This window comes from Equus quagga, chromosome 15, assembly GCF_021613505.1.
Source record: "Equus quagga isolate Etosha38 chromosome 15, UCLA_HA_Equagga_1.0, whole genome shotgun sequence".
NCBI lineage: Eukaryota > Metazoa > Chordata > Mammalia > Perissodactyla > Equidae > Equus > Equus quagga.
The window spans coordinates 79,674,853-79,745,731 of NC_060281.1; the positions used below are offsets into that span (position 1 = coordinate 79,674,853).

At 49.3% G+C, this 70,879-nt stretch overlaps 2 protein-coding genes across 6 annotated transcripts in view; both read right to left on the reverse strand.

Moving 5' to 3' along the window:
- PLA2G1B (phospholipase A2 group IB) overlaps positions 1-5,060 on the reverse strand; it is a 7,233-nt gene extending 2,173 nt beyond the window's left edge. Inside the window, exons 1-3 of the mRNA XM_046639448.1 lie at positions 5,027-5,060; positions 1,715-1,874; positions 1,052-1,179 (exon numbers count right to left, since the gene is read on the reverse strand). Of these exons, the coding sequence (XP_046495404.1) occupies positions 1,052-1,179; positions 1,715-1,874; positions 5,027-5,060 (322 nt within the window). The remainder of the gene's footprint in view (positions 1-1,051; positions 1,180-1,714; positions 1,875-5,026) is intronic.
- Positions 5,061-15,520: 10,460 nt separating this feature from the next.
- MSI1 (musashi RNA binding protein 1) lies at positions 15,521-36,949 on the reverse strand. Of its 5 annotated transcripts, none has more exons than XM_046640307.1 (15): positions 36,764-36,949; positions 36,554-36,594; positions 35,913-35,994; positions 35,730-35,814; positions 32,783-32,824; positions 31,132-31,224; positions 27,598-27,646; positions 26,352-26,434; positions 25,510-25,627; positions 22,455-22,535; positions 21,193-21,249; positions 18,269-18,337; positions 17,293-17,447; positions 16,780-16,843; positions 15,521-15,791 (listed from the first exon to the last, which is right to left on the reverse strand). In XM_046640307.1, exons 1-14 carry the CDS (start codon positions 36,820-36,822, stop codon positions 16,802-16,804), a joined length of 1,056 nt encoding a protein of 351 aa, XP_046496263.1. In that variant the 5' UTR covers positions 36,823-36,949; the 3' UTR covers positions 15,521-15,791; positions 16,780-16,801. The 5 variants fall into 5 exon arrangements, with proteins under 5 accessions (XP_046496263.1, XP_046496266.1, XP_046496264.1 ...); XM_046640306.1 differs by having other exon boundaries at positions 15,522-15,791; positions 17,293-17,480; positions 36,764-36,942; XM_046640310.1 differs by lacking the exon at positions 21,193-21,249.
- Positions 36,950-70,879: the final 33,930 nt, after the last annotated feature.

Consider the following 70,879-nt stretch of genomic DNA (forward strand, 5'->3'; position numbering starts at 1 on the left):
TGGTGAGGGAAGACCTCACTGAGAAAGCGACTTCTGAAGAAAGATTAAAATGATATGAAACTTATTCCAAGGATAAGTGCAGAAAGTAACAGGGAGGCATGACACCACTGATTTCTTAGGATGGTGGGATTCTGGGTAATTCTTTTTTTTGACACTTTTGGATTTGAATTATGGTTCTTCCAATGATGTTTGTACAGTTTTGAAAAGTGAGACCTGTCTGTGAGTGCAAAGTGGTGGGCTATGAAAATCCAGAAGGCTAGCCTGGCACAACAATATCCTTCACCTCTCTAAAGAGTCTGCTCTTCAGAACCGCCTTCGTGGAGGGATACAGTTCACCATGAGCGCTGCCTAACTTAGCGGTTAAGACCACAGCCTTTGAGGGGGCCGGCCCTGGTGGCGTAGCGGTTAAGTTCTAGCCCTCTGCTTTGGCAGCCCAGAGTTTGCAGGCCTGTATCCCAGGTGTGGACCTAGCACCGCTTATCAAGCCATGCTGTGGCAGGCGTCCCATATATAAAATAGAAGAAGATGGGACAGGCTCAGGGCCAATCTTCCTCAAAAGAAAAAAAAAGAAAAGAAAAGAAAAAGACCAGTCTTTGAAGTCAGAAGCAATTGAATTACCCTACCATTTACAAGCTGTGTGATTTTTGGACACGTGGCTATTTTTGAGCCTCAGCTTCCTACCTTGTAAAATGAGGTTAATAAAACTTCTCTCATATACATCTATAGTCTAGTACCCGGCATCTAATAAAAGCCTAATAAATGCTAAGTTCTTTCTATTAAATAACAAAACAGTATAGCATGACAGTTAAAAGCAGAGACTTTGGAGTCATAGAGACCTGTGTTCAAAAACCAAACGCCACCATTTATGAGCTGTGCGCCCTTGGGTAAATGGCTGGACCTTCTGAGCCTCGGTTTCCTCATCTGTCAAATGGGGATAATAATAGTCCACTTCCCGACACCAAGAAAATGATCAATAAGTGGTGGCTATCATTACTATTATTTCCTCCAATGCCTACTGAGGACCTCTGAGCCAACAAGGGGGTAAACGTACCGCTGCAGGTGACCTCAGTGCCAGAGCATGAGAATTTGTAGCTTTCAGTGTAGGGGTTGTCCACCAGGAATCTACAGCTGCTCAGTTCCTTGGCCTTAGTGTAGCAGTTGTCGTGTACCTGGCAGCACCTGGAGAGGGGGAGGGACAAAGATGAGGCAGCAGCAGGCTCTGGGCAGCAGGTCAGCCTGCACCTGCTCTCTCAGCAGCAGGTGGGGATGTTTTAGCTGACATGCTCCAAGAGATATTGGTCCTGTGGCTTGAAAAAAACTTAAGTCCTTTTTATCGTGTTTATTGAAAGCGATTTAAGAATGGTTGCAGAAATACGGTACAATCATATATTCTGAAAATGCAACGATGGTTTTAACACCGCTGGAAGTTAACGCTTGGATCGTTGTTGGAGTGTCTTGTGTTTCAATATCCTGCCACTAGAGGGCAGCAGCATCCACTACTTTACATCTCGATCTTCCTCTTCCCATCCCTAACAGAGCGCTAGATTCAGGGTCGTTTGGGAACATATTTGTTGATATGACAAGAGGTGAAAATATGTAATCCTTAGCAAATATGCGAATCCCCTTTCTGTGCCCCCTCATCACGTCTTTGACTTGTGCTCTCCCCTCACCCCACGGACACTCCACTCTCCCTGCAGATCAATCAATTACTCACGCGTCCAGTTCATCCACAGGAGTGCCAGATCCACCCAGGCCACAGTAGCAGCCGTAGTCATTGAATTCCAAATAGGGTTTGCTGTTGGGGATCGTGCACTGGATCATGCTACGGAACTGCCACACTGCCCGCGGGCTGATGCCGTTCTCACCAGCGCCCACTGCAAGAAGACGCAGCCTGGGTTCAGATCCATCCTGGTTGGCTCTGCCAGCACCCCGGGGCCTCACGGCCTGCCCGCTCTCTCGGGCCCCACGCTGCCCCCCCCAACCCCCGATCCCTGCCAGCTGCCGCTTCGTAAGAGAGCTGGACACAGGAACCTGGCAAAGTGAGTAGGGATTTTTTTTAATGAAAACTTTTTAAAAATAATTTTTTATTGAGATAAAATTTACATAACATAAAATTCACCATTTTAACCACTTAAAGTGTATAATTCAGCAGTTTTTAGTATATTCGCAGAGTTGTGCAGTCATCACCACCAATTCGAGAACATTTTCATCACCCCGAAAGAGCACCCTTTCCAATTGCTCCCTGTCTCCCCACCCCTCTGGCAACCACTGCTCTGCTTTTTGTCTCTCCAGATTTGCTTCTTCTGAATACTTCATATAAGTGAAATCATACACTATGTGGCATTTTGTGACTGGCTTCTTTCACTTAGCATGGTGTTTTTGAGGTTCATCCACGTTATAAAATGTATCAGTACTTTATTCCTGTTTATGGCTGAATAGTATTCCACTGCGTGGATGGACCACATTTTGTTTATCCATTCATCACTTGATGGGCATTTGGGTTGTTTCTACTTTTAGTCTATTATGAATAATGTTACTATGAACATTTCTGTGCTAGTTTTTGTATAAACATATGTTTTCGGTGGGGATAATTTTAAACTATCCCCATTATCAGTGAAGAAATAAAAAAATCTATAGGGGCTGGCCCCATGGCCGAGTGGTTAAGTTCACGTCCTCTGCTTCAGCGGCCCAGGGTTTCGCAGGTTCAGATCCTGGGTGCAGACATGGCACCACTCATCAAGCCATGCTGAGGCAGCGTCCCACATGCCACAAGTAGAAGGACCCACAACTAAAAACATATATACAACTATGTACTGGAGGGCTTTGGGGAGAAAAAGGAAAAATAAAATCTTAAAAAATCTATAACTTCCTTGAACTTACATCCTACTTGGGGAGAAAAACAATAGATGAAACAGAAATAGAAAAAAGAAAAAAGAAATAGATGTAACATGGGGCCAGCCCCGTGGCCAACTCATTAAGTCTGTACACTCTGCTTTGGGTGCCCAGGGTTTTGCCGGTTCGGATCCTGGGCGCAAACATGGCACCACTCATCAAGCCAGGCTGAGGTGGTGTCCCACATAGCACAACCAGAAGGGCCTACAGCTAGAATATACAACTATATATTGGGGGCTTTTGGGTAGAAGAAAAAATAAAAAAATAAAAGTAATAAAGAAGGAAATCAGATATCGTGTTAGAGTGGAAAATTGGAGCAGAGTAAGCGGAATCTAAAATGGTGGGGAGGTGTCAGGATTGAGGTAGGGCAGGAATGTAAGGAATAGCGAGGAGGCCTGTGTGGCCTCCCGTCTTCAACAGGACAACCTCTTTTCTGCCTGAAGGCCCACGCAGCTGCTGTTCCCTCTCCCTGGCACACTTGTCATCTCACTTTTCAAAAGGCTGGAAGATCTTGGTTTAAATGCTACCTCCTCAGAAAGGCCCTTCCTGCACATCCAAGCCGAATGGCTCTTCTGCTATTACTCCTCTTCGTGTTCTTTGCTTCTCACAATCTGTATCCATCTGCGTATTTAATGCCTGCCTCTCACAGGACCAGAACCTCCTCAAGAACAGACCTCATGTCTTTTGTGCCCCAGGGCCGAACAGGTGCCTGACATATAGTAGGCACTCAATAAATAAATGATGAGTTAAATGAATGAAACAATCAAGAAATGGATTAGGGGCCGGCCCAGTGATGCAGTGGTTAAATTTGCACATTCCGCTTCGGTGGCCCGGGGTTCGCCGGCTCGGATCCTGGGTGCGGACATGGCACCATTTGTCAAGCCGTGTTATGGCAGGCATCCCACATATAAAGTAGAGGAAGATGGGCACGGATGTTAGCTCAGGGCCAGCCTTCCTCAGCAAAAAGAGGAGGATTGGTGGCAGTTAACTCAGGGCTAATCTTCCTCAAAAAAAATAAAAAGGAAAGAAATGGATTAAAGAATTGCCTGGCACATAGTAGATACTCAATACATATTTCTTGAATAAGTGAAAAAAGTCTGCCTCTAGCTGAGTGTTTGCCCAAACTGAGCACAAGCCTTGGCACAGCAGACTCGGAGAAGCAGAGCCCCATCACCCTGTTTGCAGAGCGCTCCCCTGTGCGATGGGTGCCCTCAAGAGAAGATGGCACTAAAGGACTTGGGGTCCTGTCCAATTAGCCACCAGTGTTACCTCTTTGCCCCATGCCTTGCCCTTTCTTTCCTTCATCTGCTAGGCACACTGGAGCTGCAGCATGTGCCCCAGTCCCGGGGGGAGGGGAGGGGCAGCAGCTGGTTGTTGTCCCCTCTGAGCGGCCTCCCAGGTGGCTGGCAGAGGCTGCATCCAGCAGCAGAGGCCTGGAGCCTGCTCAGACAGGAGTGGCCTGGCTCCCTTGGCCCAGCTCCAGTCACTCTCCTGCTTCCCTCTGTTTCTCTCCCTCCAGTCCAGCCAGCGCTCATTGCAGAGGCCAGAGCTACACAAGGCTACTGCTTGTGTGCGTGTGTGTGCGTGTGTTCCTTGGATAGGGAGCCTGGCTCTTTCATCTCTGAGTCCTCAGTCTCAACCCAAACCTGACCCTGAAGGGCTCTGATACCATCAGTGTTGAATGAATGAATGAACCATGGATGAATGAGGTGGGATTTGAATTCCAACGTGTCTGATTTCATTAATTCATTCAATATGCTGTAAAACAGCATAGCCCTGGTCTCACGGAGCCCATGCTTCGGTGTGGGTAGGGGATGCAAAAGGAAATGAATCAGAGAGAGACAAGGTGCAGGCAGAGGTCCTTGCCCGGAAGACCCTGTGGCAAGGCAGTAGCATAGAAAGAAAAGAGAGGGGCCTTCCGTAGCTTGGGTGGGCGGGGCAGGCCTTTCTGGGAGAGGTCATCTGAATTCAGACCTGAAGGTTGAAAGGTGCCAGCTGTGGGGGATTTGAGGGAACCCCAATATGGGAGCTCTTAAGCCCCACCAGGAGCCCTGAATAAAGACTAGCCCTGTGACCCATTCCAGAGGAGCGAGGTCTTAGCACCGAGTGGGTGGAGCTGGGGAGACTCGCCTACCTGTAAGCAGAACAGCCAGCACAAGGAGTTTCATCTTGGCGTCAAGTTGGTGACTGAAAGGATTCAAGCCGCCTGTGGCCTCCCTCCTTATAGCTGCCTCACGGCCCCAAGATAAGGCTGTGGTGTTTGCTTTGCTCCTGGGCTGATTCTACGTTGGCCTTGAGTTTATCTGTTGCAGGAATGACCCTGACCAGCGAGCAAGCCCTGCCAGCAAGGGGTCATTGGAAGTAGTGGATGGGTGTGTCGTCGGCACTTTTTAACAAAACTGGTTATTTCTGGAGTCGAACATCTTGAAATCTTGACCCTCACACCCACCGCTTGGCACTCAGCCCAGTTTCATCGTTGTGGGGGTGTCAGCAAAGCCAGATCCCCACTTAACAACTGGAAGAACAGGGGTAGGAAGGAAATGTCTGCTGTTTCCGTGTCTTCTCATGTGCCTGGGTCTGAGCTGTGGGACCATCGAATGGTCCCATCAAGCATGCACTTTGCAGACAAGGAAACAGGTTCAGAGAGGTGAAGGAACTTGCCTGAGGTCACACAGCTAGCAAATGGCAGAGCAGAGGCTCAAACTTAGGCGTGTCTGATTCTAAGGCACACGTTTTATTTTTTCCCACTATGCCAATACCACCCGTCCCCCATTCCCCACTGTGGGTTTGTGAGAAAACCCTGGGCTTTGGAGTTCTAAAGGCTTGCATCTGACTTATAGAATAAAAAAGGGTTTTAGAACTGCCACATCAAATGTCTATATAACATTGTTTGGGTGAAATTCACATAGCATACAATTTAACCATTTTCTTTTTAAAGTGAACAATTCAGTGGCATTTAGTACATTCACAGTGTTGTGCAGCCACCATCTCTGTCTAGTTCCAGAACATTTTCATCCTCCTCAAGGGAAACCCTGTACCCATTAGCAGTCACTCTCCCCAGCCCCTGGCAACCACTCATCTGCTTTGTGTCTCTATAGATTTACCAGTTCTGGATATATAAGGGTTTACTTGCTGCTCTCCTGTTGAGTTCTTATGCGATCTCTGCAACAACCCTGTGAGTTAGGAAGGCCTTGTTGTTTTAATTTAATTTATTTATCTATTCATTTACTTTTTTTCTTGAGCAGAGAGGTCCTGCATACCCGCCCCCCCATAGTTTCGTCTGTTGTGCATTTGTTACAATTGATGAACCAATATTGATAACTTATTATTCTTAAAAATAATATTAATAACTCAAGCCCATAGTTGATTCAGATTTCCTTAGTTTTTACCAAATGTCCTTTTTCTGTTCCAGGTTCCAATCCAAGACAGCTCATGATGTTAAGGGGCCATGTCTCCCTGGCCCTCTTGGCTGTGGCAGTTTCTCAGATGCCCTTGTTGCTGATGACCTTATAGCTCTGAAGAACACTGGTTGGGTATATTGTGGGACACGCGTTTACTGGAATCTCATGTTTTGATGATTCGATTGGGGCTTGGTTATGGGTTTCAGGGAGGAAGATCACAGAGGTAAAGTGCCCTTTTCATCATATGTTTTGTTTCATTCTCTCTCGTCCTGGGAGGCATCTGGGCCTCGTTCCAGATGAGGACACGGAGGCTTAGCTTGGGGTAAAGCCGGAAAAGGCCATGCCCAGACTTGAACCCACACCTGCCCTTTCCCCTGGGCCACTTCCTGGCTCCCTCCCGGGCGGTGTTATGCTGTGTGTGAGTCAGCGCAGCCTCAGTTGGCCGAATTCTAACGCTGTGGCCTCTGCTCACGCACTCCAGGACTCCAGCTCTCTGCACTCCTCCCTTGAGAAGGCGCTGGGGCCAAGGAAGAAGGCCATCTGGAAGGACTTCCCTGCTTCCTCCCAAGTCCACGAGCCCCAGGAGAGGTCCTTCGGCTAAGGCGATAACACTGAAACAGCGTTTAGTAAGCAGAGGGGGAAACTGAGGCCCAGAAAGGGGAAGTGATTGATTCGCTTGGGCCCGACTCTGCCCCCATTTGACCCAGGCTTGTTTCATGACACTCATCTCTTCATACTTGCCTGAGGGTCCTACATCTGCCCCACGTGGTAGCCATTAGCTGTATGTGGCTATTTAAATTTATTACTATTAAACAATATGAAAAATCAGTTTCTCAGTCCCACTAGCCACATTTCAAGTGTTCAGTAGCCACGTGCGGCTGCTGTATTGGATAGGGAAGATATAGGGTGTTTCCGTCATCACAGAAGGTTCTGGTGGACACTGCTGCTCAGGACGTCACGGAGTCTGCCTCAGTGCTGGCTCAGAGGTGGGAGGGGGCTGGGAGAGCTACGGAGGGAGGGTAGGGTTAGCTCGGGACCCCACATCAGTCTGACGAGTGCTTCTGCCTCTTCAGCCCCCAGAATGAGTGAAGGCTGCCCAAGGAAAGGGAAGGCTTGGCCAGCAAAATGCTAAGTCCCTCTTCTGTGGGCTCTTTGGTGTCAAAATGAAACTGAGGAACGCACGCTGCTCCTCTTGGGAGTGGTCTGAGGAAGGAGGAGTAGCGGATGCTACAAAATCCTCTAAGGCTAATGGTATCAATGAGCATTCACTGAGCACCAACTCTATTCCAGGCCCATGCTGAGAGCCTGGCACAAACCTCTGAGGTAGGTCCAGTTACAAACTCCATTTTACACAGAAGATGATTGAGGCTCAGAGAAGTTAAGGGACTGCCCCAATGTCACACAGCAAGACCAAGATGTGAGTCAGATCTGGTGCTTATGCTACCACCACAGCACCTCATGGCAGGGAATTGTCGTAGGGGGTGGGAGCGCTGAAAGCCCCTTGAGGCCAGAAGGAGGTTTAGTCCTTCCTACATCCCTCCTTTCCTCCTCCCCCAGTCAGCTGGAGGCCTTCCACAAGGACAGGCTGGACAAATTCCCATGTGCCATTTGTGCCTGGGCTTAGACAAAGCACCTGGTGGGGGAGGGGTCAGGCTGCTACTAGAACCCTCTTCTCCCTGGAAAGAGACATGCTAAATGTGACAGTCCAAACCTCTTCAGAAGACACAGAGGTGGCAGAGGAATGGACCCTGCAGATCACTGGGGAGCCCACCAGGCCCCTCCACTCTTTGTGCCATGACCTTTGGCTTCCCAGGTCCGTCCCCAGGTGTGAATGGCACAGCTTCTCCCAGCCTGAGAAAAACACACTCCCCAGTGGAAAGAACAGCTAAGGATAGCTTCTTGACTCCTTCAGGTGACAGCATACCCACACTCCAGCAAGGTCACACCTGCGCAGCCCTAAAGGACAAGGCTCCTGCTTCCAAGAAATGCAGAAAAGTAGCCACTAGCTTCATTTGCTGAGTGCTTCCTTATGCGTGGTACTGTGCAAAGCACTTTCCATATATTGTTTTTCGGCCTAACAACAACCTTCTGATATAGTTATTATTGTTGCCATCATTTTCCCCCTTTTACAGATAATGAAACAGGTTCAGAGAGCTTAATTAACTTGCTCAAAGTCACACAGCTAGAAAGTGGTGGAGATAGGATTTGAACCTGTGTGTACCTGTCTCAGTCCAGGGCTCTCTTCAATAATGTTAATAATAATTAATAATAATAACAGCAACCGCAGCAGCTAACATCCCTTGAGTGTTGTGTCAGGAAAGATACCAAGAGCTTTACACAGATTAGCTGACAATGAAGTGCTGTTACACATGAGCAAATTGAGGCAGCATACAAAAGTATCTAAACCTTTTTCCATACCCAGATCCACCGTCCTCAGCATCTGGATTTTCATCAGTCTCCTTACTACTGTAGCAGCGTCCACGCCCTACCTCCCCCATGCATCCAGAGAAGGAATTCTTTATATATTCTGTCTATTAACCTCTTATCAGATAGATGATTTGCAAATATTTTCTCCCATTTCATAGGTTGCCTTTCACTTTGTTGTGTCCTTTGATGCACAAAACTTTTTAAGTTTGATGTCGTCTCATTTGTCTATTTTTGCTTTGGTTGCCTGTGCTTTTGGTGTCATATCCAAGAAATCATTGCCAACTCCAATGCCACGAAGCTTTTCCCTTATGTTTTCTTCTAGGAGTTTTATAGTTTCGGGTCTTACGTTTAGGTCTTTAATCCATTTTGAGCTAACATTTGTAGATGGTGTAAGATAAGGGTCCAACTTCCTTCTTTTGCATGTGGAGAACCAGTTTTCCCAACACTACTTGTTGAAGAGACTATCCTTTCCACACTGAGTGACCTTGGCAGCCTTGTTGAAGATCACTTGCCCATATAAGTGAGGGTTTATTTCTGGGCTTTCTATTCTGTTCCATTGTTGGCTTATGTCTGTCTCTATGCCAGTACCTCACTGTTTTGATTACCGTAGCTTTTGCAGTATGTTTTGAAATCAGGAATTGTGAATCCTCCAACTTTTTCAAAATTGTTTTGGCTATTCAGAGTCTCTTGAGATTCCATATGAATTTTAGGATGAATTTTCCTATTTCTGATAAAAATGCCACTGGGCTTTTGGTAGGTATTGCACTGAATCTGCAGATCACTTTGGTAGTATAGACATCTTAACAATATAAGTCTTCCAATTCATGAACATGGGATGTCTTTCCATTGACCTGTGTCTTCTTTAGTTTCTTTCAGTAATGTTTTGTAGTTTTCAGGGTACAAGTCTTTTACCTCCTTGGTTAAGTTTATTCCTAAATATTTTATTGTTTCTGGTGCTATTGTAAATGCCATTGTTTTCTTAATTTCCTCTTCTGATTGTTTACTGTTAGTGTATAGGAACACAATTGGTTTTTGTGTGTTGATTTTGTATCCTACAACTTTGCTGAATTCTTTCATTAGTTCTAACAGTTTTTTGTGGTGTCTTTAGAGTTTTGTACATAAGATCACATTGTCTGGGAAGAGAGAGAGTTTTACTTCTTCCTTTCCAATTTGGATGCCTTTTATTTCTCTTTCTTGCCTAATTGCTGTGGCTAGGACTTCCAATACTTTGTTGAATAGAAGTGGCCAGAGCAGGCATCCTTGCTTTGTTCCTGATCTGAGAAGAAAAGCATTCAGTAGGAATTTTTTTAAACATTAACTACAATCCCATGATCACACTTAACAAAAATAACGATAATTTCTTAGTGGTATCTAATACCCAGACCACTTTCAGAGACCTTTGATTGTCTCAAAATGTCTTTTTACAGTTTTTCCAAATTGGATCCAAATAAGCTATATATATTCTTACATGTGAGTCAAATACTGTATGAAAGAAGAAAAATAAAGAAAAACAAAACAACTATGGGGTCAGAAGGACCTAGTTTTGAAGTCCCATCCTGCCACTTAGCAGCTGTGTGACTTTGGGTAAGATACTTCACATCTCTGAGCTTCTCTTTCCCCATATGTAGGATAAGAGTGCTGGGAAGATTAATGTGATAAAGCACAGAAAGCACTGAGCTCAGTATGTGGCTGATGGAAGGTTCCCAGAAGGCCTTAGATAACATTGGGCTATTTTAACTTGGCCAAGGTCACCGTAAGGTGCTGATTCCCATTCCTCCTCTTATCACACTGTGTCTCCAGTTGCAGCTGAGCTCAGCTGAGAATATTTCTCAAACTGAGCACAACCACCAAGGAAGCTGACCTTCTTCAAAGCCTGGGGCTTTGGAAATCCAGAAGCTGTCCCAAACATTCCCTCTCTCACCCCCTTCTCCGTCTAGTCCCATCCCAAGTCCAGCTCTCAAGCCATGCCCTTCTTTCAACCTCCAACACCCTGGGCCATGCCCCAGCATCTCCTGCCCAGATGATAGTAGCAGCCCCTTCAGTGGCTCGCCACTCCCCTGAGCAATGGCCTCCCTCAAATCTGTTCCCCACTGTGTAGCCTGATGACCTTTTCAAACGCAAACCTGATTATGTTCTCACTCTACCACTCCACTGTCTAAAACCCTTCACATCTTCCCAGTGGCTCTTATGGAAGAAACAAAACCAGCCTAGAGGGCCAGTCTGATCTGCCCCCAGCTACCTTTCCACCAGGAGTAGGGTGGGATACCCTCTACTCCAGCCATAAAGGGCCTTCTTTCAGCTCCTTAATTAAAGGCCTCCTGCTTCTTCCCATTTCAAGGCTTTTGCACATGCTGGTCTCTCCTCCTGGTATGCCCTCCCCCTCGCATTACCTAGTTAATTCTTACTCTTCTTACAGATCTCAATTGAACTTGACCCCCCAGACACACACTCAAACTAGCGCTTTAAGGGGACCAATTGTCCTGGTTTTCCAGGGACTGAAGGGTTCTTGGGACTCAGAGCTTCCCATTCTCAAACCAGGAAAGTCTCCGGCAAAGCAGGACAAGATGGTCAGCCTATAGTGCCTTACACAGTGTCTTACACAGTGTCTTACGCACAGTAGATGCTAAAGGAAAGTTTGTTGAGTGAATGTGTGAACCGCAAGCTGTTGGTCCCACTTGGGAGGGGGGCCACTGCTGAGCTCCGATCATACATTTCCGGGCACCTGGGGCAGCTTGATATATGTATTTTTTTTACAGATTGGAACCTGAGCTAACATCTATTGCCAATCTTCTTTTCTTCTTCTTCTTCTCCGCAAGGCCCCCCCAGTACATAGTTGTATACTCTAGTTGTGGGTCCTCTGGTTGCGCTGTGTGGGACACAACCTCAGCATGGTCTGATGAGCAGTGCTGTGTCTGCGCCCAGGATCTGAACTGGCGAAACCCGGGCCACCGGAAGCGGAGCGCTTGAACTTAACCACTTGGCCACGGGCCAGCCCCTAGGGCTGCTCAATGTTAATAGCAGCTACTATTTGCTAAGCTCTTACTGTGTGTCTCGCCTGGTGTTGAGTCCTCTGTGTTCACCCTTCCATTTAATTCTCAACCCCCGAGTTACTGCTAGCATTCTCTTTTTAAATTTATTGAGGTGAAATTCCCATAACATTAACCATTATAAAGTGAACAATTCAGGCATTTAATATATTCACAATGTTGTGCCACCACCACTAGTAGTTCCAAAACACTTTCATCACCCACAAGAAATCCCTGAACCTTTAAGCAATTGTTCCCCATGCCCCCTCCCTCCAGCCCCTCCCAGTGTGTTTTCCAGCTCTATGAATTTACGTCTTCTGGGTATTTCATATAATGGAATCTTAGAATGTGTGGCCTTGTATATCTGGCTTCTTTATTCATTCCTCTTTGACAGATGCAAAAATTGAGGCCCAGAGAGGCTGAGGAACCTGTTCAATGTCCCCCAGCCTGGAAGGAGAGGAGCCAGGTGTTGGCACCCACACATCTAACCATTTGGTTGTACTCACCCCAACCTGAGGTTCCCCCACTTTACTTTCTTAGGATTCTGTTTGAGTTAAAAGCAGACCAGAGCACAGGGTCCAATGCTAAGCTTTTTTGTTTCAAAGATTTTATTTTTCCTTTTTCTCCCTGTCGATGAAAATAATCCATAACCAATCTATAAATGAAAATTTGGGTGAGTTTATTCTGAGCTTAAATCTGAGGATTATAACCCGGGAGACTCTTTCCACAAAGGAACAGAGCACTCCAAAGAAGTGGGGATATAAGGGTGGTTATATACCCTCAAAGAGGATGTTTCACATAGGATTGAAATGTCCCTTTTACAATAGTCGCGAGACTGCTCTGTCGGCACAGCGATTGATGGAAATACCAGGTAGGTCTGCTGTCTCGGTGAACACAGCAGGGTGGCAGTCTGTTGTCTCCAGCTGGGTGGTCACAGGTGAGCTGGGAGGTGAGTGCAGCAATCAGTTCCTAGCCTAAAGAAAAATGCTAATGTCGGGGGGAAGTTGCATCTTTATCTCAAGGGCCTTTGTTCTGGCCAAAGGAAATGTCTAAGCAGATATGCAATGCGTGCTCAATAGCCCGTCAGGCCCTTTGGGAGGAAAAAAAAAAAGAAGTCAGGCCGAATTAGGTTTATACCAAATGGCTTCCTCATATACTCCAATATATCCTATTGCTTGCCATTTTTATTTGTCATCCCAAAGCTCCCCGGTACATAGTTGTGTATTTTTAGTTGTGGGTCCTTCTAGTTGTGGCATGTGGGATGATGCTTTAGCGTGGCCTGATGAGCGGTGCCATGTCCACGCCCAGGATTCGAACTGGCGAAAACCCTGGGCTGCCAAAGCGGAGAGTACGAACTTAACTACTCGGCCACGGAGCCGGCGCCGTAAGCCTTTTTTTTTTTAAATTGGAGTAGAATATACATAACAAAATTTACCATTTTAAGTGTACAACTCAATGGCATTAATTATATTCACAATGTTCTGCAACCATCATCACTATTTCCAAAACTTTTCATTACTACAAATAGAAACTCTGTAACCATTAAGGAATACCTCACCTTTCCCTCCTCCCCAGGCCCTGGTGACCTCTAATCTACATTCTGTCTCTATGAAGTTACCTATTCCAGGTACCTCATATACATGGAATCATATGATATTTGCCCTTTTGTGACTGGCTTCTTTCATTTAGCATCATGTCTTCAAGGTTCATCCATGTTGTAGCACATGTCAGTACTTTATTCCTTTTCATGGCTGAGTAATATTCCATTGTATGGATAGACCATATTTTGTATATCCAATTATCTGTTGATCCATACTTGAATTGTTTCAGCCTTTTGGCTGTTTGAATGCTGCTGCTATGAACATTGGTGTACAAGTATCTATTTCGGTCCCTACTTTCAGTTCCTTCAGGTGTATACCTAGGAGTGGAATAGTTGGAGCATATGGTAATTCCATGTTTAGCTTTCTGAGAAACTATTGAACTGTTTCCACAGTAACTGCACCATTTTACATTCCCACAGCAATCCAATTTCTCCACATCTTCACCAACATTCGTTATTTTCTGTTTTTTTGATAATGGCCATCCTAGTGGGCATGAAGTGGGTTCCCATCGATGCTAAGCTTTGAGGCTGGTCAAGAAGTTGGAGATGGAAGCTGGGTCAAGTGGCAAGTGAAGACTGTTCCAGGAGAAAAATAGGAGAAGGGAAGGGGGAACAGGGCATCATTGGGGTGCCTGGACCTGAATACACACAGAGACGCAAGACACTCAAGCCCAGTACCGTTTTCAAATAATTTATTAGGAATTTAAAACTGAAAATAAAACCTGGAAAAAGAAGTTACAGATGTGGAGAGAAGAGACACCGGAGGGTGGTAACTTGCTGGCTTTGAAACACCATGTAACATCTTTTTAAAAAATTCCCCAAACAAATCAGAAAACGGAATTCCAGGGCCCTGAGCCCATGGGTGGGCCCAGCGGGGTGGGGGGAATCACAGGAAAGGGGAGGAAAGGGAAGCTGAGTCTCTCATGACTCAGCTTAAATGTGTAGAAAATTAAAAATAAAAACCAATAAAATGCAGCTTCTCTTTTATTAGGAAACATTAAAAAAAAAAAAAGAACACGAAGAGCCGCGCATCTCAGTAACAAAGATTATTGCTTTGTGTTCTCAGGGCTAATAGATTAAGCACCTCACACACACAATTAACTCTCCAAAGGGACTTTTAAGGGGCGGGGACTATGACGGGGAAGGGAGCTTATGTCTCCAGCCTCAGACCTGGGGGAGAGGGACACAGACAGCGGGGACAGTGACGGGTGGGCCTCAGCCCTGCCACGCCAGCCAGGTCACTCACTGTTCATGAAGTCAGACCCTGAGCCTCTTTTTCCTTTGAACGGGGCTCGAGGGTGAGGGGCTGCCAAGGGGCTCTGGCCATGGGACCATACTGGTGGGAAACTTCAGTGAGAGAATGTGGGGGTTCCCTGAGAAGCCCTTTGCTTTCCCCTGGGGTCCACCCCTTCCCAAAGTGCCCCCTGATGCCCACTCATGGGGGGGCTCAGAGCAGAAACCATGAAGGCCTGACCTAGGTAGGGGGCAGGGGGAGACCTTTGGAGAGTTAATTCCTTTCCAGCAGTGGCTCCGGGCGAGCCCTTCTCTTCCCTCGCCCCTTGCCCCCATACTGGGTTTCCGGGGTGAGCAGGCCCAAGGCCTTGACCCCTAGGGCCTGAGAGAGTGGGCCTGCCTTGGCCACAGTTGAGGCCTGCAAGCTTACAGTAACGGTGTCTGAGGAGGGGACAGAAACACAGGGGGCGACCTTTGCCGGGTGGGGCGAGGCAATGCCCTCACCCCAAGGGGTCTTAGAGAGGGGTGGGGGCTTCACCTCCCAGTATTTACATATGATACAGGACGGGATGGTTCCAGGGGCTCGGCCTGGCCTGCGCAGCCCTGTTCTCCTCTCCAGGGCTTGAGGGAGGTGGCCAGGGGCCCACACCCACATAGATATTTTGTTCTCAGCTGGTGGGGGGCACCTGGCCCCTTGCCCCCTGAGGCCTGGGGCTTCACATTCACAAACCTAGAAATAGTTTAAAAAACAGTTTCTTTAAAAAAAAAAAAAGGGAGGGAGGAAAGGAGGGAAAATCAGAATAAAAAACAAGCGTTGGGGCTGCGGCCTGTAGCAGGCTCCCTCCGCCCTCACTCTAGCTATGCACAAATACAAAAGCCTCCTTGGGGGGGTCCTATGGGGGCGCGGCGAGGAGGGAGGGGCGCAGACCCGAGGGGGAGAACCAGGGGTGGTGGGGGGCAACCGGCTAATCCAAAATAAATAAAAGCGGGCAGGAGAGGGGCAGGCGGGGGAGGGGGCCAGGGGCAGAGGAGGGGCGGTTAGTAGGGGAGCCCGATGCCATCCAGGGGCAGCAGGGCAGGGGCCGGGCCCGGGGTCGGGGGCAGGCAGTAGCGGTCCGAGTCGCTGCGGGGGAGGGGGCGGCGGCTGCGGCTGAGGTGTCCCGCCCCCTCGCTGGCTCACTCGTGGTCCTCAGTCAGCTGCAGGCTGGGGCGCTGGAACACAGCCGAAGGTTAGGGGGACCCGGGGTCCTGCCCCCTGACCTCTCCAACCCACCCTGCCTCTTTGCGACCCCAGAACACGTCTCCCGGTGCCTAATGCCTCTTCCCTAATCCCCTCCTGGACAAGCTTTGTTCACACACTTGGCACTTGCCTTTCCCCGTCTGGAACACTCTTTCCCCAGATTTTGAATGACTGCATTTATTCATGTGTCACTTCTCAGAGACGCCTTTTCCGAACCCCTAAGCTGAAGTAGGCTGTTCATGCACAATTCGGAATGATCTCGTTTGTTCACTTGATTTTTAACTGTAGAATGAGCCAGGGGCCTTGTCTGTCTTATACATCCCTCTTTCCTGGAATAGCGCTCAAAACAGTTGTTTGAACGAAGGAATAAAAAAACAAAATGTCACTGGTTCAATGGTGCCCCGCCATCTGGCTGTACAGTACATGAGGGCTGTGCATACAGGGCTCTCTCTGTTTACGTACATATATCCATGGCATCCTGTTTTAACAGCTGTGTAATATTCCATTGGGTGCATAAACTCGAATTTGTCTAACCACTCTCCTTTTCATGGGCATTTCAGTTGTTTGCTAGTTTTAAAATAAATGCCTAGAAGCAGAATCACTGGGTCAAGGGTATGAATGTTTCAAATCTGGATAAACACTGCCACGCTGCCCTTTGGAAACCCTGAGCCAGTTTGCAGTTTCCCCCACAGCCTCATCAATGATGGGCATTAGCAATCTTAAAAAAATCCTCGCCCGATGAGTGGCATGTGCTGTCTCATTGTTTCCATTTACATTTTTTATGTAGCAGGTCAAGCAGCTTTTCATGTCCACTGATCATTGCTGGCATGAAGGTCTGTCGCCCCACTGGACTGTGGGTTCCGTGAAGGCAGGGATGGGGTCTGTGTCCTAGACTGGGCTGCCCAGGTACCATCCTCCCCAGTGCCAACCCCATCCCAAGACTTCTCCCCATCTCCTCACCTCCTGCCACCTGTCTCCTGCTTCAGTGGTACCCATTGGTGAAAGCTGTGGCAATCAAGGGGCCCTGGAAAGAAAAGAATTTGACTCCTAGATTCTCGGGGGAAGCAGAGAAAGCCCCGGGGCTCCTACTCTCTCGTTCAGGAAACCCAAGGTGAGGTGCAGACTCTTCTCTAGCCTTGCCCATATCATCCCCACTGCAGACCCACTTAAAGATTCTCCGGGGTAGGGCCTGGGAATCTGCATATAAGCAGGACCCTGGGTAAAATGAGAGCACCCTGAGCTAGTATCTAGCCTCTGTGCAGGCAGAGATGAGTCTCATTGCACAGCATCCCCAGGGCCCACCTAATGCCTGGCACATGCAGGGTAATCAGTAAAGGCCCAGAAAATGAACGACGTCCCCCTTGGTGACACTGTCTTTCTCCATCCATCCTCCCTTGCCTCCCTTCTGCCCCGAAAGATAGACAAGGCCTCTCCCGCCTCCAACTTTGGGTTCCTCCAGGACCTGCCACTCACCCCAAGACTGTGGCCGAAGCCAGTGCTGGGGGCGGGGCTGGCAGCACTGATGTAACTGCTGACCCCCGAGTCCTGGTTGGCTGCCCCATAGAGCTCCGCCATGGGGCCGGGGCTGGTGGTTCCCAGGAAGCCCCCTGTGCGGCTGGGAGTCGAACCTGGAGGGGGAGCCATCGTCCAGGGGTGAGAGCCTGGCAACCCAGAAAGAAGACGGTGATAGCCCTGGTGCCCTCTGCTGCCCACGGCACCCCTCCAATCTGTTCCACCCACCCTGACCTTGACCCCTCCTCCTCCCCATCCCCCTCACATCCCAGTCCAGCCTGTGGGTCTACCTCCTGGAGATCTTTGCAAGTCTATCCCCCCACTAGCCCTGGCCCAGGCCCCCAGCATCTCTTGTCTGACCCCTCAGCAGCCTCCTCACTCATCTCCAGGCCTCCCCTCTTGAGCCTTTCAAACCTTTCCCCACACTGCAGCTGAGTGTATTTTCTAAAACTGACATCATACCACTGCTTACAATGTTCAGTATCTCCCCAGGGCCTGGCTCCTCCTTCCTCCTCCTCCCCACTCCCCATCCCTGCACTCCACCCATGCTAACTGGCTTCTGAGCCTTTGCACATGCTATTCCCTCTGCTGGGAACACTCTTCCTCCTTTTTGCCTTCCAATCGGAAGTTAAGAGGCCCTTCCTCCTGGCAGCCTTCCCGAGAGGCCGTGGTGATGAGCTCCTCTGGTACCTGATATCATCCTTCAATCTTATTGCCTTCTAAAACCTGCGGTCCCCACGGGTCTGTGAGCTCTGGAGGACAGAGACCACGTCAGTCTCCTTCCTGGCTGGCTTGCCAGGTGCTAGTTCATCCTTGGTGAGTGAATGAATAAATGAGTCCCTCTGAGAAGGGGTGGCAGTGGCCACTTTCCTTCCCCTCTAGACTTCCTGGCCCCCTGCACCCCCTCCCTCGCTTCCTGTACCCCCGAAGGCCTCACCTGTCCCTCGAACCACAGCCGCTGCTGCCGCCGCTGCTGCCATTGGTCCGTAAGCAGTGAGAGGAATGGCTGGAAGGAAAGGCATGCGTGCTTCAGCGTGGCGGGTGAGGGGACAGAGGTGGACGAAGGACCCCCCTCTTGGCAGAGCCTCTCCAGCCTGACCCCACCTTAGGGGGGTCAGTGTAGCCCCAGGGTCAAGGCAGAAAGAGCTCCCTCGGGCTGCCATCCGTGCCCTGACCCACAGAATGGATGGAGAAAGGAGAAAGGACAATTTCCCCCTGGACTCCAGGGACACACTCGACCAACGCAAAACTCATGGCGGGGCAGGGGTGGGCACCCCAGCCTGAGCGGCTCTGAGCATTGCCCACAGCTGCCCCTTTCTCCAGGGAGTACCCTTGCCGCCTGGGGCCACCTAGCCCAGAGGTACCCAGGAGGTTACGTCCCTAGTCCCAACCCCAGCCCACTGCAGCCAGTGACTGATCAATGAGGGTTCAAGAAACCAGGCCCATTGCTTAAAGGGGGGACTGACTCTGAGGTGCAGGTCGTGCCCCAGAGCCCCTTGAGGGATCAGGCTGGAGCTGGACTCCGGTGAGGCCACAAGTCTGCTTCCCTCACTCCTCTTCTAGACCCTCAGGAAGCTGTGTGCACCCACCGCCCTGCCTCAGGGCCCGCTTACCGCCCCCCAGCCAGAAATGACCACTCCCTCCCCCAAACTCCCTCAGCCCCTTTTCTCTGATCCCCTCTTCAGACACAGGCATCTCATTCCCTTGTTTGCTGTCTGCCTCCACCCTGACCTCCACAGCACCTAGCACTACGCTGCCTTGTATACAGTAGGTGTTCGATAAATGCCAGCTGAAGGAGTAGAAGGGAGCTCTGCTTCACCAATTGGTTGGCTTGAGCCTGCAGCTCCCTGGGGCTGGGGGTGAGCGCCCCCTACTGCTTGGCTCTGCCCGTGCAGCCCCCAATAGGCTACACCCCGCCCAGAGCCAGAGCCCGGGTCTGCAGAGGTGGCATTTGCCCTCAGGAACACCAGGCTCCCATCCCAAGATGCACCCCTTGGGGCTGTTTTGGTGACCCTGGCCCTGAACCGGAACTGGACCTGTGGCTAGGGACTCTCGAAAAGGCCCCTAAAAATCCTTGGCAAGGTCACTGGGCTGGGAGATTAAAATCTAGGACAGCATGGTTCCTGCACCACGAAGAGCCTTGCCTAAGATCTTCATAGAGTTGGCTCCTTCTCACTCAGACATCACCTCCCCTGAGAAGCCTTCCCTGGCTACTCTCACTAAAGCAGCCCCTTGCGTCCAACCCTAGCACCTTAGCACATCCCCGTTTTATTTTCCTCGTGGAACTTCCTCACCCTTCAAAGTATCTTATTTATTACTTACTTGTTTGTTTACTTCTTTATTGCTGTCTCCCTCCACTAGAATACCTGGTCCGAGAGGGCAGAGACCTTGTCTATTTCATTCACGGCTGTATCCCCCCCACTGCCTGGAACAGCATCTGGCACACTAAATATTTACTGAATGCATGAAGGAAGCACTCATATCTCCTAAAAGTGAGAGGAAAGTTTGGACCCCAGACCTCCAAGAAGTGCTGAGCCTTGAACGCACTTCCTCCCCTGCCAAGACGTCTGCAGAGGGGGCATTTCCTCCCTCAGTTCTGGAAGGGCAGGCGCCGGACTCTGAGGTCTGGTTTGGGGTCCCTGCGGGCATTTCCACAAACCAAAGTCAGCGTGGCTAATCTGAGCCAGTGCTTATCACAACCGTCAAGAATTACTTATTTGTATAAAAAGCATTTAGTTCCCTCTCTAGACTACAAGTTCTGTGGAGCTGGGCCTGCCTCTGTCTTGCTCCTGCTCTGCCTCCGGGGCCTGGCAGCGCCCCCCACAGTCGGTCCTCAGCACAGAGTTCTTAAATGAGTAAAAAAGACCCCTTTCCGCCTCCCCTCGCTCTGCTCAGGAAAGAGCCTCTATCACGCCCACCTCCAGGGCTCTACTCCCTCCCCTTCCTTCACTTCGTGTCTCTCTCCTCTCTCCCCCATTTTGGGGGACCCCTGAGCACCCCTTGGAAGGAAGGTCTCCTCCAAAGCAACACCCATGCTCACATCCTCCACACACGGCCAGGTTGGGGGGAGAGTCTGAGGGTGGGGGCGGGGGGATAAGCAGGTTGAACAGAGAAACCCCTTGCAGCACCCCCATCCGCATATGCCCTTCCCCTGCCCCTGGCCTTGGCCTTGGCCTTGACCCCAGCTCCAGAGCTGAGCTGATGACCCAGAGGAAAGCTCCCGCTGGAGAGCTGGCTCTGGATGACCAGCACTTTCATCCTACTTGCCCAGAAGTTGCAAGTGGACAGCCCGAGGGCCGGATTCAGCCCTCAAATATGTTTCATTTGGCCCAAAGTATTTTAAAAATTTGGAATTTCTTGCCAACATTTGAAAATAATTGAAAAATTCCTTCGAAAGCAAAAGCCAGATTTCTGGCTTCTCTTGGAAGATGAGATCTGAAAGTACTGGGTCTGCATCCCGTCCGGGGAAGGTCACTGACACCAAGTGGAGGCATGCCCACTCCAATCTGCCAAAGTCCTCGCCCAGCCCACTCTGCTCAGAGTTTGAGACCCTGGCTTGTTCACCGCTGGATCTCAGAGCCTACACGCTGCCTGGCACGCAGGAGGTGCTAGATAAATATTTGCCAAATGGATGAATGAGCAGCTTCGCCTCCATCTGCTGGGTTTGGCCCTACGCCCCACCCTTAAGGGCCATGTAACTACACAGGCTGGCCAGTGCCCGGCAGAGCCTGCTGTGTCCCCACAGCTGGAGGGCTGGCCGGCAGGGGAAAAGGGTTCCACTAGCTTTCCCGGGAAAGGTCCCTGAGTCCTTCTCTTCCTCCCCGTGTGGCCTGTGAGATGTATGAAATCCGAGCGACTGACCTGTAAGCTCGGGGAGGACTGGGGCGCTCGGGAGAGGGGTCCGCTCTACACGGAATTCTAAAATGAAACGTAAAACAGCTTAGGAAGATGCAGGGGAGGCCCCTCGGGCACGGCCCACGGAGGACAAATGCACCCACAGGGACACTGGGTGGGGAGACAGGCCATGCACAGGACCAAGAGCTGGGGATGGGGAGAGCATGGCCCTCAGCAGGCAAGGCTGGGGAAGGAGACAGAGAGAGAGAGAGAGAAAGAGTGGGCAGAGTTGCCACCTATACCCTGGGCACAGGGCCATGTTGGAGCTCCCGTTCCTGGTGTTTCTTAAAAGGCTTGTGATTGTACCAAAATATCTCCCAGAATCCTCCTCTCCTTCTATTTTTGGGGGGAAGGAGGAGCTGGGAAGGCAGCACTGATGCAAAGTGATGATCCCAGAGCAGGTCAGGCTCGGGTTGGGCCCAGCTCCACCACCTTCTCACTGAGCCATCTCAGCAAGTCCTTTTTCCTCCCGGAGCCCGACTCCTCCCTATATAATGGGGGTCACGCTCCTCTCCCATGAGACTATCGTGAAGATTCGACAATATAACGTGTACAGAGGATTCCAAGCAGGACAGCTCAAGACACAAATGATACGAGTTGTCAGAGATCTTCTAAAAAAATAAGACCAAAAAAAAGAAGCCTTGCAAAAATATATTTCAAGGAAAACAACATTGAAAAGTCATCATGGGAAAGTTCAGCTCCTTCTTGGGCTTTCTGCCACTTATTTGAAGGCCTAGTGTTATTTTTATTTTGAATTACAAATGAGGGTGATGATCATCATGCTTTTAAACTATTTTTCAGCATTCACGGTCTCCAAAGGTCTTAGCCTTGAAAGGGCTCAGGGTACCATGAGGTCATTCTAAGTGTGTCCATAAAGACAACCGATGCTGGCCCTCAGGGAGCACCCCCCCACCAGCCCAAGCCCAGTGCCCTCTTTGGTGGAAGTGGCAACCCCAGAGTGGGATGGGGAGGAGAGAAAAGCAGGAGGCAGGCAGAGAACGGTGCCATGCAGGGCCGTGCCGGAACCCCCCCGCCCCCAGCTTCTGGGGAAGGGGTGAGGAGGGGATGGGTGGAGAGAGGCGCTCCTTCCTCAGACATGCCCTTCCTTCCAAGCGTCCAGCAGGCAGACCCCCTCCCCAGCCATGCACCCCTAGACACCACCCTAAGGAGTGAGACTGCCTGGGAACCGGGGACATGCTGGCAGCAGAGGGACACTGAGCAGGACTTACCGGGGAACTGGTAGGTATAGCCAGGGGCGAGGCCTGTATAACTCCTGCTGGCGTAGGTTGTGGCTTGGAAACCGGGGTAACCTGATGGAGCAAGGGGGCTAGCGTCACATGCCTCACCTCGAGCTCGGACCCTGCTCCAGGGGAGGGTCTGAGCCACTCATTTCCCTCCCCATTTCATATCACAAATAAGTCACATTTGCCAAATACCTTCTGCATGTCAAGCTCTGTAATAAGCCTGACGCACCCTTTATCCTCTCATTAAACCTCACAAGAACTCTAAGAGGTAAGTCATATTAGGAGCACCATTTTACAGATGAGGCTCAGAGAGGTAATGCTTATTGGCTAAGAATACTGCAAACCCCTTATCAAGGCCCTTTGTGCTCTAGCTCCTGCCTCCCTCCCCTCCTCATCTACACTCTGCCCCTCGCTCACTCTGCTCCAGCCACATTGGCCTCCCTGCTGTTTCTCAAATTCACCACACACCTTCCCACCTCAGGGCCTTTGCACAGGCTGTTTCCTCTGCCTGGAACATTCTTTCCCCAGGTTTTCGCATGACTGTGTCCTTCTCATTGTGCAAGTCTCAGCTCAAATGTCACCTCCTCAGAGAGGTCATCACACAAGAGTCCTCCCTCCCTCCCACCAGTTACAATATTTAGCATGTCACTTTCATAGTACTGCTGATGGTCATTTTTTGAGCTCATCTCAGGATTTCTTAAAGTGCTGATTTTCTGTCTTCCCCATCTTTTATTTCTGTCCTCCAGCACGAGCACAGTGCCTGCTACTTAGCATGCATCTAATAAATATTTGCAGCTTTGAAAGAAAAATCATACAGTGAGTAATAATGGCACAATTGGGATTCAAATTCAGATCTGACTGGCTCCAAGGTTCTTAACCACCATTCTCACTATTTGTTAAAGGTTTTCTGGAGGCTGGCCCCATGGCCAAGTGGTTAAGTTTGCGCGCTCTGCTTCAGTGGCCCAGGGTTTTGCTGGTTTGGATCCTGGGTGTGGACATGGCACCGCTCATCAAGCCATGCTGAGGTGGTGTCTCACATGCCACAACTAGAAGGACCCACAACTAAAAAAAAAATACACAATTATGTACTGGGGGGTTTTGGGGAGAAAAAGAAAAAATGAAAATCTTTTAAAAGATTTTCTTTCTTTTTTTTTCATTTTTTTTTCCTGGTGAGGAAGACTGGCCCCGAGCTAACATCTGTTGCCAATCTTCCTCTTTTTGCTGAGGAAGACTGTTGCTAAGCTAACATCTGTGCCAATCTTCCTCTATTTTGTTTGTGGGCCACCACCACAGCATGGCTTGCTGAGCAGTGTGTAGGTCTGTGCCCAGGATCCAAACCTGCAAACCTTGGGCCACTGAAGTGGAGTGCACGAACTTAACCACTACGCCACCAGCTGGCCCCTTTTTCACTTTTTAAATGGGGTAAAACCAGCTAATAAATCACCTTGAAAAGAAAACTTTCTCAATGTTCCAGATCAAAGGAGACCAAAGAGATAGGACAACTAAACGGAATAGCCTGCATCTTGTTCTGGAGGTCAAAAACATGCTATAAAGAATATTATTGGGTCAATTGATAAAACTGGAAAATAGATAGTAGATTAGATAAAAACATTGTATCAATATAAATTTAGTTGATAACTATACTGTGGTTACATGAAAGAAGATCCCTAATCTTAGGAAATACACAAAAATATTTAAAGGTAAAGGGCCACAATGCATGTAACTTACCCTGACATGATTCAGGAAAAAATCACAGGTGTACTGTGTGTGTATACATATATATGCTTGTATATATACACACACAGAGAAAATAATAAAGCAAATGGGGTATAATGTTAACAATGGGTGAATCTGGTAAAGGATATATGGATGTTTTTTATACTACTTTATTTTTGCAACTCCTCTGAAAGTTTGAAATTACTTCCAAGTAAAAAGTTAGAAACTTTAAGAGAAGACAGTGCCCCACTTGGAGGGTGTTCTCCTCACCCACCCCTTCTGTGATTCCAAACCTGACCCTGTAGCCCAGGCCATGCCCCCCTCCTCTGAATTCCCAGACACCCCTCCCCCATACCTGGCATAAAGACCCCCTTGTACTGTTCTCTTTCTGTGTACACATCTTGCCTCTCCAGGGAGTCTGGGAGCTTCCTGGGGGTCCGGCTCAGATTTTCCACCCTCAGTCATGGGCCCCAAGCACTGCTGACTCCTGCTCAAGTTGCAAGGCTCACGACAGCCTTCACCTCCTCCAGGGAGCCTTCCGGACCCCCAGGTGGGTTTGAGTGTCTCCTTGGGCCTCCCACAGCCTCCAATCCCTCTGTGCGGACACTGCCCATTTACTCCTGTCTCCCAGTTGATGGGGAACCCCACGAGGGTAGGTCCTGCCTCTCAGAAGCTGCTCAGTCAATATTAGTTGTAGTAATTAGCACGGCCTTCTTTTTGCCTTCCCAAAGGCCTTTAGGTCTTTGGAAATGTTCTACCCTCCGCCTGAAACACTTTTCCCCTTCCCCTCTCCCCTGTCCTCCCCCAGCTAGCTCCTACCCAACCTGAAGACTCAGCTTAAATGTAACTTCTTTTCTGGCTTCTCCGAGTCTTGATCAATCTCCCTACGACCATGCTCCCTTGGCACCCCACAATTCTCCATCCTAAACTTATTTATGTTCTTACTTATTTCTTTTCCTTCCCAGACTGTAAAGCGCCAAGGAAAGTCACGGTCACACTTCCTGGCACAGTGCCTGGCATTTATAGTTTCTCAGTAACTATTTTCTGGATGGACAGATGGATAGATGAATGAATGGACAGGACGACCAATTAACATGGAACAACTGTACCATTCCTCTAGTTACCACCAGAGGGCAGCACCCCACAACCAAACCACCCCACCTTTGGTAGGACTGCCAGACCTGAGATCCTTGGTCTCCACTCCGGCCCAATGACTCAGGCAGGAGGACAGACCACAGAGGAGATGCAACACCCACACAGCCCCTGGTAGCCCGAGGAGCAGTTCCGGGCAGGAAGAAGCCACAGGTGCAGGCCTAGCACATACCCAGCATGCCGATGCCCAGCATAAAGGCGTCCATTCCGTAGGGCATGACTCGAGACCTCCCCCGGGCCGAGCCTGTTGGCGACATCACCTCTTTTGGCTGAGCTTTCTTACATTCCACCTGCAATGAGACCTGGCAGTCAGTCTCTCTTACAGTCCTAGCATCACCAACCCTCCTATTCCCTGGCAGGCCTCTTTATTGTTAATTTCAGCTACCATTTACTATGTGCTACTTACATAGTTACCACTCACTATGCGCTAAGCACTGTGTAAATGGCTTTGCATGCAATAGTTCATCAAATGCTTACACTAACCAGATGATGGAGGTGCCACTGCCACTCCCATTTTACAGATGAGGAAACTGAGGCTCAGAGAGGACAAGCCATCTGCCCAATGACTAGATTAGCAAGTGGTGGAATGAGGATTTTAACCCAGGTCTCTCTCAGTCCACTAACTATACTTTTTTTTTGGTGAGGAAGATTGTCACTGAGCTAACATCTGTGCCAATCTTCCTCGATTTAGTCTGTGGGACGCCACCACAGCATGGCTTGCTGAGTGGTGCACAGGTCTGTGCCCAGGATCTGAACCCACAAACCCCAGGTCTCCAAAGCGGAGCACGATAAATTAACCACTACACCACTGGGCCAGCCCCAACCACCAGCCATACTTTTTAACCACCACGGGACACTGCCTTCCTGTGCCGATTTTTGGGGGGTGGGAGGACTGGTTCTGCCCCTCTGACCGTGAGGCCCCTCTGCCTGCCTCCAGAACCCCACGCGTCCCCGGCGGGCTCAGCCTGGAGCCTGTCTTCCTCAGCACCTCCACCAGATCCAATCCCCCCTCACCATTTTGTTGTTGATTTCATGGAAGTGAATTTCACACACTTTCTCCACGATGTCCTCGCTCTCAAACGTGACAAACCCGAACCCTAGATGGCAAAGGCAGGGTCAGAACTGGGGTTCATGGTCAAAAGGCAGTCCCTAGTCATACCAAGACCACCACTCCTCTCTCACAGGCTGGTGTCTGAGAGTTACCATAAGGCTCTGCCCACAGCCTAGGAACCTCTCAACTATCTGCTGAGATGGGGTTTCTAGTCCCAAGTCACAGATGGGAAAACCAAGGCCCAAGGTCATACAGTAAGTTAGAAAGTGGCAGAGCTGTGATGAAAATACACTCAATGTACTTTTTCTCTTTCTCAGATACTTTCCAAAGAGGGAAGAAAGAACACATACAAATACTTATTTAAATTTACACAAAGATGTACACACTCAAACATATGTTTGTCACAGTCACACATATACATGACTTGTAGTGCACACACACGCACACATACACAACCAGGCACTCATATATCACACAGACACTCACCAGTGCTCACAAAGGTCCCCCTACATGTACACAGTTACCCTGACACACCAGACATACACAAACATTCAGACATAGACACCATCATATGCACAGATATAAACACACGCACAACAGCACATACCCCAATCCCAAAACAGGCCAAAACACCCAAAGCCCTGAAGCAACTGGAGAAACAACCCCGCCCCCTCCCGGGTGTGCCCCAGGGGCTGGAATGGGATTTCTCAGAAGGCAAGGCCCTTGGGAGAAAAACCACCAGGCAGTGTACACACTGTGGCCCAGAGGCTCACAGCTTCAGGGGCAAGGGGGCTGGGGGCTGGGCTCTGCCCGTGGGTGGGGGTTAGGGGGCAGTGGCAGGAGCAGACTGCCCATGATTGTGGAGTCCGCCTGACCCTGGGGCAGCCTGGCTTCAGCTCTGGTTACCAGGGACAAGGTAAGCCCCGGCAGACACAGGCTGGGCAGACACCGGCTGGCGGGGGTGGAGGGCCCGGTCTGCAGTGAGGAGGTCTGCTCCTCTGCTCCTCTCGGGTGTCTGCAATTCGGCAAGTTTCTAGCACAGGAAACGGCGGGACAAAAGCCTTCTGTAAGGCCAGGCCCGAGAGAGGATGCAGATCCTCGGGGATAGGATGTCAGGAGGCGAGATGAAAGGGCAGCTGTGACCTGCAGCCCCCTGGCTGACCACAGTCCCCCAGCCTGGCCTGGGAAGGGGGAGGGGGCCACACTCACCTCGGTGCCGGTTGGTGGTTTTGTCAAACATCAGCATGGCATCGTCCACCTGAAACAGAGCCTACCATGGAGGACCCACCAGGTACCAGGGGACCCACCACAACCCAGGAGCAGGGGCTCCCACACCCACCCCCTCTTGCCCAGTCTAGGCTTTATCTTAAACCTGCTCCCTGGGCAGGGGACAACTTTCCATCTGCAACCCCAACTGGATGCCATAGCACCCTTCTTTCAGCCACCAGATTCTCAATGGACCAGCCTGCAAGTATTAAGCACCAAATATATGCCGGGCACTTTGCCCCATCATCCTCTCCACATTCCCCATATGGTAAGATCCTCATTTTGTAGATAAGGAAGTGGGCTCAGAGAGGTGAAGTCACCTGCCCAAGGTCACACAGCAAATCCTAGACCAAGCCTGGGAGGAGGAGGCACAGAATGGGTGCTAGAGGAGGAAATACAGACACAAGATATGAGATGGAGAAGTGAAAGCCTCTTCCCTTTTTGCAAGAGGGCAGGAGGACAGCAGCCGCTCCAGCCAGACTTGACTCCCCTCTCCTGGTACAGATCTTTTCCTCTAATTGAGGTTTCCTTTCGCTAGAGGCTGTAATTAAAGCAAGTAGAGTTCAGTGCCTGGGCTGCTTGCCTCCCACTGACTGGGGGAGGGGAAAGGGGCTGAGGAAGAGGGGGGTCCACACATGATCATCGCCCCCCCCTTGGACCCCAGTCCTCTCTTCTTGCTCCTCCTTCAAGACACCCCCTTGGATACAAGGACAGCCAAAGGCCTTAGCTTGCCTCCCGCAGTCCCATCTCCCTCCCTTTCCCTACATCTGGTGCTTCCTCCTTGCCCTCTGAATTCTTCAGCCAATGTCAGCTCTCTCCTGGGGTTAAGCTAAGGTCTGATTCATCCTGGGTGGAAATCAAGGGCTGCCTCTGATACCCCCCTCCCCGCCACTTCCCACTCCAGCTGCCGACCCTCCCCCAAGTGGTCAGACACTCAAAGGATGAAGACAAACTTCTCGAGGCCACAAGGCACAGCCTGTCCCCCACTCTCTTTCCAGGCCCGTCACCTGCCTCATTAAATTGGAAAGGGCAGCCCTGAACCTGGTGGTCCTCCAGCTCTCCTTAGGCACCACGCTGCGCCAGGCCTCTGACTTTCCCCCAGAGTACTAGGACCCCACTGAGGCAGGAGGCAGCTGGGTCCCCAGAAAATCTCAGAGAGAAATGACATCTCCCTCCCCAAGGAGCTTCCTGCCCCGGAGTGCCACCCTCACTCCCATCCTTATGGACTCATCCCAAATCAGCTGGACCATCCAAACTAGACCGAACACTTCAGGATCAGCACATCTTCCCCTCCCCATTGCATAAACAATGGAAAAGAGAAACCCAGAAGGAAGAGCTGTGATAGAAATACAGGCTTTGAGTAGGACAGGCCCGAACTGGAATCCTAGATCCTGCATTTGCTGGTTGGGTAACCTCGGGCAAGTGGCTTTATGTCTCCATGACTCAGGTTCTTCATCTGTAAAATGGGCGTAACAGTGTCTATGATATAGGGAGGAGTTAAATGAGATAGTGCGTGTCACGCTTTTCATTCACAGTACCCGGGCTACAGTAAGTACTTGTGTCAGTTATGACCATGACCATCCAACTGAGCTCCTTGACTTGTGCTCAATAATTATTTTTGGAATGAATGAATGAATGAAAGAGCCAGCCACACCCTCTTTCCTAATACTACAGCTTTGACCTTCTGCCTGACCAACAAATTGATTCAGCACAAATCTACAGCCTTCTCACCTTCTTCTCCCCAACCTTCCAACTCCACCATCCACAGCCCCCCAGATCCTTCAACCTGGACGTTGGCTGGACAGACCCCCTAGTGGGGCAATGGGCTTGAAGCCAGGGCAGGGAGCCAGAAAAGTGGCTGGGGGTCCAGGGGACCCTCACTGGTGTCCCCTCCTGGGGCCAGCTGAGGGGAGGGAGGCTCCCAGCCCAGTGTCCTTAATAGGCTTTGGTCTCCATGGGAACCCGGGGGCAAGGGGGCTCGGGCGGGGGGAGGGGAGGCGGCCGAGGCCTGCTGACCAGTGGGAGCCGCCAAGTTCGGCGGCCGCTAAGCCTGAGTGGCAGCCATGGCGGCTGACCATTGTTCCCCCCTCGGCGGCGGCCCCTCGATGCGGGCGGGGAGCCCCCCGTCGCGGGGCCCTTGGCATTCCCGGCTGTCCCCCTCGCTCCCTGGCAGCCTATTCTCCGGCTCCCCCTGGCCTCCCCGGGCCGGTTTCACATGCCAACGCCGATTTAGGCCCGAACAAAAGACGCGGCCGCTGACGGCTTCTCCTGGGGCCCGGTTGCCATGGCAACGCCGGCCCCGGGGGCAGGCGGCCTCCAATCACAGCTGCTGGATCAGATTAGTGCGAGCTCTAATGCTCGGCGCTCAGACACAAAGACACCCTGCCGGAGCCGAGCGGGGCCTGCTGCTTCCCAGGAGCGCCCTTCCCTCTGGGGCCCAGGCCGCCGACCTGCCCTCCGTCCTGTACCCAGGTCCCCACGGAGGAGCCTGAGCCTAAGCCTCTGGCCCCCACGCCGCCAGCATCCGCTGGCCAGGGGACCTCCCACCCTCTCCCTTTCTACCTTAGAGACAGGGGGCTGGAAACCCACCCAGTCCCCGGCTCACATCCCATTCCCAAGCCACTTCTCCTTTGCCCTTTGCCTAACAGGGAACTGAAAATGCCTTCATGGGAAAGTAGAGACCCAGCCTGTAGTCTGTCTCCCATAGGAAAAGACCAGGGACCCCAGCACTAAGCAGCCGTACTTCACCCCAGACTTAAGCCTTGGTCCCCTCATTGCCATCTCTCCATGGGACGTTGATGTTCACATCGCTCACCTTTCTGGGGACACCCTATCGTCTGATGTCGCCCCATCTCTTACTTCTTCGTAGACTAAACAGCCCAGAAATTTACGCTCGATGCACCTCAGAGCTGAGAGCCAATCCTCTGGACCTGATCAGGAATTTGGGGTGCTCTCTTCAACTCCTCCCCAAACAGCCAGGGGATCAGCACCCCCCACCCCCAGGTTCTGCCCCAAGCTCCCGATCTGTGCAAGCAGGGTGCTGAGTGCAATCGGGAGTCTTATTTATTGCCTCCTTATCATCATCACCAGGAAGGAGTGGGGGAAGGCACAACCGCCCCGTGGCCTGGACAGGTGCAAACTCCCAGGAGGCCAAGGGGTGACTGGATTGAACTGGCTATGGGAGCGCAGCCTCCCTCGGGAGAATGAAGATAAGCAAGAGAAAAACACAGGGGAAGTGCCATAACAGGGACAGCTACTGTGTGGCTTCTCTCCCTGGGGATGTGTCCAGTCTGAGGCCCATAGATAGGCCAGGAGCCTGAACAGTGGGTTGGCCTGGCCTCACCCACAGAAGGAACCAGCCCCCTTTCACCTCTTCCAGGAACTGGAACGACCCGGCTGGACTCCGCTTGCTACTGACCAATTCTGCAGGGCCCCAATTCTAGACAGTCCCAGCAAGCACCCCCAGTTTTGACCCACCTTCCCGAACTGCTCAAAATATTGCTTCACGTCCTCCACCGTGGTGTTCACTGATAGCCCCCCCACAAAGATCTTCTTCGTTCGAGTCACCATCTGTTACGGGGAGGGAATGAGAAAGTAGGCATCTGAGTCCTGTGGCCTACCGCCACCAGCAGGGGCTCGAGCCCTCCTGCCAGGGCGCCAGCTGACAAGCTCTCTGTGGCCCCAGCCACTCGAAAGACCGCCCCCCACCAGCTCCCTCTTGGACCCCCGCCTCTAGGCCTGTCATGGGCAGCTGTGTACCCCACAGCCAGGCTGTGCCTCCCTCCTACCTACCTCCCTGGGGTTGGGAAAATGCCTTCCCCAAGGACCAACACAGGTAAAGGGGCGGGTAGTCACCCAGAGCTACAGCCTACTTCAAAGACCCCACCAGCCCCCCTGAGGGAGGGCAAGGCCCATCACAGCGTCCCCTAGAACTCCACAACAACATTTTCCTCATCAACCTCCTCCCAACCCAACCTCTGGCAGCCCCGTGGCCCCAGCCCTGTTTTAGGAAGAACACATGGTCCTAATTACCCCAGGAGCGCATGGCTAATCCACGGCAATTCCCAGCCCCATCCTAACACTAAAGCACCTTCTGTCACCAAACTGCTTAATGGAATTAACCCAATTCTGACCATGTGCTCCCTGGTGCGGCTTCCTTCGAATACCTGCTCCGTAATTGCTTTCAGGCCCTCTGCTGGACCCTTCCAGAGATGCCCTTTTCCTGTCTCCTAAAACTTGCCCCTCTCACTTCACTGTGGCAGGAGCTCAGTGCCACGGCTCAAAACCTTAAAGCATCCCACTTCCCACCAACCCCTTGCAAAGGGGGAGACTGAGATCTCCTGGAGAGGGCCATTGTCCTAGGACACATGAGAAGCCAGTGGACTTGGGGGGCCTGCTCCCTGTACTATCTGTAATCGGCCTTCCTGTCTCCTATTTTCAACCGCTTAAAAATGAAGACCTGGCTAGTTGCCCTGGGGCCTGGAATAGAATCTTAGGCCCCTGCCCTGCACCCACAGTTTCAGGTGCTATATGGCTCAACTGCTCAGAAATCTGCTTTCCACACACTCAGAAAAACTCGCCACAGCACCAGGGAAAGAGAGCACTGGGAGGGCAGCCCCACTCACTCAAGTTGAAGGACAACAGGTGACAGATTCTATGGTCCCTTCCCCCTCTGCAAGCCCAACACATCTCACCCCAGAGGTAGGAGTGCGACTGGGGGGTCAGAGGTAGCTCCCTGGCCTGACTCTAGCTCAGCCTCAGGGGGTAAGTCTGTCCTGTGTTTGACCCCCCGAGGCACCAGGCACAGAGGCTGTGATCTCTGAGGGCAGAATCACACTGAAGGTCCAAACTGTACTGGCTTCAAAAACACGGCAATGAATTGACTGAGGGGTTCCCCCTTCTCTCAACACAGGCAGCCCCCTCCCCAGTCCACCCCAGAGCACAGATGGAAAGATGCGTGGTGTCTGCAGTCCACAGAGCAAGGACATCAAGAATCCTCCCTCCTCTCATCCCAGTCCATTCCAGAAACACTCCAAACAGAGGTTCTGGAAGCATCTTCCATAGAAGGGAATGCTGGGAAAATCGCTGCCCGCAGTAATGAGCCCCTCCCAGACCCAGTTACACCTACCTTAGGTTGTGCTCGTCGAGGAAAGGCCACCTTGGGATCAATCTGAAAGAGAAGGAAGGGGTAGAAGAGGCCTTGGTTATCGTACTTCAGATGGGTGACCACAGCCTTCAGCCCTGAGGACCTCTCTCGTCCCAGGACACAGAGGTGACACAGGGATGACAGAAACCACCACAGCCTCTGGCAGAAAGAGTGTAGTGGTTAAGCATTTAGGCCCCAGAGCCAGGCTGCTGGGTTCGAATCCTACTTCCACTCTTTCCTAGCTGTGAGACCTTGCACAAGTTACTTAACCTCTCTGAGCCTCAGGGTCGAGCTCACCTGCAAAATGGGCAGATAATAACATCCACCTCAAAGGGTCAGCTGTGGATCAATGTTTACAAAGCATCTGGCCTGGTGCTAGCTCACAGCAAGAACCAAAAGAAAACTAAGTCAAGTCTTACTCCTTCAAGTACCAGGTATACATATGAAGGGCCCTCCCCACACAGCTGACTTCACACGCTACCCGTCTAGGGGAGGCATGCAAACCAGACTCTGGAAGCCTGGTGAATGGAAATACTCTGACTGAAAAAGGCTTCAAGATAAGATTTCATAAACCAGCAGGAGTGGCCTCAGTTCTGCCTCCCTGAGACCATGGACATCTAACGGCCTCCTTGAGGCTGCCAGCAAACAGCTCCCTGATAATGCAGCCAGGCTTGGGGTGAGGCAGAGTGCAGGCCTTGCTGACGTGCAAGGACGCGTCAGAAGCTTTGGGCCTCTAGCCAAACCTGTGATCTTAGTAACTTGCCTGACCCCTCTGAGCCTCAGTTCCCTCATCTGCAAAGTGGGGACAATCACACCCACTTTTCCCAGGGGCAGCTGTGGGGACTCGAATGAGATAACGTGGGTGAAAGCAGCCCTTTGTGAACTGCCCTTCATTGCACAAACAAAGGTGCTATTGCCAGTGGGCCACCTTTGCCCTTGGCTGTGAACAACCAGAAGGGAAAAGCAAGATGCACCTGGGTACTATACCTGTACTCACAGACAGCACAAGCCAGAGCATGACACTGGGACCAACGCAGGACCTACAACGCCCGGTCAGGCCAGCGTGTCTTCCCTTCACATGGGTGGACGCCACTCAGAAGTTCACCAGCCAATCGCAGGGAAGATCTATCTTTCCCCAAAGTTCCTTCTGTTCAAAACTTAGCCTCGTTCTAGGCAAGCGGCTCTGGCTCCTCTCTGCCTGAACGCCACGAACCCAGGGACAGGCCTCCTACAGGCTCCCCCTCTGGAACTGCCCCTAGAGAAGGAACCTCAAAATCCACGCTGGGGCAATGCCTCCTCTCTCCCAAAGTCCCACTGGGCTCCAGAGAAAACCAGAGCTGCCCATTTCCCCAGTCTGGAGGTGTGATTTCGTACCTCCAAAGACATTTGCATCCTTCTACTTCTGGAAGCAGCCTCCCTAGCCACCAGAGAACCTCTCAGATAGTCCCCCTACATAGACCCTGCCAGGGAGATGGTACCCACGCCACATCCCCGCAGACCCACGCACACCCGATTCCTGACACACCCCACCTCCACTCTGACTCACAGAAGGCAACATAAATAAAACCCAACAAGTAAATAAAAGGTGAAAGTCAGAACCCAAAATAGACTCCCCACAATAAACCTCCCTCCCCTCCTCCCTCCCCCCTTTCCCAGGCCAGAAACTGCCAAACACAAAGCCCTTGCCCTTTTGGAGTCCTGCATCTCAGAACGATGCCCATCTCACCTTGCTTCCTCCCCTCTCTCTTCCCTTTATCAATCTGCCACGGCCCCGCCCCCAGCCCCAGCCCCTAACTCTCAGCTTCCTGAGCGCTGCAGAAGCCATCAGTGCCTTCTGAGGACAGGGGATGGTAGGAGAACAGGCAGCTCGATGGCAGATAATCACCAAAAACAATAGGCCACTGTCTCTCCATTCCCAGCTTGGGTCACTCAGCCTGCGCCAAGAAGATCCTTTCAGAGCCGGCAAAGTTGAGGCCTGGCCTCATTTGCTCATTACCGCAAGAGAGCGAAGTGGGAGCCACTGGGCAGAGATAACAGGAGCTGGGGACAGGCGGTAATTTAACAAATTCTTGGGCACAACCAGCTATTGTTGCAGGTAAACAGGAGCCAGTGACTGACCCAAGCAGGGAGGCCCAGGGCTGGGGAAGAGTGGGGGAGTGTGGACAGAGATCACACTGTCCCAGGCCCCTGGCAGACGGTCACCCCCATCACAGACTAAGCCCTCCTCTGACTTTCTCCTTTTCCCTCGCCCCTTGAGCCAGGGCCTGGGCCAGCGCCCCCTGCAGGGCCCAAGACACTGGGGAGCAGTGGGACAGCAGCAAAATGTTCCAGGAGTTTGAATGCCAAACAAGCAGCTAAGAGCTAGCCCTCAGAAGGGCTCTTTCCAGGCAAGCCAGCTCCCTTCTCATAAATCCCTTCATGGGCCAGGCAGGTCGAGTCTTCCACACAAAGCAAGGAGCTCATTGACCAAAAGTCAGTGGAGGGAGGGAGGAAGTGGGGGGGATTCAGTGATGCTTTGCTATTGGTCTGGAAGGGGGGGTGGTGTCGCAGAGCCAAATACTAGTTAGAGTTCAGAGAAGCCACGGGATGGGTCACTGCAGCCCTGACTCACCCAATTTGGGCTAGGGGAGGGACCTAGCCCCACCCTAAGCTCCTCTCTGAGGCATCAAGATTAGTACCTATAGGGAGGAGGTGGGAGCTGCTCCGGAGGGGTGGAGGGATGCAGCATCTCATGGCAGGCCTGGGCTTTTTCTCCTCCCTCTCCTCTCAACTCTAGTGACAAAGTTTCAGAGCATGGCAGCCCTTTTACTCAGAAAACTCCCTCCTTCCTTAAGGACCCCGTTCAGCTGTCCCCTGGGGAGAGTCCTGACCCTCTCCTCCGGCAGCCTCCCTCTCCCAAAGGACCCCCGAAGCCCCGAGGACCACTCACTGTTTTGGAGTCGAGTTCGTGCCGCGATTGCGCCAGCACTTTATCCACCCCCGCCTGGTCCATGAAAGTGACGAAGCCGAAACCCCTGCGCGCGGTGGTGAGGGAGAGGCAGATGGTTACAAGGCAGTGAGTGGCGGTGGAGGGGGGCGAGCCGGGAGCAGGAGGAGGGGGTGAGGGGCTCACCTGGATCTCTTGGTCAGGGGGTCCCGCATCACCAGACACTCCTTCACCTCCCCGAACTGGCCGAAGTATTCGCGCAGCCCTTCTGTAACCACACACCCGCCTTCGCACCAGCCCGGGCCCCGCGCCCTTCCCCCCTCCCCCGTCCTTTGCCCCCAATGACCCCGGAGCGGCCCCGCCACCCCCGCGCCAAGCTGCCTGCGCGCTCTCCACTGCCCCCCCACCCCCAGCCCTCACCCGGCTCCGGTGGAGCCTCCTGGCGCCCACCCGGGCCCCAGGAAGCTGAGGGCCGAGCTTGGCTGGAGGGGGGACGGCTCCGGCCGGGTTCCCGCCGCTCCGGGAGCCGCCTCACAAAAGTTTGAGCCGCAGGTGCGAGCGGAGTTGGCGCTGCCGCCGGCGGGTCTCGGGGGCCCAGCCCACCCCCCGATGCCCCCTGAACCCCTCATCTCCTCCCCTCCACCCGCTGGGCCGTGCGCGCTTGCCGATCGTCCTGCGCTCTCGGGGTCCCCGGGCGGGGCGCGAAAGAGGGCGCGGGGGCGCCCGGGGTCAGCAGGGCGCAGGGCCGGGCTGGGGTGTCCGGTTCCGGGGCGCCGGGGGGTCCAGGGTGCCCTGCCGGGCCGGCGGGCGCTCCCAGGCTCGCTCACCCTGCGTAGTCTGCCAACTGAGTCCCCCGATGAACATCTTGCTGCGGGAGGAGAAGAGACACAAAGGGCCCGCGTGAGCGCCGGGCGCCAGGGCGCAGGGGGCGCGGGCCCGGGCCCCGGGGAGGCCCGGCCCGACCCAGATCGGCCATGTTGGTGGGGCCGGGGCGGGCGCGGGCCGGGCAGGCCGGGCCGAGCCGGGCCGGGCCGTACCAGGGGTCGTGCGGCGAGTCCGGGGAGGCGAGGCCGGGCTGGGGCGCGTCAGTCTCCATCGGGAGCCGCGGGCGGCGCGGGCAGCGGAGCGGCGGCGGCGGCGGCGGCGGCAGCGCTCGGCGCGGGGCAGATGAGGAGCGCGGCGAAGGGGGCCGGACGGACAGGCCATGCTGCCCCCTCCCCCGACCCCGCTCGGGCGGGCGGGCGGGGACGGCCGAGGGGAGGGCCCGCCGGGGGCCGACCTGCCGGCTCCTCCCCCCGCCGCCCTGCGCGCATAAAGCCCCGCGCTCGCCCGCGCGCCCGGGCGCCCACGGAGGTGGCGGCGCCGGGACCCCGCTCCCGCCGGGCTCCCGGGTCCCCGAGGGCGAGAGAGACCCCGAATCCCGATGCGGGCCGGGACCAGGGCGCGGCCGCACCCCCACCCACCCCAGCGCGGGGGCCGGGCCGCGGGAACGCCCTCCCGGAATGAAGCGCTTCCCGGTGCCTTCAAGGTAGCTCGGTTCCGGATCGGGGACCCCCCTAGTCCTTCCTCCCAGGTCCCCCGTATCCAGAACCTAAGAGATCCCCAATCTTCCTGGGTCGGGAGGGAGATAGCCCCAGTACCCCCGAATCCCCCCACGTTCCAACTGGTAAGATCCCCTCCATTCTCCCAGTTGGAGCGAGATGCCGCCCTCGGAGCCCCCAATTTTCTCCGAACCTAACTTAGGGTCCTCCTTTAGCGGCCCTCAGTCGGCTCCCAGTGTCCCATATCCCCCATATTCAATTTGGGGAGCCCTCTTGCGTCCCGAGTGGGGAGCCTCTATCAGCACGCCAGTGGAGACCGCATCAATTTCCCCAACCCTTCCTCAGTCCTTACTGTCCCGAGTGAGAATCCTCCTCTGCCCCCTAAATCCCTTCGGTCCACAGTTGTGGACTCTGTAGTCTGTTGAGAAGCCCCCCTGCCCCAAGCCCGGGTTCCCAGTTTCCCGTCACCCCCACCCCCAAATATGAGGAGTCTCCACTGTTTCTCTGACTCGGTGGCTCACTTTTGTGAGCCTCACTGAGACTTCTGTCCGGATTCGGGGAAGCCGGTTCCAGACGCTCAGCGCCCCCTCCCCACGGAGGCTGGGAGAGACGTCAGTGCCTCTTAGAGCCTCCCTTTTCCAGTTTAGGAGTCCGGTGGTTCAGCTGTGCTCCTTCCCCTCCGAATGACCCCCTTCTTTTGCAGAGTTCTAAGCCCCGCCCCATCGGATTGGAAGAACCTAAACTGCCTTCCCACTGCGTTTGGAGTTACTGCTCTCAGTCCGTCTCAATTTGAGACTGCTCCCCAGGAAGGCAAACGCCTCCACTTCTCCTTCCTCCTCCCCGCGTCCCCATCTTCTGGGTCTCTGAGATCCCCCAGAACGTTCCCCCAAGGCTCCTGGGGGCCGCCTCACCCACCACGAAAACTTCCTCCCTCCAGCCTGGGAACCCTGAGAAAGTCCCCTCTGGAGCACCTCCGGAGCCAGGAGGACCTCGCCATATCCATATGCTCTCCTCAATTCCCTGGCTGAATCCAGCCAAGAAAGGGTCAAAGCAGGAGGCTAAGGCAGCCACTCCTCCCTCCATCCCTATCCCTGCTGGGAGTCTCAGTGCCACACAAGCCCCTCCCTCTCAACTCACCTCCCACCCCTTCCCCCTCCCTACCTTAAATCCTCCCTGTGTAACCCAGTGACAACCCTTGATGACGCCTCTTGCTGCTCACCTTGACATCCATCCTCCAGTCAGCCTTCTTTTATTAATGTGTGCAGCAGCTCTGGGCATCCTAACCCTGACCCTGGAAGGGTGCCCTTCCCCCCCCGTCTTAGAACACCTTCCCACCCCCCCACCCCCACCCCAACTACCACATATAGAAGAACGTGAGAGACTCAAGTTAATGGTTCCCTCAGGGACCTTCTGGGAACACTCAGCGGGTGTATCCTGCCACCCTGTGTGCATAACACTAGAAACCAACTTGCTTTTTCCTGTTTTTATCATCCTACTCACCCACAGTTTCTCAGCATCCCCCCGACTGGGGGTGGGGACACCCCACACAGGGCATTTCTCACCATCTCACTACAAACTGGAACATCAAGTGTGTCCTGGGAGAGACACGGATGAGGGTCAGCAGGTAGCACCTCCAGTTTTAGGGGAACTAACTATTCCTAGGTCTAAACTTCAGGTTCCTTGTGTGTAAAAGGGGGCAAATGGGAGGTACAGGGAGAGGGGAGCCCCAAAAGTTCGTGAGCATTGATTTATGTGCTGCTACTGTTGGGCAAGTGGCTTGGAGGGTAGGAAGTGGGTGAGTCATTTGTTCAGAGCCAACCAAGCCTGCATGAGTAGTAGGTTGACATTTGTTAGTGTCCTCATTTAGGACCTCAGAGGAGGATGGGTTTACTTTGTCAATACCTGGTTTGTAGCACAGTAACAGTAACCTGTGGGCTAGACTTACAGAAGTCCCCTCCTACTGCAGGTTCATCTCGGCCCTGCTGCTTCTGTCCACTTCGTTCATGGTAGGGGCCACAGGTCCTTCTGGGGTAGTCCTCACGGGACCATGCAGCTGTAAATGCATGATCCTCATCGTAAATTGAGGATCTCAGTGGCATTAAGGAAAAATGATCTTTAGAGCAACTAGCCCAGACTCCAGAATTAGGAGATTAGAGGATGCGGTTCTAGCTCTTTCTCTCTGGTACTACATACACTGCGCATCACTCAGATGATTAAAGAATAATTTGCTTTATTATTTAAAAAATAATATCCTTTTGAGAAAGATAGCGGGCAAATGACATTATGCCCCAGCACTAAGATGCAACTTGGCACATTCACTCATTCCACAAATGTTTACTGAACACTTGCCAACTAGCAGACACCGTCCTGGGTGCTATATGCCGAGGACCTGCCTTTGTGAAACTTGCTTTCTAGAGACAGGAGTCAGATAATAAATAAATAAGTAGATAAATAAGTAATATGTCATTAGATGTTGGTAAGTGCCATGGAGAAGGAAGGCAGGGAGGGAGGGAGGGTGGGGGGCATAGGGGAGAGGATGGTATGCATTTTTAAATCAGGAAAGTTCTCATGGGGCGGGGTATGTGTTAGCAAAGACTTGAAGGAAATGAGGTACATTAATCTACTGTGTTATCCAGAACTCTCATTTAAACAGAATGTCTATATCTCTTAAGTACAATGATAATTGCTATTCATAATTTGATTTTCACTGCTCGAAAACAATGGTTCCCAAACCTTAAAGTGCATAAAAAAATCACCCAGTGATTGTCAGTAGACACAGGGTGGACAGGGGCCCTGAAAACCGCATTTTTTAACAAGCACCTCTATCAGATGATGCTGATAGCTGAGGTTTTCCTTGGACCACTCTTGAAGAAATACTGCCCTAAACTATACTAAAGAGTCTTCTAGAATGATAACAACAACAAAACTAAAGACTAAATTACAGTCTGTGTGGTTTTAGTGTTGAGAGTAATTCACTGTGTTCTCATGCTTTGAAAATGCAATGCCCAAGTAAAACCCTGGATTACCCAGGACATCCCATTTCTTGTCCATGCAGGAGAAGGGACAGTTTATCGTAGGCTGATTAGGAGCCAAACATTTATAATCAGTCTGTTTTACACCCTTCTCCTCCTTTTTGACCCTAATTTTTCTCTGTACTTTTTCCTTTGCCCGTATTTCTGGACTCAACTGGCAGGTGATCCACCGGGGTAATGAGACCACTTGACTGAGAGTTAAAAGATGCGTAGGTGGGTCCTGGAACCACCACTCTTCTGGTTGAGTGAGTCTAAGGATATGCCACTCAGCCTTCTGAGCTTCCATTTACTCTCAGACTTGCGTCAGGACTTAAGTGAGATTGTGTATGTGAAAGCACCTTAAAAATTCTAGAGCTCTGGAAAGATAAGGAAGAAGGAAGCTCTATGACATGACGGTGCATTCCCTGATCCAGCTAATTCGGTCCAGCGCAAGTTTAGTTACTTCGAGACACTGTGGAACTGGCATAGGCTGTACATATAGATCAGTAGAATAGAACTGAGAGTCCAGAAATAAACCCCCGCATTTACAATCAACTCATTTTTGATAAGGGTACCAACACAATTCAATGGACAAAGGACAGTCTCTTCAACAAGTGGAGCTGGGACAACTGGGTGTTCACTCGCATCTTGAAGAATTAAGTTGCACCTCTCCCTCACACCATGTACAGAAAGCAACTCAAAATGGATCCGAGACCTAAATGTAAGAGCTAAAACTATAAAAAGGAAGATAGATCAATCGGACATTATTAAAATTAAAAACTTTCAGGGGCTGTCCCGGTGGCCAAGTGGTTAAGTTCACATGCTCCACTTTGGTGGCCCAGGGTTTCGCCGGTTCGGAGTGTGGGTGCGGACACAGCACTGCTTGTCGGGCCGCGTTGAGGTGGCGTCCCACATGCCACAACTAGAAGGACCCACAACTAAAAAAATACACAACTATGTGCTGGGGGGCTTTGGGAGAAAAAGGAAAAATAAAAAAATCCTTAAAAACTTTTGTGTTTCAAAGGAGACCATCAAGAAAGTGAAAAAACAATCCAAAGAATAGGAGAAAAATTTTGCAAATCATGTGTTTGATAAGGGATTTGTATCTAGAATATATAAAGAAGTTGTATGACTCAATAATAAAAAGATAAATGACAATTAAAAATGGGCAAAGACTCAGAATAGACATTTCTCCAAAGACAGTATATAAATTGCCAATAAGCACATGAAAAGATGCTCAGTATCATTAGCCATCAAGGAAGTGAAAATCAAAACCACAATGAGATACCACTTCACCCCCACTAGGATGGCTAGAATCGAAAAGATAGATAATAACAAGTGTTGGTAAGGATGCGGAGAGATTGCAACTTTGCACATTGTTCGTGGGAATGCAAAGGTGTGCAGCACTGTGGAAAACGGTCTGGAAAAGCAGGTCCTCAAACAACTAAACATAGTGTCACCATATCACCCAGCAATTCCACTCCTAGGTATATACCCTAGAGAAACGAAAGCGTATATCCACACAAAAACTTGTGCATGAAAGTTCATAGCAGCGTTATTCATCACAGCCAAAAGTGGAAGCAAACCAAATGTCCATCAACTCTATACAATGGAATATTATTTGGCCATAAAACGGAATGCAGTACTGACACATGCTACAGCACAGATGAACTTCGAAAACCTGATGCTAAGTGAAAGAAGCCAGAAACAAAAGGTCGCATATCATATGATTCCATTTACATGAGATGTCCACGGTAGGCAAATCCACAGAACAGGAAGTAAACTGATGGTTCCCTAGGGCTTAGGAGGTGGGGAGAAGGTTGGGGAGAAATGGGGAGTGACTGCTAATGAGTACAGCTTTCTTTTTTTTTTTTTAAAGACTTTATTTTTTTTCCTTTTTCTCCCCAAAGCCCCCGGTACATAGTTGTATATTCTTCGTTGTGGGTCCTTCTAGTTGTGGCATGTGGGACGCTGCCTCAGCGTGGTTTGATGAGCAGTGCCATGTCCGCGCCCAGGATTCAAACCAATGAAACACTGGGCCACCTGCAGCGGAGCACGCAAGCTTAACCACTCTGCCACGGGGCCAGCCCCAGTACAGCTTTCTATTGGGAGTGATGAAAATGTTCTAAAATTGATTTCAGTAATGGTTGCTCAATTCTGTAAATATACTAAAAAACCGTTGAATTATGTAGTTCAAATGGGTACCTTATATGTTGTGTGAATTATATCTCTATAAAGTTGTTACCAAAAAAAAAATTAGTTACCTATTATAAACCTTTCTCTGATCCCAGTGCCTAGCCATCAAAATAAATTTACTCTTTTCTCCCATAGCAGCTTGTTTTTATCTTTATCTTTATTTTTTTATCTAGAAATTATTAAGTACTTTCCATATACCAAACTCTGTGCTAAGCTCTTTTCAGAGATTTTCCCATTTCATTCTCCCAGCAATTCTGCAAGGTAGGAAAAATTGTGTTTTTATTTTACTGATCAGAAAAACAAGTCTTAGGGAAGTAATTTCTCCAAAGTCACATAGCAAATGGGAAAAGTAACAGCTAAGGTTTATTGAGCAATTACTATGTTCCAGGCACTGTACTAAGCCCTCTGCTTCAGGATACTCATTCAATCCTTCCAACAACTCTGTGAGGTACGTCCCTATTTTACAGATCCATAAACAGAAGCATTGAGACGTAAACTTGCTAATAAAAACCAGAATGGTAGCAATTGAGGGAGGTGAGATTTGAACTCAAGTCTGACACCAGAATCTCTACCATGAACCACTACATATTATCTATCTATTTAATGTATAGGCAATCCCCTTGTTATTATAGATGGCTCTGGACTGTCTGTTATGCTGGAATGAGAGCTGCTTAATAAGGGCAGTGTCCCCCTGCTAAGCCTTTTTGCAATCTCCTTCACCACCCTTCCCGTCCTCAGGACCATACCTTATGCTAGGTCTTCAATAGTTGTTTCTTAAGTACTTGCCTAAAACCAGTCACTGTGCTAGTGCTGGAGGACGCGATGGTGAATGAGACAGACATTATCCCTACTCTCGCAGAGCCTACAGTGCAGAGACAAATATGCACAAGAGTTATGTACATCCTTTTAACCAGTTCATCTTAATCACTGCAATAATCCAATGCAGGAAGTTCTATTCATATGCCTGTTGTACAGATAAAGAAACTGAGACTCAACACCTGAAATGACACGTCCAAGGTCACACGGCTAGGGAGTGTGTGGGGCCAGTCAAAGAACCCAGCTCCATCCAGCTCAAACATTATGCTACATTCTGTCTCCATTCTTTCCCCCTGCGTTTTCCGCGCTGCCCTGGCAGGGAGGGAATTAAATAAACTGTTCTGCTTGCCCAGCTGAGAACACCCCACAGTCTGTCCAGACCTGCTGACTCTCCCACTTTCCTACTGTCGCTTCCAGTGACAGCCAGAGTCGATTTGATGTGTTGGTGGAAGGGGGATGCTTTGGGAGTTTTATGGTTTCAGCATCTGAAGTCCCCTCTCTGTTGTAATTAACTATTTGATTTATTCTGGTCAATTCACAATTCCACAATTCTGGCGCAGAAGACAAAGACGCTAAGAGCGTGCTTCCTTTATTTTTCATTTTTTTAAATGTTTATTTTGGGAAACTGAAACTGCAGACCTGGAGAACAGTAACCACAGGTCTGTCAGTGGTGGCTATGGGGGAGGGGATGCCAGGCTCTTGGCGGGGGCTTCCGGTTACCTCAGGCAGGGCAGAAAGATGAGGGGCTGGCTAGAGGGGCGGGTCTCATCTCTGAGCCCTGCCTGGGGAACACACGGTCTCTCCCTAGAGATCAGATTTTCAGGGACCCCAGGGAAATAGTTTTTGGAGTCAGTGAATGTAGTAGAAAAAGCATTAGACAGAGAGTCGGGAGCCTGGGGCTCCGTCTCTGACCTTGAAGCAGTCTCTTCTCCTCTCTGAGCCCTAGTTTATTCATCAACAAAATGAAAGGAGGCCAGATTATTTCAGAGATGAGAAATTCCTTTCAGTTTTTCTATTGATTAGTAGTGGCTGGGGCTGGGAATGGATAGAAAGCTGTAATTGATTGGCGATGTCTGCCATGGATACAGGTAATCAGGGAATAGTAGAAGGAGTGTCATGTATTTGCCCTTCCTAGACCATCCCTACTTCTCCAGTTTTGGTCTTCTAAAAACTTTGGAATAAGAAGGGCAAGGATCAAGAGATATGCAGCCATTCCCAGGGGTCAGGCAGTCAAGGTAGGAACCACCAAAGTGATAATTTTATTAATAATGATAATACATGATTCTATATGTGGAAGAAAAGGTCTGAAAGGATTTACATCAAACCATAAACCATTAACATCAAACCGTTAACATGGCAAGGGGAGGGGCACATGTTGTGTGTTAATATACATATGGATTTTTCTCTGAGTATGGATTCATCTTTTTTTTTTTTAAAGATTTTACTTTTTCCTTTTTTGTCCCCAAAGCCCCCTGGTACATAGCTGTATATTCTTAGTTGTGGATCCTTCTAGTTGTGGCATGTGGGATGCCGCCTCAGCATGGCTTGATGAGCGGTGCCTTGTCGGCGCCCAGGATCTGAACTGGTGAAACTCTGGGCCGCCGCAACGTGAACTTAACCACTCAGCCACGGGCCAGCCCTAGATTCATCTTAACGATCAAAAAACATAGTAGAAATAATTTGAACCAGACTATTTAAAGACTTTTTCAAGAAGTCATAGCAACATTATTCATAATAATCAAAAATTGAAAACAATACAAATGAATATTAACAGGACAACGGATAAGCTATGATATATCCATACAATGGGATACTACGCAAAAATAAGAAGGGACAAATGACTGATACACGGATGCATTTCAAAAACATTATGTTGAGCAAAAGAAGCCAGACGCAAAAAAATAGATTCTGTATGATTCCATGTATATGAAGTTCTGGAACAGACAAAACTAATTTATGGTACAAGAAGCCAGAATAATGTTTATCTTTGAGGGAAATGAAGCAGATATTGACTGGGAAGCAAGGGAATTTTCTGGAGGATGAAAATGTGCTATACTGGCACTGTCCAACAGAAAGAAGATGCAATCTGCACTTGCAAACCGTATATGTAATTAAAAATTTTCTACTAGCCACACTAAAAAAAAAGTAAAAGGAAACAGGCAAAAGTTACTTTAGTAGTAAACTTAAAACAGTACATTTCAACATGACATGTAATCCATATAAAATTAATGAAATACTTTACATTCTTCGATATCCAAAGTATAATTTGTGTTTACAGCACTTCTTAGGTTGGACCAGTCACATTTCAAGTGCCGTGTAGCCACACATGGTGAGTGGTCACTGTAACAGACAACACAGCTCTGTATCCTAATCTGGGTTGTAGTTATATATAAAAATTCATCAATTTGTCTGTTTTACTTTATGTAAATTATAGCTCAATAAAAAAGAGAATGATACTTTACTTCATTGTTAGTGCTGTCGAGTCCATTCCGACTCCTAGCAACCGTATGTACAGCAAAGTGGAACCCTGCCCGGTCTTTTTGCGCCATCCTCTCACCTTCCAGCGCTGTATCAGACAATGCTCTGCTGCTATTCACAGGGTTTTCATAGCCTATTTTCTCAGAAGGGGTGGCCAGGTCCTTCTTCCTAGTCTATCTATCTGTCTAGTCTGGAAGCTCCGCTGAAACCCATCCACCATGGGTGACCCTGCTGGTATTTGAAATATTGGTGGCATAGCTTTCAGCATCACAGCAACACGCAGCTGCCACAGTATGACAACCGACAGACGGGTGGGTGGTGTGGTACCATGACAGGGAAATGAACCCCGGGCACAATGATGAGAGTGCCAAATCTTAATCATTAGACCACTAGGGCCGGCTGATACGTTGCAAAAAAGGCAAAAAAAAAAAAAAAAAATTTAAAGAGGTATAGGATGAGAGAGTAGGGATAGAGTAACCAGGCAAAGGAAGAAAGCTACATGCGTAAATCTACTTCCCGTCTTAGCAGGGAAATCCACTCCCCCTCAGGACCCCCGAGACTGGGTCAGAAAACCACAAAAGATCAACCTTGTCAGAAGCTAATCAAGAACTTAGTTTTCAGTCTTCAGCATCGGATCCTAATTTTCTAGTGTGTTACATGTAACTAACAGTAAAAGTAAATACTGACAACTTTATTGAGCCCTTGCCATATGCTCACGATGGTGCTAAGAACTTTCCTGCATGATGTCATTTAACCCTCTTCACAGCCCTCTGACATTGGTTCCATTGTGATCCTCCCATTTTGCAGACCAGGAAACTGAGGCTCAGTAACTTGCCTAAGGTCACTCCGCTCAGAAGTGGCAAAGAAGGGATTTCAACGCAGGTCTCCCTGGCTTGTGGCTGGTATTCTTAACCACTGCTCTACTGAAGCTTGAAAATGCTTTATTTGCTTTTAAAAAAAAAATGAAGAAGAAAAAGAAATAAACAAATAAGGAAGAATGGATTCAAGGTTATGTCTATAAATAACGGTCCTCTTGCTCCCTGCCCTTCAGATATGCTCTCCTGATGGGCGAGAGGAGAGCTGGGGTTATACAGAGCTTCAGGCTATCTTATCTGAATGCCCACGGAAGTGTGCGTCACATGGGAATGTCATTCATCAGGAGTGTCCCAATTTCAAAAAGATTGAGAACAGCTGCCGTGGAGAGCCTCCAATGCTCCCTTCTTGCTTTACAGATAGAGAAACTTAAAGATCCCGAGAGAGAGGAGTCTTGCCCGGGGTCACAAGCTAGTACTTGATGATTCCATCTTTATCTCTTCACTTTCCATTGAAGGAATCAAATACGCCTCTTCCACTACGTCAGGTACTTTGGAGGGATCCAAACCTGATTAAGATTTCCTGCCAATTCTTGAGGAGTCTACGCTCGGTAAAGGGACAAATTATATCAAGTAAAGCGTGAGGACCTTAAGAGAGCTTGGGAAGCTCAAGGGAGGAAGAGAGTACAGAAGGTTGGAGAGGAAGGGAAAGAGTGGCATTTGAGCTGGATCAAAAAGCAGAAATAGAAGTGTGGGCACTCCCCAAGGGAGAGCCAGTGGGCGCCCATGTTGGCTGAATTGTGAATTTCCCATCTGCCCCAACTATTGCCCTATGTCTAATGTCCAGCGTGGTGCTGGGTTTACATTAAGGCTCAACTAGTGTTGGGTGACTGACAGGGTGGGACTCATTCATCAGAAATGGAGAGAGAAAGGCGCCTTCATTCATTCATTCAACAAATATTTACTAAATGTCTATTATGTTCCACGCATAGCGCTAAGTGCTTTTCCTGGGGCTTCAGTCAGATATACTAACTGTTACCAGGTCCACCCCGCTCCATCTGACACAATAGAACAAGAACAATAATGGCAGGATTAGGAGCTGTAATGACCATTTGTCACATGCTTACTATGCGCCAGGTGCTTTGCTGAGCAATTTATATTAGTTGACTCATTTAATCTTCCCCTCAAAACTAGGTAGGTACATTTATTATCTTCACTTGACGGAAGAGGAAACCCAGAGACAGAGAGGGTGTGTAGCATCTTAAGGCCACACAGCAAAGAAATGGGAAGGTGGGATTTGAACACAGGCAGGTTCTAAACCACTCTGTGATCTAATTGCTTCTATCCATCTTCTCGTCCACCACGCAAGTCCAGACACCACCTCAGTGAGATGTCTATAATAGTATACCTGATCTTCCGGCAGCTGCTGTCACCTTCTGCCCCAGCTGAAAACCCTCCAATGGCTCTCCTGCACTGGCAGAACAAAACCCAAACCCTTACAGTGGCTTATAAAGCCCTGCATGATCTGGCTCCTGCCTCCCTCTGCAGCCTCATCTCCCTCATACCCTACTGCCCCTCTTCCCTCTGGTCAATGGACCTTTCAGAGCCTGGAAATCAGCAAGCTCCTTCTCAACACAGGGCCTTCCCCCAGCCTAGATCAGCCATCCCTCAGCCTGCAGCATCCTTTGCTTAACCTGGAGCACCTTCGTCTTAGCCCAGACGTCCTTCCTCAACCTGATCATGCCTCTCCCAGACAGGAACGGCCTTCTCTCCTTTCTGTGCCTGGTTACTTCCTCTCCATCTTTCAGATTTGAGTGTAAATGCCACTTCTCCATGAGACCTTCCCCGATCTCTTCTCTGATCCTTTATTCCTTTGCCTTTTCTCCATTTCCCTTGTAGTGCTTGCCCCTATGTGTATCTGTGTATATGTATCGCTTGGTTAATGTCTATGCACCCCTAGGTCATAAGCTTCTTGAAAGGAAGGACTGTTTTCCTCTTGTTCCCGTTGTCTGCTTGGCATATAGTAGGCACTCTATAAATCTTGGTAAAAATCTTGGCAAATAGGTAAATAGTGTGGTAGATACATTATCCTCCTTAGGCCTTAAGTAATAATAATAATTACTGTTATTTATCAAGCTCTTATCACAGGGCAAGCACTTTCACATGCTGTTTCATTTACTCGTTAGATAACTCTACAATGCAGGTATAATTATTATATCTCCTTCTACAGATGAGGACTCTGAGGTTCAGAGAAGTGTCACCACTTGGCCAAGGTCAGATGGCTGGTAAGAGGACGAGTAGGGCTTCAACCTAGGCCTTTCCAGTCCAGGTACATCTCACTCATCAGGCCATACAGCCAGCCTCTCCTGTCCCTTCCTTCAGTTCCTCCAAAGAGGGGTAGCTGCTTTGAATTCTTCAGCTAGCAGAAGAGGATCAGAAGGTCTGTCAGGACTTGGCTCCTTAATATAACAATAATGACCATTGTTATTGTTTACTGAGAGATGACAGGTGCCAGGCGCTGCACTCGCTTGCGTCACCTCACAGAGCCCTCATCACAGCCCTGTGAAGTAAGGACTATTATCTGAGGCTCAAAAACGAAAAGCCGCCCACCTGAGGTTACACAACTAGGAAATAGATAGAGCTAGGTTCCAACACCTGTCCTTCTGACATTGGACTTTGTGACCTAGAGAGGGAAGTCAGACCCAACCTGGAGAGTTCGCTCCCGTGCCACGCTGCGGCAGTCCGGGCTGTCCCTTTAGAAGGACTGCTGACCTTGCTCTGCCATCAGGACCAGCAGGCCCCAGAGAGGGTCCAGAGCCCTGGGAGCACTCAAGATGATTCACCAAGAAAAGACCAGGCCTCCTAGATGTATTTTATTCTAGTTCATCTTTTAAATTTTTCTTTTGTGTATGTTTTATAACACAGATATTATAACAGTATAATTATACATATATATATTTTGTAAATAAGTACATCTACATTTATTAAAGATATGGACTCAAAGATTATTTCCTCTTGGGGATGCATGATCACAAAAATTTGGAAATCATTGGTTAAGATGGCAAGGACAAGAATTAAAAACAATTATTATAGAATGTCTACATGCAAAGAAAACGAAGTTAGGCCCCTATCTCGCACCATATTAAAAAATTAACTCATAATGGATCAAAGACCTAAAACTACAAAACTCTTGGAAGGAAACGTAAAGGTAAATCTCCATGACTTGGAATTAGGCAATGAATTCTTAGTTATGTCACCAAAAGCACAAACAATAAAAGAAAAAATAGATTAATTGGACTTCACCAAAATTTAAAGCTTTTGGGCATCAAAGGTCACTACCAACTAAGTGAAGAGAGAACCTGCAGAATGGGAGGACTATTTGAAAATTATATATGATAAGGGTCTGGTACCCAGAATATATAAAGAACACTTACAACTCAATATCAAAAGGATAAACAAGCCAATTAAAAATGGGCAAAAGACTTGCCTAGATATTTTTCCAAAGAAGATATACAAATGGCCAGTAAGCACATGAAAAGACGCTCAATAGCATTAGCCATCACAGAAATGCAAATCAAAGCTACAATGAGATACCCACCTCATACTCAGTAGGATGGCTATAATAAAATTTTTTTTAAAAAAACTAACATTACATGTCTTGTAATTTACTTTTCTGTTATCAAGAATGTGGAGCAATTGAAACCTTCTGTACATTGCTGGTGGGGATGTAAAATGGTGTGGTGCGGTAGAAAACAATTTGGTGGTTCCTCAAAAAGTTAAACATAGAATTACCATTTGACCCAACTCCTAGGTATATACCCAAAAGAATTGAAAACAGATATTCAAACAAAAACTTGTACATGAACAATCATAGCAGTACTATTCACAGTCAGCAAAAGATGGAAACAACCCAAATGTCCATCAAGTGATAAATGGATAAACAAAACGTGGTCTAGCCATACAATGGAATATTACTCAGCCACGAAAAGGAATGAAGTACTGACACATGCTGCAACATGGATGGACATTATGCTGAGTGAAAGAAGCCAGACATGAAAAGTCATACATTTTTGTGATTCCATTTGTATGAAATACCCAGAATAGGCAAACCCATAGTGACAGAAAGCAGGTTAGTGGATGCCAAGGGCCAGGGAAGGGAGGAATGAGGAGTAACTGCTTAACAGGTAAGAGGTTTGCCTTTGGGGTGATAAAAATGGTTTGGAATGAGATAGAAGGGATGGTTACACAATACAGTGAATGTACTAAATGCAACTGAATTGTACACTTTAAAATGGTTAACCTCAATAAAACAAAATTAATTATTACAAAAGAAATACATTATTGTGGTAAGAAAATAGTTTTTTCAAACAGCACAGAATGGTACTGAATGGTCTCTTCCCACTCCCCATTTCCACTCCCCAAAGGAAATAAACACAGATGCTACAATTTATTATGTATTCTTCAACTGTTTTCTACACATATAGAAATGTGCAATATGCATGTGTGTGTTTATGTGTAGATATTTCCTTTCCGTTTTTACACAAATGGGATTATATTACACTCAGCATATTGCCTTTTTTCTCTTGGTAATGCATCAATGACCATTCCATATCAATACATTCTTCTTAATGGCTCCATTATATGAAACGCCCATACTCTCCCAGTCTCTCCAGCCTGAGTCCTGAGTTCCAACTCCCATCCTGCCACAGACTAGCCTGTGACTTTGACCTCGGATTGCTGCTTCTTCAGAAGGCATTGTACAGTCTCTAATACCCAGCAGGTGCCTGGGCCCTGGCTTTGTGAAAATGACAGCCCCCTCTCCAGCACTCTGTCCTACTCTAGGATCCGCTGAGGGTAGTGAGGAACAATACTCAAGTCTAGGCTCTCCCTCTTACTAACTGTGCGACCTCAGGCAAGTTCCCTAACCCCTCTGAGCCTCAGTTTCTTCGGTTGCATTGAGGAATAGTCCTACAGGATGATGCGCGTGAAGCAGTGAGCACAGGGCCCAGCTCAGAGCCCACTGGAATCCTATGATCTTTCAATCTTTCAGGAAGAAAAGGCGGCTGAGCCCTGCGTCTGCGGCCACCTGCCTTTGGGTAGGGCTCTAATGCGGGGTGCTGAGGCGGGAAGGTGAGGCCGAGCTGGGCGGCCCTGGGAACCCGGGAAGGAGGCGAGGCTGGAGTGGAAACGATTAGAATGAGAACAAACTGGCTCCTGAATAGAAGCTTTTATTCCTGCCGGAGAGGGCTTTGTTCCCCAAACACGTGACACACAAAAGCCTCTACTTGAATTCGGGAACCCTAATTGGTTCTCAGGTGGGGGAGGAGAAGGGTGTCCGGATTTAGGGATTCCTTAAAGGGACAATACTATGGAGAGCTGGGCTCAGGGTTCGGTCTCATTGTCAGGGGGAAGGGGTGGGGTGGGGTGGAGGGGGGAAGAGCTGGACCAGTGGGGGTGGGGCAGCTGTTCAGAAGAGGAGGGGGAGGGGAGAGGAGGGGAGATGGGAAGAGAGGGAGAAGCCTGGAGAAAGTCACAGCCCTCAGCCCCTGGCCCAGTGCCTGGAAAATAGTAGGGAAGGAAAGAAGGAAGGAAGGGAGGAAGGAAGAAAGCAGGGAGGGAGGGAATGAGGAAGAAGGGAAGGAGGGAGGGAAAGAAGGAAGGAGGGAAGGAAGGAAATCCACATTTCTTACCATGTCCCATAAGCCCAGCCTGGTTAGGGCCCTTCCTCCCTCCCCAACCTCTTCCCACCCCACTCTCACAAGCTCCATCCTGCCCCAGGGTCTTTGCACTTGCTCTTCCCTCTACCTAGTATGTTCTCCAGCTCGCCTCCCATCTTCCCAGGGCTATCCTGAAGTTCAAATATCACTTTCTCAGGAGAAGACTTCCTGGACCCCCATGACTCTAGCCGATCACCCTGTTTCACTGTCTTCAAGGCACTTGCCACTCACAGAAATTACTTGACTATTGTCAGATTCCAACTGCAGGAGAGCACAATGACTGACTATATCCATCTTGTGCTCAGCTCTATCCCCAGTGCTCAGCATAATACTTAACGCACAGAGATGATCAGAAGACCTGATTTTTGGGCTGGCTGGGAAAGGAGTGGTGGCTGCAGTAACTTCCCTGGTCCGGAGCCATTGTTTTTAGGGTCAGCTGGGCTCCTGTCTCCCTTTGAAACTTTCTAGCTGGGTGGCCTTGGGCAAGTCACTTGTCTTCTTTGACTTAATTTTCCTCTTCTTCAAACAGTAAAGAACCAGCCACTCGGGGGTGTTTTGAGAATTGAAGAGAACATTTAAGCACTGAGCACGGACTGGCATGTAATGGGCACCTGATAAACAACAGCCACACTGGTAGTGACACAGCAGATGATTCTATGGAAGGCAGAGAGAGGATTCCCATTCACTGAGCCCCAATCATGTGACAGGCACTCCCATATGATATTTTAGCCAGTGCTTGTAAACAATGTTTAAAGCAGGCTTTGACTGTCCGCTTCCTACAGGTGAGAAAACTGAGCCTCAGAGAGGTTAGGAAACTTGCCCAAGATCACACAGGTGATAAGCGGCAGATTTAGGATTCAAACCCACCTCTGCCTCTGTGTTCTGCCCATTCTAACTGATGTGTTCTCTTTGGCTGGAGGAGATCTTTGGCTAGTTCAGGACCCTGAGGGTGGGAATGGGCAGAAGGAAGACCTTGAAGGACCCACAAAGATGAGGCTGCCTCAGTGCCCTCCATGAGCACCCAACCTGGGGCCTCATGATATCAGTAGGTAGAGTCCTGAGTTCTGGAGCCACGGGCTCTGTGCTTCACTTGCTAATCTGAGCACCTACCCTGTGCAAAGCATCAGCATACAGCTGTGAACAGGACATATCCTACAGCTGTGCACTAATGAGGCCAAGGAGGGTTGAAACAGGAAGCCCTTTGAAATCCCTACTGAGGACAGGGAAACTATGGCCTGGAGTGGTGGCATCCACACTTTGCCAGAGCTGAAGGTATTGTTGGGGCTCTCTCCTGCTCCCAGCTCCAGCCTGGGCCCAGGATGCAGGGGCCCTTTAAGAAGATCGTGTCCCCCCTCCCCTGCCCCCGCCCCCCCATAATTAGCCAGCTAAAGAAAGAGCTGGCTTGAAATGGGATTGTGCAGACCCAGCTTTGGGCCCCGAGGACGCCGGATCGGGGATTGTTATGCTAATCGCCTGAGATCAGCAGTGTCCGTGCCCTTCAGATGGCAGGTAGCGATGCTGGGCTCTGCCCAGCGGCTGTGGCTGCAGTTCTGCAAGGGGGCTGGCCTTTTCCTCCTGCTTCCTGCTTCTGCTGCTCCCCTCCCATCCCCCTAAACCCCCCTCCCCACCTACCCCGTCAGACTTGCCTTGCCTGTCCTCCCACCTGCCCAGTGGCTGGGAGGCTTGGCCTCTCCTAGAAATGTCCAGCCCAGCTCTTTCCACTCTCCAAAGAAAGTGGACAGCTACCCTCTTGCCTGCAGATTGGGTGCTACTGGGGGACTCAGAGGCGTGAAAGAGAAGGTACCCAGCTCCTCCTTACAGCTCACTCTCATTTCCAGGCACTGAACCTCATCCTTCCTGGGTCCTTCCTACCCCCCAGCTCTGGAAACCACACTGGGTGGTGGCTTTGCCACTTACTAATTACGCCATCACGAGCAAATGACTGCCTCCCAGAGCCTCAGTTTCCTCATCTGTAAAAATAGATTGACAATAATAGTACCTACCTCGAAGGACTAAAATGAGGATGGAACGAGAGCAGGCATCTAACATGCCCGGCTCATCAATCCAGCACTTGACAGGAGCTCTGGTGTAGAGCCAGCCCTGTGCTCAGTCCTTTTATAGGGCGTTATCCCATTTTGCCTTTCAACCGTCTAGTGAGGTAATTAGCATTATCACCCCCCTTTTACAGATGAAGAAACCGAGAGTCAAAGGATCTAGCCCATTTGCTCAGGATCCACCCTGAGCCAGCCTGTTCTCTTAACCTCTCTTCTGCAGCTTAGCACGTGGACATTGATGTTGCAGAAGGTGATCTTGGTTAATACAAAGATATTCACATAAACATGTGTAATAGTTATGTATTTAATGTGCAGGAGAAAAAAAGAAAACTATCATTTCAAGCCTACGAATTCACAAATAGTATTGCTTAGGTTAAATATATTTAACGCCATACAATGAGTAGTAGAAGTCTGATCACAGCGGCTTTATTCATAGTAGCCCAAAACTAGAAACAGCTGAGACTTCCTTCACTGAGAGAATGGGCGAACAAGCCGTGGTCCAGCCGCACAGTGGAACACTCCTCAGCCAGCAGTGAAAGGCAGCAAACCAGTGTTCCAAGCCACAAGGTGGATGCATCTCAGAGACTCAATGTTGAGCGAATGGAGCCAGACTCAAGAGAAAATACTAGTATACGGCTCCATTCATATGAAGTTCAAGAACAACTAAAACGAATCTATGGTGATGGAAGTCAGACTAGTGGCTGCCAACAGGGGAGGAGGGTCTTGACGGGGAAATGACCCAAGGGAACCTTCTGGGGGGATGGGAATATACTATATCTTCCCCACCCCCCCCCACCCCCGCCTTCATCTCCTCAAAGCCCACCAGTACATAGTTGTATATTCTAGTTGCACATCCTTCTGGTTGTGACATGTAGGACGCCGCCTCAGCATGGCCTGATGAGTGGTGCCATGTCTGCGCCCAGGATTCGAACCAGCGAAACCCTGGGCTGCCAAAGCAGAGAGCAGGAACTTAACCACTTGGCCCAGGGCCTCCCCGGGAACATACTATATCTTGATCTAAGTGCTGTGACATAGGGGTCTGCGTGGGTAAAAATACATTTGGAGGTACATTTAATATTTGTTCAAGTTAATGTGTGCATCAGGAAATTACTAATAACTGAAGTTTAAAAAACATAAATTCATTTAAAGAAAAATATCAAGTATTACCTAATAATAATTAAACTATCTAATAGTAGCTCAGGAGGTATGCCGATATGGCCAAAAAGCAAAAACAAAAAACTCCAGTGACTGAAGTTGGGAGAACATCAGCATAAGTGCTGTGCGGTGGGGTTTTATTCCACTTCCCCCTCTCCTAGGGTGCCAGATAGCATATAGGGCGCCTAGTTAAATTTGAATTTCAAGTAAAAAACAAATACTTAGTATAAGTATGTCCCATGCAATATTTGAGACATACTTACACTAAAAAAATTTTTCTTTTTTGCTTTTATTCGTCGTTTATCAGAAATTCGAATTTAATCGGGCGTCCTGTATTTTTATTTGCCGAATCTGGCAACCCTACCCTCTGGGAACCCCGCCCTGTCTCGCAGCCCGGTGCCCACCGCAGGCGGGAGCGCCCTGCGCAGTGCAGTCCCGCCGGGCGCAGCCTGGCAACGCGGCCACAAAGGGAGCCCGGGAGGCGGAATCTTTCCACATGCCTGATCAATGGGGGCGCGGAGACGGCGGCGCAAACAGGCCTGAGACAGCCGCACAAAGAGGAGGCCCCTCGGCCGCTCCCGCCTTCCATTGATCCCGGTCCTTTGTGGCTCGGACAACGGGGGCGCGCGGGAGGCGCCTCGCGGCGACTTGGCCCACTCTCAGTAGAGGGAGAAGGCCCGGGAGGACCCCTGCCCCGCCGCGCCGCCCCACTGTTCCTGCTCCCGTGGGCTCCAGGCCTCAGGTCTGGGGGTGTCCAGATCCTGTCAGGGGCCCTGGGCAGGGCACAGGGTGGGGTCGGGCCAGGCCAAGGAAGGCCCTGTATTTCAGAAAGATCTGGAGCTTGCCAGTGGAACCAGCCACCCAGATCTGGCCTCTTGAGGACCCCCCAGTCTGCTCTGGCAGGCCTTCTCTATCCCCCTGGTTACAGGCAAGGCTTGCACAGTCTTTTTTTTTTTTTTTTCCTCTTTTTAATTTATTGAGCAAATATTTATTGAGCGTTTTTCTCTAAGCTGTTCCCATTCTGTTTTGCCCCCATGGCCACTTAAACTGGCCAACTCCTCCGAGGATCACCTCTCTGGGAAACCATCCCTGACCCCTCTCCCACCCCAGCTTGGGTAGGGAGACCCTTCTCTCTCTGTGTGTGCCCTGCAGCTCCCTACTCTTCAGTCAGGATGGGAACAGCTAATGATCATTGAACACTTACTATGTATGCTGTGCTAAGCATGTGACATTCCCCGCCTTCTTTCCTTCTCTCAGCAGCCCTCTAGGTTGGAGCTACTATGATCTTCATTTCCAGAGATGGAAACTGAAGCTTGGTATGTTATGGTGGTCATCCAAGGTCACACAGCTAGCAACTGGCAGAGTGGGGATTTGAACCCAGGCGGTAGATTCCAGAGCCCAGGATCCTTACCACCCCAAGTCTGGGGCTCTGCAGGATTCATTACTGTGGCCCAGCAGGTGCATGCTTGATGTCTCACTTACCCCATCAGAACATTTACTGCACTGTGTTGTGTCTATTTGCCCATATTCTTCTGTTTTTCCCTCTATACTGATTGCTCTGTCCACCTTAGTGCTCAGCACAAAGAAGGTGCCCAAGGAACATTTGTTGATTTGAACTACTGGGTTTGAGAACAGTTTGCTAGGCCCTGGGGTTGAGAAGTGGGGGGAGGACCTAAAGATGAATCTTGTTCACTTTCTGCCCACAAATGAGCTTGAAATCAGACACTCAAATAATATAAGGGTTGCAGGGCTCTGGAATCTGGTACACAGTTTTTTCCCCCTCTTTTTAAAAATCAACTTCACTGAGATATAATTTACATGCAATAAAATGCCCCCATTTCAAGTGTCCAGTTCAATGAGCATTGACAAATGAATACACCCATATAACTAGCATAACTGTGAGATGTAAAACATTTCCATCTTCCCAAAAAGTTCCCCTGTGCCCCTTTGCAGTCAATGCCCGCCCTCCACCCCGGTTCCCAGGCAACCACTGATCTGCTTTCTGTCACTATAGGTTAGTTTGCATTTTTCTAGAATTTCATATAAATGAAATCATACACTGTGTACTCTTTTGTGTCTGGCTTTCGCTCAACATGCAAGTTTGGAGGTTCATCCATGCTGTTGAATGACCCCTTGGTTTCAGATCCCTTCTCTGCTCCTGACCTCTTTGAGCTTCAGCCTCTTCATCTATAAAATGGAGGTGAAAGCTGTGAGATTTAGTGGAGGAAGTGTCTGCAAAGTGCGCAGGATCTGTGCACAGTAGGCGCACAATAAATGTTCTGGCTTAGTATAGCTTTTCTGGCAGACTGCAAGCTCCATGACACGGTAGGCACGAAATCTGCACAGAGTAGGCATTCAATAAATCCTCTTGGTTAGCATAAACTTTCTGCTAGACAGTACCATCCATGAGGACAGGCACCTTTTCTCTTTTGTTCACCACTCTCCATTAATGGCAGTGACTACCATTTATTACGAAGGTAAATCTGGAGGCTCCGAGAGGTACAGCAACTTGCCCAACATCACACAGCTAGTAAGAGGCAGAGTTGGGATTGAACCCAAGCAGCCTAATCCTGGGGCCTTTACTCTTTTTTTATTATTATTATTATGGCAAAATATACGCGATCCTTTCTCTTTATCACTATTCTAACAAGTCTCACAAGTGACTTTTCTCCTCTCCCACAATCTCCCTGCACCTTCCTTTTTGTCACCTTCATCCTTTACCGACCTCTCCATGGAGGCAGCATAATGCATAAAAGAGGAACTACACTATTAATAATAAATTTGGGGGGTTATATGCCGGGCAGTATTCTAAGCACTTCCCATATATTAACTCGTGTAATTCCCAACCACGCTGTAAGGTACCTTCTGTGTTTCTCCCCATTTTACCGGTGAAGAAATTGTAAGGTAGCTGAGAGGCTGTAGTTTTGGAGTCAGGACGTCCTCCTTTTGAAGCCCAGCTTGGCCGCCCTCTCCATGGGACTTGGACAAGTGTGTTCCCCTTTCCAGGTCTTCCCTGCAGCCCCTCCCTGACCTGCCATTTTTCTGGACACTTCTCTCTGACCCCTCAGCAGGGTTTTCTCTTCCTGCCGTTTCTAAGTTTCTTTTCCGAGTCCCTCCCCGGCCTTGGCAGGCCCAGGCTACAATTTCAAAAGGAGTTAAGTTCCTTCTGGAAAGGGGCTGGGACCGAGCCCCTCCCCTCCTGTCTCTTCCCATAAATACCCCCTGTGTGCAGCGCCCAGGGGCCCCGGGAGCTGGGGAGCCAAGCGGCTGACCTGTAATTAGAAACTTTTCTCCCTTCCCCAGCTGGGAGGAGGGAGGGCCCGAGTCTGGGCCAGCCATTTTGTTTGTCATGAATTATTCAGGAGATGGGGAGTGGAGTGGAGAGGGCCCCTCTGCTGACCAGACATCTCAGGCCCTGCCCAAAGCAGCCTAACCCCCTGCAGCTCTGTCCCTTCCACCTTCTCAGAGCCCGAGAATAAAGAAGCCATGTGCCCGGCCCATTTACAGAGGGAGTTTTCATCAGACCTCGTGAGGGAGTTGTGTTCTTCAGCTGAGAGAGATGACAGGGACTTACCCAAGGTCACGACGCTAGGAAGAGGACAACTGAGCTGGGATTCCACCCTAGGAACGGAGCTGGAGGGAGGAATGGATGAAGAGGAGAGCCCAGGAGGCTGACCAGGAAAGGCAGAAGGGGCTTTCCTTTCTCTCCTTGCGGTGGCCCTTGCTAAATCTCTGGGGTGAGGAGAAGGGGGATAATGCGAGAGAACTACCTTCTGGGTGACACCCCTGGGTGGCAAGCAGGCATTATTTTGCATGCAATGCAAATCCTCACAACCCTCTGAGGAAGGTGTTATTATGCCCATTTTATGGATGCGGAAACTGAGGCTCAGAGAGATTAAGGGAGTTTACTTGAGGACACATACAGCTGGTTAGTGGCAGGACGAGGGCTCAAACCTGGCACATCCTCCATAGCGTACTCTTTTTCCACCATTCCTGGGTGGGTGGGAAGGCAGGGCACCAAAGAATCCAGGCTCTTAAACCCACAATGATCCTTGGATCAGACTTCTCTTGTTGTCAAACCTCTTGGTATCCATGGCACTGAGTTCATGGCGCTGCTCCAGGACAAGCCTCTGAAAATCATGAATGGCTCTAAAGGAGCATCAGGATGCTATCCACCACCCCACACCGGGCAGCCTTTGGAAGGTAGCCCTTTAGAAGGCTCAGTGCTTCCTCTTAGGCATGAAGCTGGCAATTCTGAGAGACAGACCAACTCCAACTGTAGTTCCTGGAGAAGCTAAGAGCACAGGATTTGGGAAACGACTGCCTGGTTCCATTCTTTACTATCTGTACGAACTTGGGCCAGTACCTTAAACACTCTAAGCATCAGTGTACCCATTGGTGAAATTAGATGATGATAAGGAATAAATATGAGGAATCAATATGATAACTCATATAAAGCATTTAGCATAATGCCTGGCACATAGTGAGTTAACGATTATTGTTATTAATTATTAATTATTATTCTTATTCCTGATGACAGCCTCTTCTTAAGCTTGGTTAACAGAGAGGCAGGAACTACCAGATGGTGAATATGTGTCTTCTTCTGGAAACACCCCGATTTCCCTGGGGAACTCTCCCTCTGCCAGTATCAGTCCCTGTACCTTGGATGGGGCTTACTCTGCCTTTGTGATCCAGCCTGGCCACAGGATTCATTGAAAGGTGAGCGTGTGACCCAAAGACAGCCAATGAGGGAAGCCTGAGATTTTAGCTGGAGAGAGGCAATCCCTTTTCCGCTAGGAAAAGAAAGCCAGTGCGGAGTTTCTGAAGGCCATCTTGTCACTCTGGGGGGGAGCATGTCCACCTGAGAACGAAGTCACAGAAGAAAGCAGAGCTAAGACATGGCAAGGACACTAATTGAAATCTTGGAACACCTGGATCCACTTGTGAGCCACTAAGTAATAATTATTAACTATTAATTTTTTTTGTTTGCATCTGTTTGAGTTGAGTTTTCTGTTGCTTACAACCACGACTTCTGACTAAATATTCTGCCCGATGATTCTCTCTCTCTCTGTATGTATATATATATACACACACATATATATCTTTGATTAAAATGACAGTGTGTGTTGAAGACTCACTTCTAATTATTACTTTTGCTTTACAAACTTAGGTCAAGAGAGAATATCGAGTAAGATTTTAAGATTCACAACACCTAGGTACAAATTATGGGCCTTTAACTCGCTAAACTTATACTGTCATGGAGTCACAGACTTAGAGTCATGGCTTGGCTTTGACTATGGTTTTCCTTTCTGCTTTCAGGAAAACATTTAATTTCCACCCTGGGCGTAGGCTATCCCAGCTTCCTTGTGGTGCACTGTTTCTGTCTGCCTTTTGTCTGTGTGCTGGTGGTGTCAGAGCTAGTAACTATCTGTTTACAGTTTCAGACAGAAGCATTAATTGCCTTTTGAACCTCCCATTTTCCTCTAAGAACTCCCTGCTCAACTCTCTCACTTACATTTCTTTCTGCACAAAGAGAAACATCTATTTTTTTTTTTCAGAAAGTCTGACCACCTGCAAATCCCTACATATTCTCTTGTGAGTAGGCAACATGAGAGAAAAACGTGCAGGCGGCAAAATATCTGCATTGAATGGAGCTTCCAGGACAAGTTGTCACAACCCAGAAGCTTCTAGGCCAAACAAGGAGGCAGCTGTAGGGTGGTAGGAAGAGCGCCGGAGTTGGGGTGAGAGCAACATTTGAAAGCTGGTTTTGTCACTCACTTGCTGTGTGACCCGGGGCAAGTTACTTCATCCTACTGAGCCTCAGTTTCCTCATCTATAAAATGGACATGATGGTACCTGCTTCACAAGGTTGGATAATGTAGCTGCTTGACAAAAGCACTTTCCTCTGCTCTTTACTTGTCTGGTGTGGGTTCGAAATAATAATTAAACTAGCATTTATTGAGGATTTGCTATGGCCTCAGCATTATTTCAAGTGGTATTCAGCCTTACCACAGACCCTAAGAAGTAGTTACTTTTATTAGACTCCTACCTTTCAGGGGAGGAAGTAGAGGGTCAGAATGGGTAAGTAAGTTGCCGAAGTTGCACAGCTAAGAGGCTAAGCTGGGATTTGAACCCAACAGTTTCACTCCACAGCCTTCTCTTACCCATCACTACGTGGCCCCTAGGGAGGTAGTAGATCCCAGCCACCCCTACTGGAGGTCAGGCAGGGCCAGAGGCTGGGGTGGCTGCCTCCTGGGGCAAACCGCATCATTCTCTGACTTCCCTGCCCTGCATGCCACCTCTCCTCCACAGAGAGCTTGCTGTTCCACGAGTGCAGACACTCCCTACTCTTGGGAGGCATGATGGGAATAAGGAAATGGCGATTTGGCTTTGGAACCCAAATCCTGCCCTCCCACGTATACACACTCATACCTCCTATGTACCAAGGAGAAGGAGTCGGGTCCTGTGGGAACCCGAGCGGGGGACTCCATGTGCACATGTATCCGCACACACCTTAATTGGTCACCCTCATGTGAGCAGAGCACACGCTAACATGGACACGCACCAGTGCTGTCACATTCACAGTGATCACCTGTGCACACCTCCACCCACCCCACCCTGTGCGGAATTCCCGAGCTTGGTCAGAACCTCATCAGGCAGTGGAGCAGGACGGGCAATCACACAGACCCTGGCTCCTGACTGCTGGGTCTGAATCCTGGTTCTGCCACATACCAGCTGTCTGATTTGGGGCAAATCCTCTCAGCTTTCTGTGCCTCAATTTTCCCATCAGAAAATGGGAGTATTCATAGGATCTACTCCCTGAGGGTGTTGTCAGAAATTTTATAGAGAGAGTACATGGTGAGCGGCCTTGAAGTGATGCTGTATCCTTTAGCCAATAGGCCGGGTTCTCTGGAAGGCAGACTCAGAGATGGAGTCTCATGTAGAACTTTGTTAGGAGGTGCTCTTGAGGTCAACACCCATGGAAAGGAAGGGAAGGGAGGAGGAACGGGCAGAGGAAGGAATTGGGCTGCTGTAATGTAGTCTCAATGGCAGTCCAGCCAACACCATGGGGGGCTCTGAAGCTGAGATGGTCCATCAGAGTTGTCCCGAGTTGACATGAGGGAACTGCGTATTTACATTTGTGTTGACCAGTCCTAGGATTTGAGGTGCCCTGAGAAGGAGGCATGACCTTGGTGCAATGGCTCCTTTCAACTGTGGGCAGGCCACAGAGATGACTCAGTTGTGACCTGTCAGCCACCAACATCTCCAGCAGCTAGGGAAATGCATGCCTGGGTCCTGAAGGGAGTTCAGGGCAGTGCCCCACAGCATCTGCTACACAGCCCCCCAGACCACAGCCATTCTCCACCCTCCTCTCATCTCTGAACTCCAAAAAAGGACCCTGAAAACAGTGAATCAAGGAAGAGGAACCTCAGCTTTCCCTGACTTGGGCCTCAGACCAAGCTGTTTGCTTTTGCCTCTGTATTCCACGGCCCCTTATTCCTAACTCAGGACCCCGTTTAGCACATCCTTGAATAATAATAAGTGGTGCTAACATTAAGGAGCAGTTGCTTAATAGATATGAACCAGTTCTAAGTACAGTAAGTGGATTAACTCATTTAACGCTTACAGCAACCCTACGACACTTCATAGATGAGTAAACTGAGGTACAGAGAGGCTAGGTAATTTGCCAAAGGTCACACAGTTTGCATGCCGTGGAACCAGGATTCTAACTCAGAGAGTCTGGTTCCAGAACTCAGTCTTAACCAGAATGCCCCTGTGATTAGTGGTTAGTGTTAATGTGGATGATGGATATCTGTGGATGGACAGAAGCATGGACAGATGGATGGATGGGCGAATGAGTGGGTGGATGAAGAGAAACACTAGCAAATGAATGGACAAATCAATGGATATAAGCATCAGTGGGGCCAGCCCTGTGGCATAGTGGTTAAGTCCGGTGTGCTCCATTTCAGTGGCCCCGGTTTGCAGGTTCAGATCATGGGCACAGACCTACACCACTTGTCAAGCCATGCTGTGGCAGCAACCCACATACAAAATAGAGGAAGATTGGCACAGATTTTTAGCTCAGAGTGAATCTTCTTTACAAAAAAAAAAAAAAAAAAAAAGAATGCATGAATGGGTAGATGGACAGTGGATGGACACACGGATGAATACATGGATAGCCAGTGTCCTGGACTTCCTGGAATTTTCCATCAAGGATGATGCCTTTCCATCCTGAGCATCTGGATCTAATGAGCAGGGAACACGTCCCCGCCCCTAGAAAGGAAGACCGGTCTACATCTTCACCTCCTGGAGCTCTGACTTTCAGCCAAGAGATTATGGGACAACGTAACAAAAGGAGTTCTCAGAGGCAATGGCAGAATCCTAGGCTTGCCAGCTCTGTGGCCTGGGGAGAGCCTTCCTCTCTCTCTCCAGGCTGCTGAGGCCTCATCTGTAAAATGCAGTGGCTGGAACTTCTGAGCCAGACACCCTACAATTCTTTGAAGTGAGAACTCAGGTTAGGGCATTTAGTCCTCCTTCACGGGCAGTGACCAGCCGATTCGCCATTCACTTCTTCCAGGTACCTTCTGTTTCTCCACTGTGTGTTCTTGCAGCCTTCCCACAGAACACACTCCTTCTTTGGACATTTTCCTTCTCTCTTCTCACCTCTTTCTGTTCCTCTGAATACTTCATACTTCTACCCATGGAATGGCCGTGGCTGAACATGCACTGGGGCTGCCTGCTCTCCTCCCTGTCTGGGCATGTGGGTGCTTAACTGCTATTTCCTTTTTTTTATGACAGACAGGCAGCACCCAGCCCTGGAGGGGAGACGCACAGCTGGGGCTGTGGTTCTGAGAGACTCTGAGTCGTGTTGGAACCCAAAAGCCCCACAGGAAGATTTTCTCAGGCAAAGCATTTTGGAGCTCCTGCCGTCCTGACTCCCTGGATTAGCGCCCTGTGACCAGACAACGGAGCATAGTGGGAAAAAGTTCAGCAATCTGGGCTAGTCTCTTCTTCTGACTTTGGGCAACTCACATCCCTTTTCTGCCTTAGTTTTTCTATATTTACAGGTAGAGCTTGGTGAGTCTGTAAATTCATGTTGAGGGAATCAGATTGCCTGGTTTAAATCACAGCCACACGCTTACCAGCTACGGAACCTTGGGAGAGACACTTACTTCTCTAAGCCTCAGTTTCCTTATCTGTAAAATGGGGATGAAAAAACCACGCATCCTCACTGGGCTCTTGGGAGAAGGAAATGAGCTAACGCATGTAAAGTGTGAAGCGCAAAGGAAATGTTCAGTAATTGGTGGTAGTTACACTTTTAGAGAAGAGAAAGAAAAGAGAGAGCTGGCAGCAGATGGCAGAGATATATATCTAAATTCCAGGTGTTCCCACCCAGCCAAGTTGAACCCACCCCTTCCCGTCTCCTCTCCTCCTCCAGAGTCTTCTCTCCTCCTCCAGAACGCCTGTGCCCGTCACACTTAGTGAAATGGACAGGACATCTCATAGACTGTGGGTGGGGTCGTAAAGAAGGGTAACACTTGAGAAATGATTTGACAATGCTTTTTAAGAGCCTGAAAAATGGATACACCCTTTAGCCCAGTAACTCCACTGCTGAGCTATGAGGACATTATTTGACATAGAGGAAAAGATGTAAGTATAAAGTGTTCATCTGAGTTGTTTATAATCAAAAAACTTGGAAGCAGCTTAGCAGTCGGAGTGTTTGAGTGAACGATTTTTTATTGCTGGGATATTTTGTAACTATTAAAATTCTATTTGCAAATCATTTATAATAACCGGGAAAAGCATATAAAAATAAGTGAATGAATAAAAGGAAAACACAAATCTACATATATAGAAGTAACGGTGTAAAAAAGACCAAAATCCACTCCCCAAAGAAAACACTGCAGAGAAGCATTCAAAGTTTATACACTAAAATGTAAACAGTGGTTATTTCTGAATAGTAGGGTTTGAGTGATATTTACTGTCTGACTTTTCTACAAATATATCGTTCGTGTACATTTTTCCATTAGTATATTTTTTAAAGTTAAAAAAATATATTTAGAGATAAAACTAGAAGGAAATCAACCAAAATGTTAACAGTGGTTGTCTTGTGATGGCAGACGGGATTATATTTTCTTTCATCAACATCATATTTCTTTAATGAACTTTCTGTTTATTTAAAGAACATTGCATTTTCTTTAATGAACATATATTAGAATTATATATAGTTAAACTGCATTTTTATTAGCCAGTTTTTTTGAATTACACATATAACATATGTTCACATTAAAAGAAAAATTCAATCACTACACAAAGGTATAAGATGAAAAGTAAAAGTTCTTGACCCCTCTTTACTCCTTAGTCCCTTTCTCCAAAGTAACTGTTACTAGTTTCGTGTATGTTCGTCCAGAAATTTTCTGTGCATAGACACTTAGATATGACTGTCCGTTAAAAAAAAGAGACACACACATACACAATATAAATGACTCTGCAACTTGCCTTGTTATTCAATGTAGTATAGATTTTTCAGTACCTTTGCATGTATGATATTGTCTTATAATGACTACAAACAATGCCCTGTAATGTTACATAACTTAATTAATCCTTTCCTTGCGACCATCAAGGTTGACGACGAACATCAAAGTTGTTAACTTTTGCTTTTATAAACACGGCTGCAATGAATATATTTGTTTATACTATTTACCTTTTCCCACTCCTATGAGTATATCTGTAGAATAGAATTTCAGATGTGGAATTGTTGACACCCAAGGGTTCGTGTATTTTAAATCTCAACATTTTGCCATCCAGTAACATAAATACATACATAAAAAACACAAGAGAAAAGACAAATGCAAGAAAATCTCAATCCGTTGCGTCAAAAGTGTGTGGTATAAGTATGCAAAATACATAAAAATAAAAACTTTGCATAGAAATAAATCATCAAAGGCTATATACCAAAATATTAAAAGTGGCTTTCTTTGGGTGGGCTCATGGGTGTTTTTATACTTTATTTTCTCAGTGTTTTACACTGAATCTGAATTCCTTTATAAATTAGAAAATAGTGTCACAGATATTATGAAAAGTATCTCTTTTTCTTTAATTACAAAAAGCAATACACAGTCGTAAAAAGTGAAAAATAAAGAAATGTTATAAAAAATGTTAATCATGTCCCTCTCCTCGTCTCCAACTTCACCCCTGAAGTAAACAATGTTCAAGGCCTGGTGAGAATACTGCCACATTTTCTAGAGCGTGTTATTTTTGCACCAGAAAAGAAAGAATAAATAAATGACCTTCCAAAAGAAAATTTCTTCTAAATGTAAGGCTTCCCCGGGCCCTTTGGCGGACCACTCCTCCCTACCTCCCACTCAGCCAAGCTGTTTGCCCTCTTTCCACGTCCAAACATCTTGCGCTCAGAGAAACCCACTTGGGGCCCTGCTCCCCGGAGGCACCTGCGCCTCTGCCTTGGCTCAGGTTCAGCAGAAATCAAGGCCAGGCCGAGGAAGCGCCCGCCCCGGCCGGGCGGCCCCGAGAGCAGCGCTCCCAGGCGGGGAGCCGGGCGCAGGCCGGGCGGGGCAGCGCTCCCGCAGAGGCCTCCCTCCGCCGGGGTGGAGTCTGCGCCCGGCCTCCCGCCCGCCGCTTTCTCTCGGAGTAATTAAGAGTGAAATCCTCCTCCTGGTGACCCCGGTGCTCCGGGGCCGGGCTGATTTACACATGAAAGGTCTACGGAGGGCCTGGGCTTTCTCCTTTCACATTCACAATGAGGCGCAGCCTATAAATAAAACCTCTCTGAGAAACAAGAGGCTTCAGAAATGTCTTTGTGTGTGTGTGTGTGTGTGTGTGTGTGTGTGTGTGTGTGAGAGAGAGAGAGAGAGAGAGAGAGAGACCCAGTGGGTGAGGGAGAGCTTGAAAGAGCCAGGGAGGGGGAGAAGGCAGTGAAAGAAGGGCATCCTAACAACAGCTGGTGTTTATTGAGTGCTTACTGTGTGCCCGCATCCTCCCATCACCTTTGTGAGAGAGACATGATGGTCCCTATTTTATAGACCAAGAAACTGCGGTTCAGGACGGGGAAGCCCTGCCCTAGGTCCCACAGGGAATGAGAGGGGAAGCTTGGACTCAGGAAGTGGGATGAGCATAGGATGCAAATGATGTTCTGTGTCTCCATTATGATGGTGGTTACAGGACCGTATGTATCTGTCAAAACCCATAGGACTATCCCCGAAGACAGAGAATTTTACGCTATGTAAAGCATACTGCAATAACCCTGACGTTAAAAAGGTAAAATAAAATAAAATTCAGACCAAAAATACAAAGACGCACATGGGCCTTGAGTGGTTGAAGTCCCTGGGGTGCTTGGGGCCTCTCTGGACCCTTCCCTCTAGCAAGGCTGTTTCCTTATTTGCCTCTGTATCTTCAGGCTCAGGGCCTGAAACTTGGGAAATGTAGATACTGGGGAAATATTTGCTTGTTTACATGAATGAATGAGCCAAATAATTCTCTCTGGACCCATTTCTCCATCCATAAAATGAGAAGTTGATGAAACACTAAGGCGAACTCCTCCCAATCAGCTCAGAGGTCACCTCCTCCAGGAAGCCTTCCCAAATCCCCTCCCACTTCCGGACTGGATCAGGTGCCTCTTCTGGGCTCTCACAGAGCCAGGACGGATTCCCATCCCTGCACTGATCATACTTATGGTATTTGTCTGGTTCTGTGTGTCCTTCATGTGAATATTCAAGTTCTCTGTAGTAGGGCCTGTGTCTTGTTTCGCTCATCTCTGTACTGCCAGTGCCTGGCACAGAGCAGGTAGAATTGTCTAATGAATTAACGGATTAGTACTTCTGGTCTGAGGTCCAAAGTTGAATCCTGCTGGTGTTGGCTGGAGCTGGGCGAGGGTCCGAAGCAGCAGAAATGGGCCAGGGGACAGAACCAGGAAATCCTTGCGCAGCAGAGATGAGTTGAAAGCCCTGCAGAGATGAGTTGAAAGCCCTGCCTTCTAGAGCTCGGAGAAAACAATCCTGCTGTGACCTCGGCAGGAAATTCAAGCCTCCTCCTGCATGGGGCAGGGGGGCCAGGAGGAGTATAGCCAGATTCTGGAGGGCAGATGGTTTGGAGGGGGGCCTGGCTCCGGGAGCTGGCAATCTGCCTGCATCTGTTTGGGGGTGAGGATGGGGTGGGGGTGGGGTGGGACTCATGGGGCACGGGGATGTGGTCAGGTTCCTGCTCTTCTCCTTCGCTGTCATTCAGCCTCACCAACCCTCAGTCTCCACATCTGTGAAGCGGGTAAGGAGTATAGTTACACTTACCTCAACGTGTTCATGAGGAGGGCAAAGGGATACAATGAGGTCAAAATGTCCGCTATTGTGTAGCTGCTCAGAAATATTTTAAACTCCCTAATATCTTTTCATTCTTCTCCCAAATGTTTTCACCCTAATTAGAGCTGCCACTCATGAGTTCCTAATAATAGTATTAACTATTCCTATTTACTGGATGTCTGCTGTGTGTCAGGCACTGTCCTATGCACTTGAAATGTATTATCTCATTTAATCATCACGAGCACCTCATAAAGCAGGTTTGCTATTATTCCAGAGAGGAATACAGATTCAGAGAGATGCGGAGACTTGTCCGGGATCACACAGCCTCTAAGAGGTACGCCTGGGACGTAAACCATCTGTTAACTTGAGTGAGCACCATAATGCCCAGGAGGGCCTGTTCAAACACAGATTGCTGGGTCCCACCTCTAAGTTCCTGATGCAGCAAGTCTGGGGTGGAGCCTGAGAATTTGCATTTCTAGCAAGTTCCCAGGTGATGTTGCTGCTGCTGGTCCTGGAGCACACTTTGAGAACCACAGCCTAATACCAAGATTTCTCCACTGTCATTATCCCAGCTAGGCATGTTATGTCATGTCCAGCCTATTACAATAGGCTCGGTTCAAGGAATTTGAAGTCTAGCATAGTTCGCTTAGCACTTGGCACGTATGACCCTATATTCATTTCCCCCCCATATTTTTAATTAACTAAAGAAAAAAAAACCTTCCATCTATTTTAAAGATGCAAAAAATAAAAATATAAATTAGCGGAAAGAAGGACAGAATTAGCTCCGGTCTCATCAATTACTCAGAGAGATGACTTTTTGTTATACACGGTCGTATAGTAGAAGCTTTCTGGATTAACTAAGTCACTGGGTCAAGCTCACTGGAGCTGGCTCACTGGATTGACCACCACTTGCCTTCCCTACTGTAGAACCCAGAACTATGCAACGCCCACAGCAGCTGGTGGACGCATCTCCAGCATGACCAGCCGCTAACTCCTCCTGTTGACCTAACCACGTGACTGTGTGCTTACCAAGAGTCAGCTGGGTTGGTTCTCCAACCAGTCAGTTACTCTTGTTATTAAATCATTTAATTGTATATGACAAACTGATGACACAGGAGCGGGAAAAGAAAACTGATGTTTCTATAAAGGCGGTTGAACGCTTTCGAAAGTTAGTTCGTATGTGTCATTATAAATTTACCCAAACCCATAGAATGGACAGCACCAAGAGTGAAGCCAAATGCAAACTGTGGACGTTGGGCGATAATGATGTGTCAATGTCGGTTCATCAATTATAACAAATGTACTGCCCTGGTGGGGGAGGTTGGGAATAGGGGAATCTATGCATGTGTGGCAGCGGGGGTATATGAGAAAGCTCTGTACCTCTTGGTAATATTGTTGTGAATCTAAAACTGCTCTAAAAAATAAAGTCAAATAAAAACGGGAAAGAGGCTGGCCTCATGGCCGAGTGGTTAAGTTCATGCACTTGGCTTTGGCGGCCCAGGGTGTCGCCGGTTTGGATCCTGAGTGCGGACCTAGCACTGCTCATCAAGCCATGCTGAGGCAACACCCCATACACCACAACCAGAAGGAGCTACAACTAGAATATACAACTATGTCCTGGGGGGACTTTGGGGAGAAGAAGAAGAAGAAAAAGAAGATTAGCAACAGATCTTAGTTCAGGTGCCAATCTTTAACAAAAAAAAAGGGATGAGAGGAAGGAGGAAGGAAGGAAGGAGTAAAGTCCCAGCGTGACCCACAATGGCTACAGAGTATGAGCAAAAAGTACACTTTTGTCATAAGCCACTGGGACCGGGGGAGCATTAGTTGGGTTAGGTGTGGCCTAGACAACTAGACCATTGGGTGGGGATGGAGGTGGAATTCTAAAAATCTGGACAACTAGGGCCTTCAAATCTACATCAACTTTTAAGAAGCCCAAACTAGAATTCAGGGGAGTGGTTCATGCAAGAAACATGTGGGGGAACGCCAACCAGCTGACTCAGCTCAGGCTCAAAGAAAAGGCTTTGGCCCTCCAGCAAAAGATGGGTGAATGAATATACAGGAAT

Coding starts and splice junctions, on each gene's coding strand:
- MSI1 (XM_046640306.1), bottom strand. CDS start 36,822: ATGGAGACTGACGCGCCCCAGCCCGGCCTCGCCTCCCCGGACTCGCCG. Junction 27,647..31,131: donor ATTTTGAGCAGTTCGGGAAG/GTGGGTCAAAAC, acceptor GCTCTGTTTCAG/GTGGACGATGCCATGCTGAT. Junction 21,250..22,454: donor CTATACCTACCAGTTCCCCG/GTAAGTCCTGCT, acceptor GTTTCATTTTAG/AATTCCGTGTAGAGCGGACC.